The 71,685-nt window shown below is 44.6% G+C and overlaps 1 protein-coding gene across 3 annotated transcripts; it reads right to left on the reverse strand.

Moving 5' to 3' along the window:
• Positions 1–719: 719 nt before the first annotated feature.
• On the reverse strand, positions 720–10,701 carry CCT8 (chaperonin containing TCP1 subunit 8). Of its 3 annotated transcripts, none has more exons than XM_080596703.1 (16): positions 10,542–10,701; positions 8,953–9,043; positions 8,285–8,364; positions 7,758–7,907; positions 7,305–7,485; positions 6,514–6,575; positions 6,051–6,188; positions 5,415–5,593; positions 4,655–4,721; positions 4,487–4,574; positions 4,268–4,383; positions 3,051–3,122; positions 2,697–2,861; positions 2,153–2,272; positions 1,608–1,706; positions 720–948 (listed from the first exon to the last, which is right to left on the reverse strand). In XM_080596703.1, exons 1-15 carry the CDS (start codon positions 10,599–10,601, stop codon positions 1,614–1,616), a joined length of 1,662 nt encoding a protein of 553 aa, XP_080452829.1. In that variant the 5' UTR covers positions 10,602–10,701; the 3' UTR covers positions 720–948; positions 1,608–1,613. The 3 variants fall into 3 exon arrangements, with proteins under 3 accessions (XP_080452829.1, XP_080452830.1, XP_080452831.1); XM_080596704.1 differs by having other exon boundaries at positions 1,574–1,706; XM_080596705.1 differs by lacking the exon at positions 1,608–1,706 and having other exon boundaries at positions 10,542–10,700.
• Positions 10,702–71,685: the final 60,984 nt, after the last annotated feature.

A 71,685-nucleotide genomic window follows, 5' to 3' on the forward strand; every position in this document is an offset into this window, starting at 1 on the left:
GACCCAAGGAAGAGATGCCATTCAAAGGGACCTGGACAGGCTGAAGAAGCGTGCCCATGTGAACCTAATGAGGTTGAACACATCCAAGCGCAAGGTGCTGCAGCTGGGTCAGGGCAATCCCAGACACGAGCACGGACTGGGAGGAAATTCTTTACCATGAGGGTGGTGAGGCACTGGCACAGGCTGCCCAGAGAAGCTGTGGATGCCCCATCCCTGGAGGTGTCAAGGCCAGGCTGAATGGGGCCTTGACCAACCTGATCCACTGGGTGGCATCCCTGCCTATGGCACGGGGGTTGAAACTAGATGAGCTTTAACATCCCTTCCACCCCAAGCCATTCCATGATTCTATGATCTAAGCCTCCCACTCCTCATCCTCTCCACTGAGAGTAGACAGAGGAGTTGGGAATGAAGTGAAGTTGAGCCCAGGAAGAAGAGAGATGGGGTAGGGGAAAGGTGTTTTAGTTTGTTTTTCACCACCCCCCCGCATCACATAATTCCCACGACTGTAACTGTAAGCGATGTCCCCACAAGCTTTTTATCTTTTCTCCCCCTATCTTGTGGAGGAAGGGGGAAGAAGAGCAACTGGGTGGGTGGCTAGCAGCCAGCCAAGGTCACCCCACCACACCCACACACTTTCACCCCAACACAGCACATCCCTGCGCATTCACATACTGGGAGTAAACATGTTATACCAAGTCCAAATAAAATGAGAGTTAACATTTTAACAGTAAGTACATTTATTGAAGTGTTCAAAGTTCTTCACCCCAGTGGACAGTTCATAACTTAAAGGGACCAAAACATCATGACAGGCCCCACCCGGAATCTTACAAAACTCTCAATCACGTAACTTGAGAAGTACAGTTAAATTGTTCAGTCATTTTGGTCTTCATCCCAGTCTTTCTTTCCTGATGGAGGTTTAGGGCCACCTGCTGGTTTTGCCATAATGATCTTGAAGGTGATAGGGAAGCAGAAAAGGAGACGGTCAGAATCACTCTTCCCCCAACATCTTATTATAGTCATATGATGCTGACTGACAACGTTCACTAGAATCATGCAGGTTCCCTGCTCTGAACCTAAACCAGTGATTATTATTATACATCTGGTTAATTCACAAATCCTTTTTTTCCCTTGAAAATGGCAGAAACTGAGCCCTGATAGACAAAGGACTTTACCTCGCTTTGCATGCAAATTATGACTTCAGTTAGTCTAAGAAAAAGTGAGTGCTTAAATAAACTAGCCAGTGACTGCTGCACAGGATGCATACAACAGAAAGCAGAATTATCAGAGCTGTTGTTCTGCACTCCAGCCTAGACATCACACGTTTAAGGCACAAGGTCCACTAATCCTACCTTGTTAGAGGCTCATTTCTGCACTTGTTATAGTGACAAAGTAAAACTAAAACCGAACTCGGGAGTACAATGAAACAAACTGCAGTGAAAGTTTGGTTTTAGGAATAAGATTAACTCGCAGTGGCACCAGTAAGAAATGCAGCAATCAGCACAAGACCAGCAGTGTTATGTGCCCTCAAGAAAAACGCAGATCTGCCACACGTGATTGTCATGCATGCACTCACACACTGATACTTCGCTGCTACAGAATCAGCTTACTGCATACTACTTTTCAGGCTCATCTTTCCAGTCATCCTTATCCCAATGTCCTTGTTGTTTAGGAGCTTTTGGACCGCCTGCTGTTTTTGCCATAATAATCTACAGAAATTTTACATGCAAATACACTTTTGCTAGAATTCCACAAAATATATAAAGATTTTTGCCATTAAGATTATAACCCCCATTTTACTTAAGTGGGATTTTCCATGTTAAAAATAAACCAACATACATGAGAAGGTTTTGTTGTGATAAACCTTGCTCCTACAAAAAGTTCCTTAATGGGCATGGGTATCAATTATCCTTGTCATATCTTAAAAAATGAACACTGTAACACTTGTATGGAAGCAGCAATATCACACCTCATATTCCAAAACATGAGCTCCTAAAAAAAACTAATTCCTGATCTTCTTAGTTCTAAACCAACATTCCAACATCAATTTTTATGCTTTGTATTCCCAGACCATCCGCATACTTCGCATTAGTGTTCTAAACCTTGAGTTAAAGCAGAGGTTTCAGTTTTTCACCCAAATTATTTCTATGCTTACCTGATCGACCCGTAGGACAGTTACTGCTGCATTTGTAGCCAGCTTGATACCCCAGGATTTTCCAAGGTATGTGTCTAATATACCAGCTTCCAACATATCCTTCACAGCAGCAGCTTCAGCCTATCAGGCAGGAGGAAATTTATTTATTTATTTTTAAGTTTTCTCAGGCTTCTACCTAACAAGTTATTAGGTTTTTAAGCTTACAACAAAGTACCACTTTTCTGATCTTGTTTTCTCTCTTTACAAGATTTTCATTTCTAATCCATTAGCAGGAAGTCAAAATAAGTAATCACTGAAGATTTGTTCTGTAACATACTAGTTCAGTATCTCTCTCCACCTGCTACGAGGCTGCTATACTATATTCGCTTTAACTGCCTGCTGATGAAAAAAACTTCTGTATTAGAATTCTAATAAAAGTATTCTAGCTCTGTGAAACACAGAGCTTCAATGATTTGAATTTATCTATAAATACTTACTGCAATAGAAGTACTTATAAATATAACCTGGTACTGCTGAGCAGCAAGTAATGTGAGGAACTTCTTACCTCAATATCAAAGCCAACATTTTTGTTGCCTTCTTGATGCACAGCGTAAAGTTTGGAAATGACTTCGTTAGCCTTTATGCCAGAGTTTTCTGCCAGTGCCCGAGGAATGGCTTCAAATGCTTCTGCAAACTTCTTGATAGCGTACTGGTCAAGTCCAGGACAAGTCTAAAGCAAAGTTGAAAACCACATAAGCATTTGGAAGAAACAGTAAGATAGTAAGGTACTTTTTTCACGTTTTACTATTGATTTATATGCACTAATATACATATGTATCTTCGTATAAAAGTACGTGTATCTACATAAATTAAAATATATGTAATTACATTATATATAAGTAAAAAAAAATTGCTGTACCTCTCCATAAGATGTGATCTGCTTGGCTAATTCAATCTCTGTTGCACCACCTCCAGGAACGAGACGTTTATCCTGCAAACAAACCACACCAAAATGAAGCTTTGCTTAAAATATCATGTTCATTTTTTACTTTTTAGAAGACTTTATCAGTTTAACAGAATTTATTTATTCCTTCCAAATTAGCTTCTTTTGTAAAAAAAAAAAAAAAAAAGAAAATGAAAAATCAAATAGAAAATACCTGCATTGTTTTTTTTTTGTAAAAGTCACTTCTATTACTCATAAGCCAAGAGTTGAATTTTTTTTATTTTTTATTTTTTGAATCTTTTCTATTAACTGCTAAGTAGTTTGGAGACAACATGAATGAAACTAATCTATTCTGAACTAAGTTTAATGTATCAGCACGTATCACAAGGGTAGTTTTTTTTGCTTTAAAAACAATTAAGAACTTTACATATCCTCTGGCAAACCAGTGTTCACTTAAGAACACCCAGTCTTTTTAACAGACACACAAATTCTATCTTCAGACAACTTCAGGAGACAAACATAAATGCGCAATTTATGGGTGTTTCTGTACTCTGTATCAATGCGCATGTGTTGATATATACAGATAGAAACAGTGGCAAGAGTTTTCTTTTTTGCATGCCAGGTTCCAAGTAAATATTCAAACATTTCCTTTCTCCCTCAAAAACAAAACAACAACAAAAAAACACAGAAAAGCTGATCACAAGAAAAAATGAACTAAGTTTCTCTATTTATGAAATATATCTGTGTTATGTGGAGAAAGTTTCTTGTCACTAATAAACCAGAAAATATGGTTTGCAACCAGTCACTTCCTCTCAATTCCCAGAGAAAAACAAGCCATCTAGCTTTTCTTCCGTGCCTGGTTTTCAAGGAATGTTGAAACGAAAGGCTTACAAAGAGGTCAAAAAGCTGACTGCCATTAGAAAGCAGTACAAACTAATCTATCTTCAAGGACTTGCCTCATTCCTGAAAAACTGAATTCAGTGCATGTTGAGCGCTGTACGTACACTGTGCTCACAAGGACATCTGCAGCCATTTCCCTACACAGCTTCTCCTACGTTATCAGGAACTCTCCAAAACTGGCAATGTAAGCACCTGTTACAGCCCTACAGCAAATGAGCCCAAAGCAAGCAGGGATCTTTCCTCTAACTGGTCCATATCTCAGTTTTGGTAACTGAAATGTTCTGGTTACTTACCCTTGTAAGTACTTTAAAAGTATTTACACCATCATCCACTGCTCTCTCTATATCATCCATCAGATTGTCTGTCGATCCACGAATGAGTATAGTAGAAATAGCACCATCCTCCTTTTCTGTTAAAGAGACAGATGCTCATTAATGAACTAAGTTTTTGGATGTAAAAATATGTGTTTCATACTTGCAGAACAGCGGCATTAGGATTTCTATAGAACATACCATGCTTAAATACAACAACTTGAGTATCTCCAACCTCTGATAAATATACACTGTCGCAGTGACCCATTTCTTCTAGAGTTGGGGGAGTCTGAAAAGAAAAAGAAAGGTCAAGAGATGAATCTGCTCGTCAGTTCCCTCCCATCTGCTCCTCATTTGAGGACTCCGTACCAGTCTGGGTAGGGCTGTTGCACCAACAGTTTTGCAGAGTCTTCTCAGATCCCACTTTGAGTTCAACCTTTAAAAAACAGAAACAGTTTTTCTATTCACAAGTCTCCAGAACAAATGTTAGTATACACAAGTAAGCATTCTCTCCTTAACTTAGTAAGCATTTTGTAACTAAAGCCATCCATCAAAATTTACCACATCAAATTAAAAAGACTCTATACAATGATTTCTGTAATAATTTTAAAACAAGCAGTCCAAATACATGGAAATTACCAAAGCTGTTCAAATACGCCTTATTTATACACAAAAAGATTGAAGGCCCACAGAAGTGACTGAAGAGTATTAAGAATTAGTTATTCCATCCATCAATGTGATGGTGGTATGTAGGGTGGTATGTAGGCACCTCACCATTGCTAAGGTATCACATGACAACTGCGACCAGGGAGTACCCTTACGGTATAACGAATCTTTGTGGCCACGTAATCAACAAATTTTGACAGTTCATTTCAGTTAAGCTGTAAAGACCCTTATGCCAAAGTAACAGTATCATATGCACAAATTACTCCCCAGTTAGTTTCCATATAGAGGTGAAATACTATCAAGAAACATAAGCTATGAAACCACCACTTTGCAGCTCAGGTTTTGATCTACTAGAAAGCCAGTCTGCAATACTCTGTATAATAAGTCATTTGAGAGGCAAGAAACAATACGCCAATTTCATAAACCTGGTAGACCAAATGTTTTATGCTCTTCCGGTACTTACCTGACTAACATAAGATTGTATTTGTTGGCATAATGAAGTGCCATGTCTGCCACTTTGCCGCCCGTTACTACTACATTTGCACCACTGTCAGCTATAGCTTTGACTTGCAAATCCATCAGATTCTCTTCTCCCTTACTGAAGTTCATCAGTTCTTCAGCATTCTTTATAAGTACGGTGCCCTAGTAAAACACATACACTTATCAGTTCGGTGTTAGCTACATGCCTAAAAGTTTTTGACAATCCGTTTTTATCTCACAACCCATCTGTAAACCTCAAGTCATCCTATTTGATCATACCACCACCCTTCTCAGGCAATGTCAGTAAAACAAGTTAAAAAAACAAAAAAACGGCAATTCTAGCATTTCTAGAGAATCGTAAGATACAGACATTGTAGCACATAGCTGGTCTTAAAAAAAGTAAAAATAAAAATCACACCCACACCTCCAAAAACCCCGTAAAGCAAAATTAGCTTCAGAAGTTTTCTATGAACTTTTTTAAACTAATGAACTCAATCTTATCAAATATATCTTAATCACCAAGTGTCAAAAATATTTATAGTTAAAGCTAAAAATAAGAGATTAAGAACCACATATAAGCACATATTAGATACATAACTTATTTTAAGCTCCTACATACCTTAGTTTCAGTTATCATACCATCAAAAGGGCAGGAATACACAGCTATTTTTGCATCTTTGACAGAAGTAACATCTCCTTCAGTTTCCTTTTTAAAAACCATGCCATGCAGCACTGATGAAGCAGAGATACCAGCACCCTGGCAGAAAAAAAGATGGAATGGGTGGAAGTTGTATTACTGACCATTTACTGCCAGAAAGCTGCAGTACCCTTTACAAAAAGCAGTCCCTACATCCATCTGAGCCTGGCAACCTTCACTGTCACACCAACAAAAGTCTTAAGCTGATTTAGCAACAAACATTGTCTTACAGGTTCCCATCTTAAGATCAGTTGGTGGTCAAAAGTAAGGTATGTGACGTATGAAAAGGTATGAAAAGGCACTTTCAAAAGTTTAAAGATCTAAAAATTAAACTCCTTTCATTAAACTTTTTAGAAAACAGTAAAGCTAGCTATGCCCAACTTACCACAATCTTGCACACTCTGATATTATCAACGTTGAAATGACCAGAATCAGGAAGAATAGAGACTGTTTGGGAGGAAAATAAAACACTGTATTTTTGTTGCTTAATGAATAAAGTAAAAACTATGACACCATAAATACTGCCTGGAGTGTTTTTTTTTATAAGTACTAGAATTTTACAGTTTGACTGCCCACTTAGTTTAAGGTAATAATAATCCACTGATAACTTGCACCAAGTAAGTTTCCTTTTCTCTCTAATTTACCGTTTTAAACTATTTTTAAATGTAATAAACAGAAAGCAACATTAATATAATGTCAGGCCTGAATAAAAGTTCAAACATCCATTTACACATTTGTATTTCAAGAGTGAAGCTTGACCCACAGTATTTCAGAAAGCACTTGAACCAAATGTTAAAGTTTTTTCTTCACAGGGAGAAACCAACAGCTCAATACAACTGCAATCTTGCCTTCACTGTTCTGTAGCTGAGACTAGCAACAACTTTTCTGAAGTGTAACAATCTTCTTAATGACAAAAAAAGTACAGTTTTCTGCTTGAAAGATAAAAGTAGTAACCTATTTCTATAAACATTTAGTAGAAAGCACAGGCTTTTTCTCAGCTACGTCAGTGAAGAGTTCGACATGAGAAAGAAGGCCATACTATTTCAGAGGCTAATCTATTCCACCAATTTAACCTGACAAACTAACCATGCCTTTTTTCTTGTATGAAGATGTTAATCATAAGCAAACCCACTCAGTTTTTTAGATGCATGCACAGAAGTGTTCTTATCCACTTACCGCAGGCCTGAGCAATGAGCTTCGACAAGAAACTTTCGTTGCCATACTGTTTGCTCATTACTGAAGTATGCAACAAAGATGCCACTTCTTCAACATCTCTAAGGTTCTTTGCAGAACAGCACACCAAGTCCGGAAGAATTTCCAGGGCTTTCTTGCACGCTTTTTCATATCCTTCAATCACCTGTGCAGCAAATAACAGACACTTACTATTTTACCTAGGTATGCATTCAAACTGCTTCTACCTCCATTTAAAAGAGACATAAAACATAAACAAATGAAAAAGCTTGCAAGGGAAGCGAGCAATCACAAACAGCAAAGCGTATGTTGTTCTTCTTTGTACACCTCTGACTAAAAATTAATTTGGAAGGAAGCAGACTATTCACAGTTCTACGACCCAGGAACACTAATAGCAATCTGAACTCAAGCTCCATGAACTGCAATAACAGAATTTACCTCTGAGACTGATAATCCCATCCTCAGAAGGTCTTCTGCTAACTCCAGAAGGACCCCAGCAAAAACAAGGACAAAGTTGGTTCCATCTCCAACTTCTTGCTCTTGCATATGGGAAGCCATCACAAGCATTTTTGCGGCCGGATGCTGGACCTGTAGAAAAAGAGTTGCACTTCTTAGTCACTAACATCCCACCTAGACTGCAGCTCCAGGTTTTCCTGTGCATCCAGTATAAGCGTTCTTACTTCAAGTTCTATCTAAAGATACACTGTATGCACAAAGTATGAAAAACAAAGCAGTACAATTAATTTAATTAGGTAATTTCTGTAATAAGCATGACTATAAATATCTATGGAAAAAAATCACAAAGAACTGAACAGCTCCCCTACAACATAAATCAGACATCTTTCTTCCTGGTTCTGTGCTACTTTTACAGCATGCAAAGGTTTCACTATCACATTCTGCAACATGAGAGAAGCCTGAAATTAAGCCTTCCAGCTGTGTTTTTAACAGCTATTTCACTCACTCACCTCCAGCTCTCTCAAGATAGTAGCAGCATCATTTGTAACAAAAAGCTTCTCCAGATGATTGATAACCATTTTGTTCATTCCTAAGGGTGTGGGGGGGGATAAAATTATTTATTAGGCAAGGGTTGCTTTGCACAGAAATACTGCTTCCATAGCTTTCGGATTTATCTCACACATCAAAACATTACCGCTGCTTACAACTTAAGAATCTAAAATATTTTTGTGAAATAACACTTAGAAGTGTGTTACATTAAGGAGAACACATTCATTTCTGAATAAGCAGTTTTCTCTTCATAAATATTGATACATAATTTAATTAATCAATCCTAGAGAACACAATTTGTCTTGGTGTATCTGTCAGGACACAGAATGGTTACACTTATGACCACCTACCAAGTTACTGTCTTTCCTTTAATTTTTGTAGGTCTTCCATTTAGCAGTAAGACAGCAAAGAGGACACAGTAACTGTTTGGCAAAAGCAGGTATTTTGTGTATAACTTAAGAACTAACCCAACAAAATCCTGTGAACATTATAGCTACAATGACTGTATCAGGAGGTCTGTAGCAAGTCCAATGTGTCTCCTCAAGAAAGAAACGGATGATACTTGGTCAAGGCCTTCAAACATACCATTTTGATCAACATCACTACAACAGTTTTAGAATTTACTTACCATTTGGTCCATAAGCCGTACGGGTGGTTTGAGCAAGTTCTTTGCATGCTTGGATATTCCTATAGACAGCTTCTTCTAGTCCTGAATAATGCTAAAAAAAATAAAAAAAATGTTCTGATCAGAATTAGGCTTTCTAACACAAAAGAGGATGAACTACTCACTTCTCAGCAAAGAAGCAGTAATCTAACAAGTGCACTGAAGTTCCTGATAGATTTAGTGCTGGTATTTAAAAAAAAAGTTTAAAAGGAAACTAAACTTTAACCAAAGACGAGACAACAACTAGCACGTCCTCCTACTGAACTAGTCAGCTCAACAAGCACAGTAAGTTTCTGAACAGAACATTTTAGAAGAGACTCAGTTTTTAACAGTTTGCACGTCTTAACTGCTCTAAAATATATTAGTGGCATACCAATGGTAGATAAAGAATAACCAATACTAACTTGGTGATGGACGGAGAGGATGAGGGGTTTTTATGTGCTTCTTTACTCACAAGTCTGTATTCCACCAAATCATTTAACTTAGTTCTACATTCAAACACGTGGTTTGAAAATTCAGAAGCACAATGATTCAGAAAAGATTTGCGTTTGTGAAGCTGATCAGCCAGCTTCCATTTGTAAGAACAGAACCCCCAAAAGGGCCCTACTTAAAAAACAGGTACACCATATTCATACCCTATGATAGGAAAGAGAACGATGCTCTCTAACAATACTTACTCTCTAAATGCAAAACAAGCATCTCAGACCACCAGCTGCCTCCTTGTTTGGGAGAATGTAGCCCTGGACATTCTGGCCTTGACTTTGACTTGATTCTTTTAGATAATCAGCATTTGTGCCATTCTGCTTCCCTACTCTCTCCCCACACTTGAAACAGGCCATTCCTTGTCTACACGGAAGATTTTGAAAGGAACAAAGAGGGCCAAGGGGCTTAACTTCACTTTCCATCAAGCAGCAGCTACCAAATTTTCCTCCCGTCTTCCCTCACAAAAAAAAAAAAAAAAAAAAAAAACTAATTCTTTTCTGCTCCCTCTTGCAGAAAGCATATGCTCATTCGGGAACAGTCCTTGACTACTATCAGGACCCACATTATATTGATGCTATATATGGTAAAACATCATGTTACTTTACAGCCCTGACAAGGATATTTTTCCTACAGGCCCAACAACAAAAAATACTCAAAAATACACATAATAGTACTGCAGGGTCCAGTTTAAGTTCGCTGACCACCACCTACAGAACCTCCCCAACCAAAACACCTTCCTAAGCCCATTTCCAGACACTTAGGTTGGAAATTAGGAGACATTTCTCCTCAGAAGGAGCGGTCAGACATTGGGACGGGTTGCCCGGGGAGGTGGTGGAGTCACCGCCCCGGGGGTGCTCCAGGAGAGGCAGGACGCGGTGCTGCGGACAGGGCTTGAAGGGGTTTAGCGGGACTCCCGCCCCGCCATGCCGCCGCTCCGCCCCGCCCTTCCAGAACCTTCCCCGCGCCGCCACGCCGAGCCGCCCCCCTCCCCCTTCCTCCCCCTCCCGCCCCCTCAGCCCCGGTGCCGCCGTTAACGGTCCGCAACGGCTCCCGCCCGGTGCCGCCGCTACCTTGGCGCCCTCCTTGAGCATCTGGGCGAAGCCCGGGGCCTTGGGGACGTGCAGCGCCATGGCCGCTCCGATCGGGACGGGAACCGCTGCAACGGGCACGACGGGAGCGGGGCCAGGCGCATGCGCGATGGGAGGCGGGGAGGGGCCGGGCGGGCTCAGGCCCACTCACGGCGGCGGCGGCGGCTCTGTGAGGGGAGGGGGCAGTGGGACTTGGAACGGGCTGGCGTGTCCTGCATGCGTTGCCTTTATAAATTAAACCAACCGCAGCTGATTCACCTCACTTTTACAATATTTAAAGTCTGTGTTGCGTTCGTAAAGAGGAAAAGAGCCCTATTCGTATTTTTATTAGATACAGTGGAGAGTGTATCCTGGTTCATTGCACTATTTCCAGTTCACCCGTTTGCCGAGGTGTGGTGGTTTTACTCAGGTGGGCAGCCGAGATCCCCCGGAACCATTCTCTCACTCCCCCTCCTCAAATGGAAAGGGGAAGAAAATACAGCGAAGGACTGGGAGATCACTCAACAATTATTATCATGGGCAAAACAGACTCAGCATAGAGAGATTTGCAAAATGTATTGCCTATTGCTAACAAGATACAGAAGTGAGAAACAAGGAGAGCAAACTAAAGACACCCCAGCAGTGCAGGGGAACGGGGAATGGGGGCTGCAGTCAGTCCCTGACACTTCATCTCTACTGCTTCTTCATGGTCACTCTCTGCCCCTGCTCCCCGTGGGGTCCCTCCCACGGGATGCCGTCCTTCCCGAACTGAGCCTGCGGGGGCTGCCCGCAGGCAGCAGCTCTTCAAGAACTGCTCCCACACGGCTCCGTGCCACGGGGTCCATCCCCCAGGAGCAAACTGCTCCAGCACGGGTCCCCCACGGGCGGCAGCTCCCCCCAGACCCCCTGCTCCTGCGTGGGCTCCTCTCCACGGGCTGCAGCTCCGGCCCGGGGCCTGCTCCTGCGGGGGCTCTCCATGGGCCGCAGCCTCCTCCAGGCCGCATCCACCTGCTCCACCGGGGGCTCCTCCACGGGCTGCAGCGTGGAGATCTGCTCCGTGTGGGACCCATGGGCTGCAGGGGGACAGCCTGCTCCACCGGGGGCCTCTCCACAGGCCGCAGGGGAACTTCAGCTCCATGCCTGGAGCACCTCCTGCCCTCCTGCTGCACTGACCTTGGGGGCTGCAGGGCTGCTTCTCACTCCTCTCTTCCCCAGTTGCTGTTGTGCAGATTTTTTGTTCCCCTTTCTTAAATCTGCTGTCACAGAGGCGCAGACAATATCGCCTACTGGCTCAGCTCTGGCCAGCAGCAGGTCCCTTTGGAGCTGGCTGAAACTGGTCCTTATCTAACATGGGGCCGTTGCTCGATTCTTCTCATAGAAGCCGCCCTGGCAGCCCCCCCCCCCAAACTTTGCCACATAAACCCACTACACAAGGGTGCTTCATGTCAGTGGATTTTCCCAGGGAATGTTGTCCCTGTTGTAAAGTGATGTGCAGTACTGGAGTGGTGGCTCCTTTAGAATCTTTCACTGTTGAGATCAGCATACAGCCTCCCAGGCATTTCACTGAGCACGTTTAGTGAGGCACATCCCATCATTGCCACTGAGGGCAAAAATTGGTCGTACAGCTTTGCTGACTCCAGTCTTGTATTTCGCTTGGTACACATCTGACTTGTTCAAAAGAAAAGGAAATGTACTGATAGGAAGGGTGTGTACAGTCAAGTCCTCATTATCCAGAGTAATCCCAGGTAGCGTGTGTGCTACAGGACACACTGAGGAGTACTATGGAAGCTCACCTTGACATCTCTACAAGTAGCTGATGTCCAGACGAGACAGTGGAGCTGCATCTGTATGGAGCTGCTTTAGGTTTGGTAAGTTTTATTAAGTTTGTGCCACACAAAATCAAATGTGCTTTTTCAAGCTGAGAACTTCAAGGCCTTAGAATTAATAACTGCTGCCTTTAGGCCACACAGTATCTGAGCCTGTAACCCAGCAGAGACAGAGCTGTGTCACCTCTGCAGCACAGACAGACCATCTGCAGGTTAATTACATCACTTTATACATGCTGTTTAAGCAACCTCAAGAGAACAAACTTCATTTAGTTTCACCATCCTGTAATTCTTAAAACTTAGTCACTCTTAACTTGTAACACATCATGGCACAGTAAAAAAAAAAAAAAAAAAAAAAAAAGTGGTGTTGGAAAGCAAAACTACATAAAGCACCCCATGAATCAGCTTCCAAAAATATGCAGTTTTGCTAGAAGTACTTAAAGGCAGATGCCACTTGAAGCAGTAGAGGGGATCTATTCAGCCCTGACTGTTGTGAGCAAGGGATGTGGACACTGCAAAAGAAAATGCTCAGGTTTGGCAAAAGGGTCATCACCCCATTTATTGCTCTCTTCCCCTTTCCAGTGTATCTACACCACAGTGCAGCTAGGCAATAAGGAAATGAATGTATTCTTGTTCTGCAGCCAAGATACCAGGAATTGCACTTTATAAAGCAACTTCTGTAAGATATTCTTAGCCCTGGAGTTCAGAGGAGGCGCTTGCTACTAAGTCAATGCAGAAGACTTTTCATAGTTATGAGACTGAAGTCAGGGGCATTATTATCAATAGTTGTATGCATCTAGTTAGAGACATCCATTTTAGGGCACAGAATAAAGATGGTTCAAGTGGTTAGATGGCTGATCAGTAACGACAGGCTGCATTTCAGTTCTCTGTGACTAACACCCTGAATGACCTCAGACAAGTCTCTATTGATTCATCAGCACTTAAAATTTTGTCATTTTTTAACATAAAGTTTACATTCTCCATGCCATCACCTTAGTTTCATTTGCTTAAGTTTTTGACTGAAAGATATTTCATCACTAATTTGTGAGACAGTTGTTTGAGAACCAATTGGAAACCTATCAGGTGGGAAGAAAACTTTTGAAGGAAAGAAGAAAACTTTTAATTATGAGGAACGTACATAAAAGAGGAGATGAATAGCAAGTAGAGGGAAAAAGAAAATAAAAATCACTCCTGGAAAAGACCATACTGATATCAGACAAATAAATACAGTAGCAGCTCAGAAATCGAAAACATTTGAAAGTGAATGATAATCACAAGGGGAAGTCAGGAAACTTTTCTCACAAAGGAACTTGAACTCTGCCATCTGGTAAGGAAAGGGTGTTGTCTTTCCAAATATATTAAAAAATTAAATAAAAGGCATTAAGTTCTATCTATTAAAATATTAGATAAGAAAATAAATCATCAGTAAACTCTAAAAAAAAATCAATCTTGTTTACGTTATCTTGAAAACAAGATTAAACAGAAGTTTATACATTAAAAAAACAAACACATCTCTAACACTAATTCAGAAAAGGAGTCTTAGAAAACTTCTAAACTGGAGAAAAGGTTTATAGGTTACTTAAGCAAGTGAAAATACTTGCTCAAAATATAAACTTTTTTTTTCATTCAGTGGAAAATTCTATATATGGAAATGAATTTTCTATTTTAATTCCTCCCTGTAATACTTCCTAAACTTTTCAAAACAAAACAAATAAACAAACAAAAAATTAAAAAAAAGAGGATTTCCTTTACTTTTCTTTTCCTATATACAATATATATGTGTCACTTCCTGATTTTTTCCTGAACTTACTGTAACAGCTTTAGCAGCATTAGCTATTATCCTAAACAACTCTGCTTAGAAACTTTTTTCTATTATTTACTGGTTTCTTTTTAAGTGTTCTTCAGGAAAAGTTTAGAAAGAATGCCTGCCAGCATAAAAGCAGTTATTACTTTACAGGAAAAACACACTTTCCCCAATGTACAAGACGACAGCTGCTGGTGAGCTGTGACACAAGTTATTAATGATCTTAGAACAGTTATGAATAATCTGTGCACACTCAAGGAGAATCTGGAACCATGTAGGAAAAGCAGCTTCTAAATATTCTCAGGCTCCTAAAGGTTATTTTATGAACACAGTTTTTTTTTTGTTTTGAGTATAAATGTACACAGTAATAGATGCTTCCAGGAAAAAGCTTTGTCACAGCCTATTGACAGGAAAGGAAAGCCTATCTGGTAACAGAATTTCTACCTAGGCAACTTTTCAAATGCATGTAGTCTTGAGATGTAAGTTAGTGATTATTTTATTTTATGCCTTTTTGTCTGAAAGTTGAGGAGGTTAAGAAAGACAGGACAGAGCTCTGAACTCTCTTTTCATTTCCCTGTTCTGTGTTTTCCCACAGTTTATTTGCTTCTCATGCCAATCTAAGTCAAGGACAAATTTTCAAAGAAAGATCAAGCTGTGCATCACCCTTCTGCAACCAAACCTAAAATACTCATTCTTTACTACACACCAACTCTTTATCCTGCTTATACAGAATGTCTGTGTGGGAGTTGGCTATGAATATAGAAGGACTTATAGAAGTCGCTCTTCCTATTGTAGCAAATCCTGTCGAAATAATGGTGCTAAGTTGGCTGATGATTTAATGCTGATTAAGCACTGTTAAAAATGCAATCTAACCGTGTTATTTACTGTAAAAGTATAAAATAAATCCTGAATTGCTGCTAAGTTATTTATAATCAGTTCTGCAATAACTGCACTGGTGTGGCCTCCCCTCAAGTACTGTGTGCAATTTTGGGCACCACAATATAAGGACATAAAACTATTAGAGAATGTCTAAAGGAGGGCTACAAAGATGGTGAAGGGTCTGGAGGGCAAGACGCATGAGGAGCAGCTGAGGCCCCTTGGTTTGTTCAGCCCAGAGCAGAGCAGGCCGAGGGGAGGCCTCATGGCGGCCTGCAGCTCCCTCACGAGGGGAGCGGAGGGGCAGGTGCTGAGCTCTGCTCTCTGGGGACAGCGACAGGACCCGAGATATTAGCAAAAAGTTCATCAGAGGACGTTTAGTTTGGATGTAAGTGATCTGAGCAGGTGTGAGGCGAGGCGAGAGGGACTGGTGTGATGCAGCTGTGGGGCCCCTGAGAGCACAGAGGACAAGTCACAGCAGGGGGGCTGTCATCAGGGACACCAGCTGGTAGCGTTGCCACACTGTGGCCTTGGCCATCTGTGAGTGTGGCACGCAGCTCCTGCAGGCCATGGTTCGAGTGATTTTCCTTGCGCTGGCTGTGCTGGGCATTGCCCAGAGGCCGTGGTTGGTGGCTGACCACATGGATGTGGATGTGCACGAGCACATGCAGCAGTGTGCAGAGCTGCTGAGACAGGACATGTCTCAGCTGCTGCACGAGGTGGAGGAGAGGAGCCAGGAGCAGAGCGGGGTGGCCCCAGGAGCCCTCTTCTTCACTGCCTTGCAGCAGTGGCAGCTCTGGGCTTTTGCTGTCATCCTTATCCTGCTCTTTGGGCTCTGCTGGTGGCTCAGGAAGAGGAGCTGTGAGCTGGGCAGCAGCAGCAAGCCGGGCAGCTCCACAAGTAAGGGGAAGGAGAAGGAGGAGGAAGAAGAGGTCAAAGAATGTAGTGACTCTGATGACACCTGTCATGTGGGCAGAGTTTGGGCTGATCGCCTCCAGTGGCCAGCACCATACATGGCTGACACATGCAAGGTGGTGGAGGAGCTGGTGGATGAGCTTCTTGGTGCCTGCTGAGGGCTCTCCAGGAACACCTTCAAGCCACAGATGCAGCCAGCCATCGGCGTGGGCTGCCTCTACGAAGGTTGGAGTGCCCGGGAGGACAACGTCCTCTGCCACCTGCTCATGCCCCTGAGGCCTCCCCCGGGCACACCTTCCGCCCGGAGCTGGGTGCCGCGGGGGAGACGCCAGCGAGGAACTCCTGCCTAGCTAGCTAGCTAGCTAGAACAGCCAACTTGTAGCTATCACACCAATATTTTATTTTATTTTATTTTATTTTATTTTATTTTATTTTATTTTATTTTATTTATTTATTTATTTTTATTTTAAATTTCTGAGCAGGGCTGGCACAGCATCCAGACTTCCTCCAAACTCCCCAGAGCCAGCAGGCAGGGGGTGGGCAAGAGGTGGGGAGGGGACAGCACCAGGGCAGCTGACCTAAACCGACCCAAGGGATATTGCACAGCATGTAGTGTCACAGTCTGCAGTAATAGGTGGGGAAGGAGAATGGGTTGGGCGGAGGGTGTCTCTGCATGAAGACATCTGTCCTCCCAAACCACCACTATATGTACTGAGGCCCTGTTTCCGAGGATGGGCCCAAGCATCGCTCATTGGTGGGAATTAGAGAATAATTGTTTTTCCTTCTTCCCCTGTTGTTTCCATGCGGCTTTTGCTTGTTTTCTTCCTCTTCACTTTAATTAAATTATCCTTATCTCCCCTCTCCCCCTCCCTTTTTTCCATCCTTTCCATCGTACTCTCTTCTCCCCCTTTCTATGAGGAGGGAGAGTGAGAGAGCAGTTGTACTGGAGTTCAGCTGCCCAGCAGGGTAAAAACAGCACAATTAGTTAGGCTGCAACATTTGAATCCATGTGTAATCAAGAGTGAATCAGATGTTACCGGTTATTTCGTTCAAACCGCCTGCACTCCAGTCAAGATCTCAAACTGCATGCAGTAAGTTTGTTCTTATACGAACCTAGACATGAGTTCAATATGGTACTCTGAAAATAGAAAATAAGACGAAACTAAGGAGATGAAAGGGGAAAAGTTATCTCATTTTCCTTCCAATCTTTTCTATTTGATTTCATTTAAAAGAGTTTTTTTATTTGTTTGTTTGTTTTGTTTTAAACTCCTCATTAAGTTTAGCGTCATCCTAACAATCAGACAAGGTACAATTTTACGGAAAAAAATTAAAAGTAGGCTGAGATAAATAAAAGTCCCTAAACTCAATGATCTTCTCCTTCTACCTCCCTCCCCCGCAACATTAGCAATCGAAGATAAACTGTTCAGTAAAGACTTTCTCCATAAATACAACTGAGATTTAATCAACATAATTATCATTACTGGACTAAATACAAATTCAAGTATATAAGAATTCTCCAGATTCTTCTATTTCCTTTCTTAACTGACATTCCTGTCACCCCCTCTTAACAACTAACTCTTTTCAAGCCTGTGCAGATCTAATTCTGTTTGTCCGTTGTTCTCCCTGAACAGCGTTTTGTTCAAGCTCGTGAAATCCAATTTCAGTTCTGCTAACGAGAACACGGAGAGCATCCTTCCCCTCTCATCCCCTGCCCCTGTTCTGGAGAGGGTTGGAGATAAAATCATTCTAGCGTTATGTTATGGACTTCAAATACAATGCCCTACCTTCAGTGGCTTGCTTCCCTGGATCGCTGATACCCATTCCAAAGCAATTTCTGGAAGTCTTTACACGTCTTCAAATTGTCAAGATCCTAGTTTGTCATGAAACAATTTCCTAGTTGTGAAAGCCTTCTCTGTGTGGATCTATTACTAGAGTGCAAACCTGCGAAAGCTAATAAAAATAACAACATTTTCTAGGCTAACAAAGTGTTAATGAATCAGATTTATCTAAATGTGCATCTCTTAAAACTTCAGGAATCATCAAGTTCTATTCCGATCTTACCTAATGCAATGTATATGAACTTTAGGTACGTTTCAGATTGGAGAGAAGAAAAAACAACTGCATAGCACTTACATTTTAAAGTTTAGTGACAAAATCAATGGTTTAACTCCTACGAAAATAGTCAAAACTTTAAAATGGTGACTAGAAAATGGTGACCGATTTGGTAACCCTTAAAAAGGATGCTCAGAAAACTGTAAGCACAGAACTGTGGAAAATCAAGTCCTTTAAGACTGCCAACCTTAGATGTCCATAAATGACTAAGCTCTGCGAGTTAATCTTCAAAAGCTTGTACTTAGGTTGTATTTTATTCTCTACTCATTTAAGTTGAAGCATTACCAAGTTTCGGTAGATAAAATCCAATTATTTTCCCATTCCTACTACAAATAACTGTTATTACTTCCAAACGAGCCACAACAATATCAGTTCTTTTATAACGATGAACAAACCCCCTGCCATGTGCAGAGACACCTCCCACCAGACCAGGTTGCTCAAAGCCCCTTCCAGCCTGGCCTTGAACACCTCCAGGGATGGGGCATCCACAGCTTCTCTGGGCAACCTGTGCCAGTGCCTCACCACCCTCACGGTAAGGAATTTCCTCCTTATAGCTAATCCAATTCTACCCTCTTTTATTTTAAAACCATTATTCCTTGTTCTGTCACTACACTCCCTGACAAAGAGTCCCTCCCCAGCTTTCCTGTAGGCCCCCTTCAGGTACTGGCAGGCCGCTGTAAGGTCTCCCTGGAGCCTTCTCTTCTCCAGGCTGAACCACCCCAACTCCCTCAGCCTGTCTTCACAGGAGAGGTGCTCCAGCCCCTTGATCCGTCCTTGGGGCCCTCCTCTGGACTCACTGTAACACTTCTGTGTCCTTCTTGTGCTGGGAGCCCCAGAGCTGAAGGCAGTGCTCCAGGTGGGGTCTGACGAGAGCAGAGCAGAGGGGGAGAATCACCTCCCTCGCCCTGCTGGCCACCCGGCTTTTGATGCAGCCCAGGATACAGCTGGCTTTCTGTGCCTTAAGCACACATTGCTGGCTCATGTTGAGCTTCTCATCAACCAACACCCCCAGGGCCTTCTCCTCAGGGCTGCCCTCAACCCATTCTCCACCCAGCCCATATCTGTGCTTGGGAGTGCCCTGGCCCAGGTGCAGGACCTTGCACTTGGCCTTGTTGAACTCCATGAGGTTCTCACCGGCCCACCTCTTGAGCCAGGTTCCCCTGGCTGGCATCCCTTCCCTCCAGTGTGTCGGCCACGCCACACAACTTGGTGTCATCAGAAGACTTACTGCGGGTGCACTTGATCCCACTGTCCAGGGCACTGACAAAGATGTTAAAAAGCAGTGGTCCCAATATTGGCCCCTGGGGAACACCACTCAGTACTGTTCTCCACTTGGACATTGACTGCAATTCTTTGAGCGCAACCATCCAGCCAATTCCTTACCCGGCAAGTGGTCCAACATTTCTATAAATATAAATATTTTAAATATACATAGTTTCATCATTTCTGAACTCTGTTCTCTTGCTTTTCAGGGATGCCTCTCCAAAGCACTTGATTTCTCAGCGCCCTCATGAATGTTAGCTCAGAAATCACAGCACAGGTTGTTACTGCCTGGCGATGTAGAGTGTTCCCCTTGTGAGCATTCATCCTACTATGAAGGTGACATTCCCTTTCTGAGTCTTCTGTAATTAAAATGCTGTTACTTAGACTTTCTCAACTTGCCCTCAGAAGTCATCATTAGGAAGAGCATCCTCGGTGCATGCAGCATGCCGACATTACCCAGTCTTTTACTCTCTATGGCTAAGTACCTGGAGCTTGACCGTTAGAGAAAACCATTACATGGATGTGAGAACAGTTGCTTCTCCTTCCTTCTGAGAAATGAAATACAAACTCGATCTGAGATTCCACCATAAAAATGTATATAGGAATAATAATAAAAAGACACAGGAGAACTGTAAAAGGTTTATTATACAAACAATTATTTTCAAAACAATCGGACTATGAACTATGAACAGCTAGGAACAACTAGGAACAACTAGGGACAACTAGGGACCTGTAACTGGGTGCCGCTCTCCCCACTGTCTCCAAAGGGTCCTGCACTAGGGTTCCAGCCCATCGCCTGCAGCTGCCTTGTTTGGGCTGCAGGTGCAAGTTGGGCAGTGTGGGGCTGCTGAGGGCTGCCAGTCGGGTGGATTCGGCATGGCCGTGGCAGAGGCTGCTGCCGGCCCAAGAATTGCAAATGGACGGAAGGGAGGTATGGTGGCCCAGGGAATCCGTGGAGCTGGCGCGTTTTGGTGCGTAGGTGCCGAGCCGGCTCCCATGAGAGGCAGAAAGTAGTGCCGTGTGGGAGTAGGAGAGGCAGATGGGCTCGGGCTGCTGCGTGGTGGCAGCTGGGAGGAGGCTGGAGGCTGTTGCTCATCCCTGCCTGCTGCCTCTGCAGCGGGGCCTGGCAGGGAGGGAGCATCCACGCCTGAGGCTGGATGGGCACCGCTAGCCTGGGGGGTGGCTTTTGCCTGGCGCTTTGGGAGTGGGGGCCCTGCGGGGGCTGCTGTCTGCGTGTGCTCTGCTGGAGCTGCTGCCATCCCGTCCTTCTCCTCCCCGGCATCTGCTCCCCACCCATGCTGGATGCCTGGGCTGCTGCTGGGGCAGTTTCCATACAGAGCCGCCTGCGTTGCGTGGGCAGCCGTGGCTTTCCTCTTCAGAGCAACACGGCGCTTGCAGTTGACGAGCAGGTGGGGAGAATCTCTCTTGAAGTTGGGGTTGTGGTAGAGGAGTAACTAAAAAATGCAAAGGAGGAAAGTTAGTTGCTAACATTTTCCAAAAATAATAAAAAATAATTGATCAAGAAACCCAGATACCATAACTTTTCAGATGCTTCTGGGTAGAACTAACAGGTAGGTAACGCTACACTGCTAATATGCATCCCACGGTTGAAAAAAGAATTCACCTATGGCACAGCAAGATTTCTTGCGAATATATTCAACTGAGTAGACTCATCATAGCCTGATTTATTTATCTTTCCATTCCGTGAATTTGAAATCCTTGAGTATAACCCAATTATATTGTCTCCACATTTCTACCACTCATCAACGCCACCTGAAAAATACCTCCACACCAGCCTGAGAAAGACATTAAATTTAGAACATTTACTGTCATCCTCATCTGCTGTATTGCCAAGGCCTACGCCCATATCTCCCACTAGACTATTGTGAGTGTTGGTTCGTGTGTGGAGCAAGTGATGTACCTTCCTGTGAGCAGAAAACGCATCTTCTTCTGCAAGGAATTCAGGAAGTGAGGCAGATCTTTGGAAGTCCTGTTGCATTTTGGTAAATCCGTACAGGTTAAGCTGACGGATGAAACTTTTCATACGCCCAGTCTCAAAAATTTTCTGAGGCCCGCTCCTTCCCAGCACTTCCGCTTTAAATATTTCTTCATCAATCACAATGCAGTTTCCACAGTGACCCCACCAAATGGTCTTAAAGTCGTTGCTTTCAACTAGTTGCCACAGTTTCTCTGGGAAACTGAGGAAGGAGAAGACGTTGGCTTTGACAGCGCTCTCCTCAGAAGAACTGCAGGGTTTGCTCTCACAGTTATCAGTGGAAGCCGGCCAATCCATTTCTTCCTTTACTGATGCTGCAGCACCATCACAAGCTGCTCCTCTGTGCTGACCCAGAGGCTCAGCAGAAGGGGACTCTGAGGATTCAACCAGCTTGTCTGGAGCAGAAACAGGTGAAGTTTCTGCTGGAAGCGGCTCCCTCTTAATTTCTTTTATCTCATTTTCACTGAAGTTTCCGCCTGAAGCCATTTCAGTGGCCAGCTTAGTCTTCGTCCTGCCACTCAGCGAGCGAGACCCAGCTGGTCTGTCTGGGCGTTGTGGTGGGAGATGCTCGAGCATCACCATGACACCCACCCGTCATCAGAGTGACATCACAGTGGAACAGCCAGATGTTGCTGTCCAGCACTTGCTGCTGGTGCTGTACCACGGGTGTTTCGACTCAAAAGAAGCACATAAAGCCGTGTTTAAAGGGGATCGCTTCTTCCCTAGACCTTGCTTCCCCTTCCCTGTGTGATAGCTCTCTTCTGGCCTCCTTGATGTCCCTGTGCGTTTTCCATCTGGGGAGGGAAATCAGTTTCCCAAGCAATGTTAACTAAAGAATGTAGCAATCTCTTCCTAGTTTGCTGCCACTTCCTGTAAATGCTCCGTGATTTGCACAGCACTGCTTTTGCAAGGGAGTAGCTATGTACCCAGGTGATGCTCCTTGAGGTCAGCAGTCTCCCAGAGGCTGCTCTGCAGGTCCAACCAGAATAAAACCTATATAGATTTTGCTAATGACATAAAATGGTAGATGTACAAGCCCTTGTTTCTTTGATTTGGTTCTTATGCTTTGATTCGACAGTTGAGAAATTTAGAAAGCAACTCAACAAAAGCAGTGATGTTCTCCAAGCCTTTTCAATCACACCCCTCTCTACAGGGTCAAGTGGGTTTCTTTTTGTAAAGGAACGGTTCGATGTGGACGTAGTGTCTGGATGCGGGACTGGAATGCACACTAAGTTTGCAGATTGTACCAAATATGAGGCGATGTTAACTCCCTTGAGTATAGACAGGCCTTGTGGGGAGATCTTGACAAGTTAGAGTGCCGGGCAATCAGTGCTGTATGGAATTTAACAGCAATAAGTGATGGATTCTTCCCCTAGGTGGGGGCAACATTGCCTATACATACAGAGTGGGGGATGAGCAGCCCTGCAGAAAGGGATCTGGGCATTGTGGTCAGTGGCAAGTTGAATATGTATCAACAGTGTACCCTGCAGCCAGGAGGGCCACCCGTACCCTGGGGTGCATCAGGCAAAGCATCACTAGCCGGTTGAGGGAAAGCATTGTCCTGCTCTGCTCTGCTCTGCTCTGCACTGATGTGGCTTCACCTGAAGCACTGTGTGTAGTTTTGGGTGCCACAAAATAAGAAGTACACAGAGCTATTAGAGAGTGTCCAAAGGAAACTATGAAAATGGTAAAAGGTCTGGAGGGCAAGACATATGAGGAGCGGCTGAGGTCCCTTGGTTTGCTCAGCCCAGAGCAGAGCAGGCTGAGGGGAGACCTCCTGGCGGCCTGCAGCTCCCTCCCGAGGGGAGCGGAGGGGCAGGCGCTGAGCTCTGCTGTCTGCTGAGCTCTGCTCTCTGCTGTCTGTCACCCATCATATAATATGATGGGTGAACAACTGGCTGGTGGATTGTGCCAAAAGGGTTGTAGCAAAGGGGGTTATGTCAGTCTGGTGACCTGTCACTAGCGGGGTTCCGCAGGGCTCTGTTCTAGGGCCACCTCTCTGCATGTTTTTAAAAACGATCTGCACGCAGGACTCAAATGCATACTAAGTAAATCTCCAGACAACACTAAATCAGGAGAAGCTGCTGACTCCGCTGAGAGTAGAGAGGCCTTGCTGAGGTATCTGGACAAGTTAGAGGGCCGGGCCATCACCAAGCGCATGAAGTTCAACAAGAGGAGGTGTCGGACCCTGCACCTGGGACAGGGCAACCTTGGCTCTTTGTACAGGCTGTAGGACAAGAGGCTGGAGAGCAGCCCCGCAGAAAGGGATCTGGGGGTTCTGGTCAGCAGCAAGTTGAATATAAGTCACCAGCATGCCAACTGTATGCTGGGGTGCAGCAGGCACAGCGCTGCTAGACGGTCGAGGGAAGTGCATGTCCCGTTCTGCTCGTCTTGGGGTGTGTGCTCTACTCCTGCGCCTGACCTAAGTCTTGCTCAGGCTTACAAGCCACAGTAGGCCTCGACAGGACTGTTCTTCACACACTGGAGTTAAAGAACGTGTTAGGGAATCTGAGTTTGACTACGAGTCAATTGCGTTATCTTACAAATTCACTGTCGGGAGACTCTTCTCTCTGCTGACCAGTGATAGGACCTTAGGGAATGGCATAAGGCCACGTCAGGGGAGATTCAGGTTGGATATTAGGGAAAGGTTTTTCACAAAGCATCAGACACACATTTACCCACTTCTCCTCCATGCGTACATTTTGTGTGTGTGGCTGGTTTGATGATCTATTTATTTATTTACTTATTTTCCCTAACATATTTGGGATTGCAGTATGCAAAACTGGGCTGTCAGAGGATGAGCTGATATTCTTTGCATGCCTATGGAGTTTCTCACAGAAGTGTGGCTGCTGTATCTTGTTCCTGCCTTTGCTGCTTTAAACCAGTATTCTTTTTTTTTTCTTTTTTTCTTTTTCTTTTTTTCTCCCAGGTTTGGACTATGAGCGGATTGCACTAGGTTCAGCTTGTTTTCCTCTATTGTATTGCATTTTTCTCTTCTGCACCTTTATACCTTTTCTATACTTCATACACATTAGTGTACTGGGTCTGGCTGGGATTGAGTTAACTTTCCCTGCAGGGGCCTATATAAGGGTTGTACTCTGCACTTGTAGCTAGAACAGCCAACTTGTAGCTATCACACCAATATTTTATTCTATTTTATTTTATTTTATTTTATTTATTTTATTTTATTTTATTTTATTTATTTATTTATTTATTTTATTTTATTTTATTTTATTTTATTTTATTTTATTTTATTTTATTTATTTATTTTATTTTATTTTATTTTATTTTATTTTATTTTATTTTATTTTATTTTATTTTATTTTATTTTATTTTATTTATTTTATTTTATTTTATTTTATTTTATTTATTTATTTTATTTTATTTTATTTTATTTTATTTTATTTATTTTATTTTATTTTATTTTATTTTATTTTATTTTATTTTATTTATTTTATTTTATTTTATTTTATTTTATTTTATTTTATTTTATTTTATTTTATTTTATTTTTATTTTTATTTTATTTATTTATTTATTAATTTTTATTTTAAATTTCTGAACAGGGCTGGCACAGCATCCAGACTTCCTCCAAACTCCCCAGAGCCAGCAGGCAGGGGGTGGGCAAGAGGTGGGGAGGGGACAGCACCAGGGCAGCTGACCTAAACCGACCCAAGGGATATTGCACAGCATGTAGTGTCACAGTCTGCAGTAATAGGTGGGGAAGGAGAATGGGTTGGGCGGAGGGTGTCTCTGCATGAAGACATCTGTCCTCCCAAACCACCACTATATGTACTGAGGCCCTGTTTCCGAGGATGGGCCCAAGCATCGCTCATTGGTGGGAATTAGAGAATAATTGTTTTTCCTTCTTCCCCTGTTGTTTCCATGCGGCTCTTGCTTGTTTTCTTCCTCTTCCTCTTCACTTTAATTAAATTATCCTTATCTCCCCTCTCCCCCTCCCTTTTTTCCATCCTTTCCATCGTACTCTCTTCTCCCCCTTTCTATGAGGAGGGGGAGTGAGAGAGCAGTTGTACTGGAGTTCAGCTGCCCAGCAGGGTAAAAACAGCACAATTAGTTAGGCTGCAACATTTGAATCCATGTGTAATCAAGAGTGAATCAGATGTTACCGGTTATTTCGTTCAAACCGCCTGCACTCCAGTCAAGATCTCAAACTGCATGCAGTAAGTTTGTTCTTATACGAACCTAGACATGAGTTCAATATGGTACTCTGAAAATAGAAAATAAGACGAAACTAAGGAGATGAAAGGGGAAAAGTGATCTCATTTTCCTTCCAATCTTTTCTATTTGATTTCATTTAAAAGAGTTTTTTTTTATTTGTTTGTTTGTTTTGTTTTAAACTCCTCATTAAGTTTAGCGTCATCCTAACAATCAGACAAGGTACAATTTTACGGAAAAAAATTAAAAGTAGGCTGAGATAAATAATAGTCCCTAAACTCAATGATCTTCTCCTTCTACCTCCCTCCCCCGCAACATTAGCAATCGAAGATAAACTGTTCAGTAAAGACTTTCTCCATAAATACAACTGAGATTTAATCAACATAATTATCATTACTGGACTAAATACAAGTTCAAGTATATAAGAATTCTCCAGATTCTTCTGTTTCCTTTCTTAACTGACATTCCTGTCACCCCCTCTTAACAACTAACTCTTTTCAAGCCTGTGCAGATCTAATTCTGTTTGTCCGTTGTTCTCCCTGAACAGCGTTTTGTTCAAGCTCGTGAAATCCAATTTCAGTTCTGCTAACGAGAACACGGAGAGCATCCTTCCCCTCTCATCCCCTGCCCCTGTTCTGGAGAGGGTTGGAGATAAAATCATTCTAGCGTTATGTTATGGACTTCAAATACAATGCCCTACCTTCAGTGGCTTGCTTCCCTGGATCGCTGATACCCATTCCAAAGCAATTTCTGGAAGTCTTTACACGTCCTCAAATTGTCAAGATCCTAGTTTGTCATGAAACAATTTCCTAGTTGTGAAAGCCTTCTCTGTGTGGATCTATTACTAGAGTGCAAACCTGCGAAAGCTAATAAAAATAACAACATTTTCTAGGCTAACAAAGTGTTAATGAATCAGATTTATCTAAATGTGCATCTCTTAAAACTTCAGGAATCATCAAGTTCTATTCCGATCTTACCTAATGCAATGTATATGAACTTTAGGTACGTTTCAGATTGGAGAGAAGAAAAAACAACTGCATAGCACTTACATTTTAAAGTTTAGTGACAAAATCAATGGTTTAACTCCTACGAAAACAGTCAAAACTTTAAAATGGTGACTAGAAAATGGTGACCGATTTGGTAACCCTTAAAAAGGATGCTCAGAAAACTGTAAGCACAGAACTGTGGAAAATCAAGTCCTTTAAGACTGCCAACCTTAGATGTCCATAAATGACTAAGCTCTGCGAGTTAATCTTCAAAAGCTTGTACTTAGGTTGTATTTTATTCTCTACTCATTTAAGTTGAAGCATTACCAAGTTTCGGTAGATAAAATCCAATTATTTTCCCATTCCTACTACAAATAACTGTTACTACTTCCAAACGAGCCACAACAATATCAGTTCTTTTATAACGATGAACAAACCCCCTGCCATGGGCAGAGACACCTCCCACCAGACCAGGTTGCTCAAAGCCCCTTCCAGCCTGGCCTTGAACACCTCCAGGGATGGGGCATCCACAGCTTCTCTGGGCAGCCTGTGCCAGTGCCTCACCACCCTCACGGTAAGGAATTTCCTCCTTATAGCTAATCCAATTCTACCCTCTTTTATTTTAAAACCATTATTCCTTGTTCTGTCACTACACTCCCTGACAAAGAGTCCCTCCCCAGCCTTCCTGCAGGCCCCTTCAGGTACTGGCAGGCCGCTGTAAGGTCTCCCTGGAGCCTTCTCTTCTCCAGGCTGAACCACCCCAACTCCCTTAGCCTGTCTTCACAGGAGAGGTGCTCCAGCCCCTTGATCCGTCCTTGGGGCCCTCCTCTGGACTCACTGTAATACTTCTGTGTCCTTCTTGTGCTGGGAGCCCCAGAGCTGAAGGCAGTGCTCCAGGTGGGGTCTCACGAGAGCAGAGCAGAGGGGGAGAATCACCTCCCTCGCCCTGCTGGCCACCCGGCTTTTGATGCAGCCCAGGATACAGCTGGCTTTCTGTGCCTTAAGCACACATTGCTGGCTCATGTTGAGCTTCTCATCAACCAACACCCCCAGGGCCTTCTCCTCAGGGCTGCCCTCAACCCATTCTCCACCCAGCCCATATCTGTGCTTGGGAGTGCCCTGGCCCAGGTGCAGGACCTTGCACTTGGCCTTGTTGAACTCCATGAGGTTCTCACCGGCCCACCTCTTGAGCCAGGTTCCCCTGGCTGGCATCCCTTCCCTCCAGTGTGTCGGCCACGCCACACAACTTGGTGTCATCAGAAGACTTACTGCGGGTGCACTTGATCCCACTGTCCAGGGCACTGACAAAGATGTTAAAAAGCAGTGGTCCCAATATTGGCCCCTGGGGAACACCACTCAGTACTGTTCTCCACTTGGACATTGACTGCAATTCTTTGAGCGCAACCATCCAGCCAATTCCTTACCCGGCAAGTGGTCCAACATTTCTATAAATATAAATATTTTAAATATACATAGTTTCATCATTTCTGAACTCTGTTCTCTTGCTTTTCAGGGATGCCTCTCCAAAGCACTTGATTTCTCAGCGCCCTCATGAATGTTAGCTCAGAAATCACAGCACAGGTTGTTACTGCCTGGCGATGTAGAGTGTTCCCCTTGTGAGCATTCATCCTACTATGAAGGTGACATTCCCTTTCTGAGTCTTCTGTAATTAAAATGCTGTTACTTAGACTTTCTCAACTTGCCCTCAGAAGTCATCATTAGGAAGAGCATCCTCGGTGCATGCAGCATGCCGACATTACCCAGTCTTTTACTCTCTATGGCTAAGTACCTGGAGCTTGACCGTTAGAGAAAACCATTACATGGATGTGAGAACAGTTGCTTCTCCTTCCTTCTGAGAAATGAAATACAAACTCGATCTGAGATTCCACCATAAAAATGTATATAGGAATAATAATAAAAAGACACAGGAGAACTGTAAAAGGTTTATTATACAAACAATTATTTTCAAAACAATCGGACTATGAACTATGAACAGCTAGGAACAACTAGGAACAACTAGGGACAACTAGGGACCTGTAACTGGGTGCCGCTCTCCCCACTGTCTCCAAAGGGTCCTGCACTAGGGTTCCAGCCCATCGCCTGCAGCTGCCTTGTTTGGGCTGCAGGTGCAAGTTGGGCAGTGTGGGGCTGCTGAGGGCTGCCAGTCGGGTGGATTCGGCATGGCCGTGGCAGAGGCTGCTGCCGGCCCAAGAATTGCAAATGGACGGAAGGGAGGTATGGTGGCCCAGGGAATCCGTGGAGCTGGCGCGTTTTGGTGCGTAGGTGCCGAGCCGGCTCCCATGAGAGGCAGAAAGTAGTGCCGTGTGGGAGTAGGAGAGGCAGATGGGCTCGGGCTGCTGCGTGGTGGCAGCTGGGAGGAGGCTGGAGGCTGTTGCTCGTCCCTGCCTGCTGCCTCTGCAGCGGGGCCTGGCAGGGAGGGAGCATCCACGCCTGAGGCTGGATGGGCACCGCTAGCCTGGGGGGTGGCTTTTGCCTGGCGCTTTGGGAGTGGGGGCCCTGCGGGGGCTGCTGTCTGCGTGTGCTCTGCTGGAGCTGCTGCCATCCCGTCCTTCTCCTCCCCGGCATCTGCTCCCCACCCATGCTGGATGCCTGGGCTGCTGCTGGGGCAGTTTCCATACAGAGCCGCCTGCGTTGCGTGGGCAGCCGTGGCTTTCCTCTTCAGAGCAACACGGCGCTTGCAGTTGACGAGCAGGTGGGGAGAATCTCTCTTGAAGTTGGGGTTGTGGTAGAGGAGTAACTAAAAAATGCAAAGGAGGAAAGTTAGTTGCTAACATTTTCCAAAAATAATAAAAAATAATTGATCAAGAAACCCAGATACCATAACTTTTCAGATGCTTCTGGGTAGAACTAACAGGTAGGTAACGCTACACTGCTAATATGCATCCCACGGTTGAAAAAAGAATTCACCTATGGCACAGCAAGATTTCTTGCGAATATATTCAACTGAGTAGACTCATCATAGCCTGATTTATTTATCTTTCCATTCCATGAATTTGAAATCCTTGAGTATAACCCAATTATATTGTCTCCACATTTCTACCACTCATCAACGCCACCTGAAAAATACCTCCACACCAGCCTGAGAAAGACATTAAATTTAGAACATTTACTGTCATCCTCATCTGCTGTATTGCCAAGGCCTACGCCCATATCTCCCACTAGACTATTGTGAGTGTTGGTTCGTGTGTGGAGCAAGTGATGTACCTTCCTGTGAGCAGAAAACGCATCTTCTTCTGCAAGGAATTCAGGAAGTGAGGCAGATCTTTGGAAGTCCTGTTGCATTTTGGTAAATCCGTACAGGTTAAGCTGACGGATGAAACTTTTCATACGCCCAGTCTCAAAAATTTTCTGAGGCCCGCTCCTTCCCAGCACTTCCACTTTAAATATTTCTTCATCAATCACAATGCAGTTTCCACAGTGACCCCACCAAATGGTCTTAAAGTCGTTGCTTTCAACTAGTTGCCACAGTTTCTCTGGGAAACTGAGGAAGGAGAAGACGTTGGCTTTGACAGCGCTCTCCTCAGAAGAACTGCAGGGTTTGCTCTCACAGTTATCAGTGGAAGCCGGCCAATCCATTTCTTCCTTTACTGATGCTGCAGCACCATCACAAGCTGCTCCTCTGTGCTGTCCCAGAGGCTCAGCAGAAGGGGACTCTGAGGATTCAACCAGCTTGTCTGGAGCAGAAACAGGTGAAGTTTCTGCTGGAAGCGGCTCCCTCTTAATTTCTTTTATCTCATTTTCACTGAAGTTTCCGCCTGAAGCCATTTCAGTGGCCAGCTTAGTCTTCGTCCTGCCACTCAGCGAGCGAGACCCAGCTGGTCTGTCTGGGCGTTGTGGTGGGAGATGCTCGAGCATCACCATGACACCCACCCGTCATCAGAGTGACATCACAGTGGAACAGCCAGATGTTGCTGTCCAGCACTTGCTGCTGGTGCTGTACCACGGGTGTTTCGACTCAAAAGAAGCACATAAAGCCGTGTTTAAAGGGGATCGCTTCTTCCCTAGACCTTGCTTCCCCTTCCCTGTGTGATAGCTCTCTTCTGGCCTCCTTGATGTCCCTGTGCGTTTTCCATCTGGGGAGGGAAATCAGTTTCCCAAGCAATGTTAACTAAAGAATGTAGCAATCTCTTCCTAGTTTGCTGCCACTTCCTGTAAATGCTCCGTGATTTGCACAGCACTGCTTTTGCAAGGGAGTAGCTATGTACCCAGGTGATGCTCCTTGAGGTCAGCAGTCTCCCAGAGGCTGCTCTGCAGGTCCAACCAGAATAAAACCTATATAGATTTTGCTAATGACATAAAATGGTAGATGTACAAGCCCTTGTTTCTTTGATTTGGTTCTTATGCTTTGATTCGACAGTTGAGAAATTTAGAAAGCAACTCAACAAAAGCAGTGATGTTCTCCAAGCCTTTTCAATCACACCCCTCTCCCCTCTCTACAGGGTCAAGTGGGTTTCTTTTTGTAAAGGAACGGTTCGATGTGGACGTAGTGTCTGGATGCAGGACTGGAATGCACACTAAGTTTGCAGATTGTACCAAATATGAGGCGATGTTAACTCCCTTGAGTATAGACAGGCCTTGTGGGGAGATCTTGACAAGTTAGAGTGCCGGGCAATCAGTGCTGTATGGAATTTAACAGCAATAAGTGATGGATTCTTCCCCTAGGTGGGGGCAACATTGCCTATACATACAGAGTGGGGGATGAGCAGCCCTGCAGAAAGGGATCTGGGCATTGTGGTCAGTGGCAAGTTGAATATGTATCAACAGTGTACCCTGCAGCCAGGAGGGCCACCCGTGCCCTGGGGTGCATCAGGCAAAGCATCACTAGCCGGTTGAGGGAAAGCATTGTCCTGCTCTGCTCTGCACTGATGTGGCTTCACCTGAAGCACTGTGTGCAGTTTTGGGTGCCACAAAATAAGAAGTACACAGAGCTATTAGAGAGTGTCCAAAGGAAACTATGAAAATGGTAAAAGGTCTGGAGGGCAAGACATATGAGGAGCGGCTGAGGTCCCTTGGTTTGCTCAGCCCAGAGCAGAGCAGGCTGAGGGGAGACCTCCTGGCGGCCTGCAGCTCCCTCCCGAGGGGAGCGGAGGGGCAGGCGCTGAGCTCTGCTGTCTGCTGAGCTCTGCTCTCTGCTGTCTGTCACCCATCATATAATATGATGGGTGAACAACTGGCTGGTGGATTGTGCCAAAAGGGTTGTAGCAAAGGGGGTTATGTCAGTCTGGTGACCTGTCACTAGCGGGGTTCTGCAGGGCTCTGTTCTAGGGCCACCTCTCTGCATGTTTTTAAAAACGATCTGCACGCAGGACTCAAATGCATACTAAGTAAATCTGCAGACAACACTAAATCAGGAGAAGCTGCTGACTCCGCTGAGGGTAGAGAGGCCTTGCTGAGGTATCTGGACAAGTTAGAGGGCCGGGCCATCACCAAGCGCATGAAGTTCAACAAGAGGAGGTGTCGGACCCTGCACCTGGGACAGGGCAACCTTGGCTCTTTGTACAGGCTGTAGGACAAGAGGCTGGAGAGCAGCCCCGCAGAAAGGGATCTGGGGGTTCTGGTCAGCAGCAAGTTGAATATAAGTCACCAGCATGCCAACTGTATGCTGGGGTGCAGCAGGCACAGCGCTGCTAGACGGTCGAGGGAAGTGCATGTCCCGTTCTGCTCGTCTTGGGGTGTGTGCTCTACTCCTGCGCCTGACCTAAGTCTTGCTCAGGCTTACAAGCCACAGTAGGCCTCGACAGGACTGTTCTTCACACACTGGAGTTAAAGAACGTGTTAGGGAATCTGAGTTTGACTACGAGTCAATTGCGTTATCTTACAAATTCACTGTCGGGAGACTCTTCTCTCTGCTGACCAGTGATAGGACCTTAGGGAATGGCATAAGGCCACGTCAGGGGAGATTCAGGTTGGATATTAGGGAAAGGTTTTTCACAAAGCATCAGACACACATTTACCCACTTCTCCTCCATGCGTACATTTTGTGTGTGTGGCTGGTTTGATGATCTATTTATTTATTTACTTATTTTCCCTAACATATTTGGGATTGCAGTATGCAAAACTGGGCTGTCAGAGGATGAGCTGATATTCTTTGCATGCCTATGGAGTTTCTCACAGAAGTGTGGCTGCTGTATCTTGTTCCTGCCTTTGCTGCTTTAAACCAGTATTCTTTTTTTTTTTCTTTTTTTCTTTTTCTTTTTTTCTCCCAGGTTTGGACTATGAGCGGATTGCACTAGGTTCAGCTTGTTTTCCTCTATTGTATTGCATTTTTCTCTTCTGCACCTTTATACCTTTTCTATACTTCATACACATTAGTGTACTGGGTCTGGCTGGGATTGAGTTAACTTTCCCTGCAGGGGCCTATATAAGGGTTGTACTCTGCACTTGTAGCTAGAACAGCCAACTTGTAGCTATCACACCAATATTTTATTCTATTTTATTTTATTTTATTTTATTTATTTTATTTTATTTTATTTATTTATTTATTTTATTTTATTTTATTTTATTTTATTTTATTTTATTTTATTTTATTTTATTTTATTTTATTTTATTTTATTTATTTATTTTATTTTATTTTATTTTATTTTATTTTATTTTATTTTATTTATTTATTTTATTTTATTTTATTTTATTTTATTTTATTTTATTTTATTTTATTTATTTTATTTTATTTTATTTTATTTTATTTATTTATTTTATTTTATTTTATTTTATTTTATTTTATTTTATTTATTTTATTTTATTTTATTTTATTTTATTTTATTTTATTTTACTTTATTTATTTTATTTATTTATTTTATTTTATTATTTTATTTTATTTTATTTATTTTATTTATTTTATTTTATTTTATTTTATTTTATTTTATTTTATTTTATTTTATTTATTTTATTTTATTTTATTTTATTTTATTTTATTTTATTTTATTTTTATTTTTATTTTATTTATTTATTTATTAATTTTTATTTTAAATTTCTGAACAGGGCTGGCACAGCATCCAGACTTCCTCCAAACTCCCCAGAGCCAGCAGGCAGGGGGTGGGCAAGAGGTGGGGAGGGGACAGCACCAGGGCAGCTGACCTAAACCGACCCAAGGGATATTGCACAGCATGTAGTGTCACAGTCTGCAGTAATAGGTGGGGAAGGAGAATGGGTTGGGCGGAGGGTGTCTCTGCATGAAGACATCTGTCCTCCCAAACCACCACTATATGTACTGAGGCCCTGTTTCCGAGGATGGGCCCAAGCATCGCTCATTGGTGGGAATTAGAGAATAATTGTTTTTCCTTCTTCCCCTGTTGTTTCCATGCGGCTCTTGCTTGTTTTCTTCCTCTTCCTTTTCACTTTAATTAAATTATCCTTATCTCCCCTCTCCCCCTCCCTTTTTTCCATCCTTTCCATCGTACTCTCTTCTCCCCCTTTCTATGAGGAGGGGGAGTGAGAGAGCAGTTGTACTGGAGTTCAGCTGCCCAGCAGGGTAAAAACAGCACAATTAGTTAGGCTGCAACATTTGAATCCATGTGTAATCAAGAGTGAATCAGATGTTACCGGTTATTTCGTTCAAACCGCCTGCACTCCAGTCAAGATCTCAAACTGCATGCAGTAAGTTTGTTCTTATACGAACCTAGACATGAGTTCAATATGGTACTCTGAAAATAGAAAATAAGACGAAACTAAGGAGATGAAAGGGGAAAAGTGATCTCATTTTCCTTCCAATCTTTTCTATTTGATTTCATTTAAAAGAGTTTTTTTTTATTTGTTTGTTTGTTTTGTTTTAAACTCCTCATTAAGTTTAGCGTCATCCTAACAATCAGACAAGGTACAATTTTACGGAAAAAAATTAAAAGTAGGCTGAGATAAATAATAGTCCCTAAACTCAATGATCTTCTCCTTCTACCTCCCTCCCCCGCAACATTAGCAATCGAAGATAAACTGTTCAGTAAAGACTTTCTCCATAAATACAACTGAGATTTAATCAACATAATTATCATTACTGGACTAAATACAAGTTCAAGTATATAAGAATTCTCCAGATTCTTCTGTTTCCTTTCTTAACTGACATTCCTGTCACCCCCTCTTAACAACTAACTCTTTTCAAGCCTGTGCAGATCTAATTCTGTTTGTCCGTTGTTCTCCCTGAACAGCGTTTTGTTCAAGCTCGTGAAATCCAATTTCAGTTCTGCTAACGAGAACACGGAGAGCATCCTTCCCCTCTCATCCCCTGCCCCTGTTCTGGAGAGGGTTGGAGATAAAATCATTCTAGCGTTATGTTATGGACTTCAAATACAATGCCCTACCTTCAGTGGCTTGCTTCCCTGGATCGCTGATACCCATTCCAAAGCAATTTCTGGAAGTCTTTACACGTCCTCAAATTGTCAAGATCCTAGTTTGTCATGAAACAATTTCCTAGTTGTGAAAGCCTTCTCTGTGTGGATCTATTACTAGAGTGCAAACCTGCGAAAGCTAATAAAAATAACAACATTTTCTAGGCTAACAAAGTGTTAATGAATCAGATTTATCTAAATGTGCATCTCTTAAAACTTCAGGAATCATCAAGTTCTATTCCGATCTTACCTAATGCAATGTATATGAACTTTAGGTACGTTTCAGATTGGAGAGAAGAAAAAACAACTGCATAGCACTTACATTTTAAAGTTTAGTGACAAAATCAATGGTTTAACTCCTACGAAAACAGTCAAAACTTTAAAATGGTGACTAGAAAATGGTGACCGATTTGGTAACCCTTAAAAAGGATGCTCAGAAAACTGTAAGCACAGAACTGTGGAAAATCAAGTCCTTTAAGACTGCCAACCTTAGATGTCCATAAATGACTAAGCTCTGCGAGTTAATCTTCAAAAGCTTGTACTTAGGTTGTATTTTATTCTCTACTCATTTAAGTTGAAGCATTACCAAGTTTCGGTAGATAAAATCCAATTATTTTCCCATTCCTACTACAAATAACTGTTACTACTTCCAAACGAGCCACAACAATATCAGTTCTTTTATAACGATGAACAAACCCCCTGCCATGGGCAGAGACACCTCCCACCAGACCAGGTTGCTCAAAGCCCCTTCCAGCCTGGCCTTGAACACCTCCAGGGATGGGGCATCCACAGCTTCTCTGGGCAGCCTGTGCCAGTGCCTCACCACCCTCACGGTAAGGAATTTCCTCCTTATAGCTAATCCAATTCTACCCTCTTTTATTTTAAAACCATTATTCCTTGTTCTGTCACTACACTCCCTGACAAAGAGTCCCTCCCCAGCCTTCCTGCAGGCCCCTTCAGGTACTGGCAGGCCGCTGTAAGGTCTCCCTGGAGCCTTCTCTTCTCCAGGCTGAACCACCCCAACTCCCTTAGCCTGTCTTCACAGGAGAGGTGCTCCAGCCCCTTGATCCGTCCTTGGGGCCCTCCTCTGGACTCACTGTAATACTTCTGTGTCCTTCTTGTGCTGGGAGCCCCAGAGCTGAAGGCAGTGCTCCAGGTGGGGTCTCACGAGAGCAGAGCAGAGGGGGAGAATCACCTCCCTCGCCCTGCTGGCCACCCGGCTTTTGATGCAGCCCAGGATACAGCTGGCTTTCTGTGCCTTAAGCACACATTGCTGGCTCATGTTGAGCTTCTCATCAACCAACACCCCCAGGGCCTTCTCCTCAGGGCTGCCCTCAACCCATTCTCCACCCAGCCCATATCTGTGCTTGGGAGTGCCCTGGCCCAGGTGCAGGACCTTGCACTTGGCCTTGTTGAACTCCATGAGGTTCTCACCGGCCCACCTCTTGAGCCAGGTTCCCCTGGCTGGCATCCCTTCCCTCCAGTGTGTCGGCCACGCCACACAACTTGGTGTCATCAGAAGACTTACTGCGGGTGCACTTGATCCCACTGTCCAGGGCACTGACAAAGATGTTAAAAAGCAGTGGTCCCAATATTGGCCCCTGGGGAACACCACTCAGTACTGTTCTCCACTTGGACATTGACTGCAATTCTTTGAGCGCAACCATCCAGCCAATTCCTTACCCGGCAAGTGGTCCAACATTTCTATAAATATAAATATTTTAAATATACATAGTTTCATCATTTCTGAACTCTGTTCTCTTGCTTTTCAGGGATGCCTCTCCAAAGCACTTGATTTCTCAGCGCCCTCATGAATGTTAGCTCAGAAATCACAGCACAGGTTGTTACTGCCTGGCGATGTAGAGTGTTCCCCTTGTGAGCATTCATCCTACTATGAAGGTGACATTCCCTTTCTGAGTCTTCTGTAATTAAAATGCTGTTACTTAGACTTTCTCAACTTGCCCTCAGAAGTCATCATTAGGAAGAGCATCCTCGGTGCATGCAGCATGCCGACATTACCCAGTCTTTTACTCTCTATGGCTAAGTACCTGGAGCTTGACCGTTAGAGAAAACCATTACATGGATGTGAGAACAGTTGCTTCTCCTTCCTTCTGAGAAATGAAATACAAACTCGATCTGAGATTCCACCATAAAAATGTATATAGGAATAATAATAAAAAGACACAGGAGAACTGTAAAAGGTTTATTATACAAACAATTATTTTCAAAACAATCGGACTATGAACTATGAACAGCTAGGAACAACTAGGAACAACTAGGGACAACTAGGGACCTGTAACTGGGTGCCGCTCTCCCCACTGTCTCCAAAGGGTCCTGCACTAGGGTTCCAGCCCATCGCCTGCAGCTGCCTTGTTTGGGCTGCAGGTGCAAGTTGGGCAGTGTGGGGCTGCTGAGGGCTGCCAGTCGGGTGGATTCGGCATGGCCGTGGCAGAGGCTGCTGCCGGCCCAAGAATTGCAAATGGACGGAAGGGAGGTATGGTGGCCCAGGGAATCCGTGGAGCTGGCGCGTTTTGGTGCGTAGGTGCCGAGCCGGCTCCCATGAGAGGCAGAAAGTAGTGCCGTGTGGGAGTAGGAGAGGCAGATGGGCTCGGGCTGCTGCGTGGTGGCAGCTGGGAGGAGGCTGGAGGCTGTTGCTCGTCCCTGCCTGCTGCCTCTGCAGCGGGGCCTGGCAGGGAGGGAGCATCCACGCCTGAGGCTGGATGGGCACCGCTAGCCTGGGGGGTGGCTTTTGCCTGGCGCTTTGGGAGTGGGGGCCCTGCGGGGGCTGCTGTCTGCGTGTGCTCTGCTGGAGCTGCTGCCATCCCGTCCTTCTCCTCCCCGGCATCTGCTCCCCACCCATGCTGGATGCCTGGGCTGCTGCTGGGGCAGTTTCCATACAGAGCCGCCTGCGTTGCGTGGGCAGCCGTGGCTTTCCTCTTCAGAGCAACACGGCGCTTGCAGTTGACGAGCAGGTGGGGAGAATCTCTCTTGAAGTTGGGGTTGTGGTAGAGGAGTAACTAAAAAATGCAAAGGAGGAAAGTTAGTTGCTAACATTTTCCAAAAATAATAAAAAATAATTGATCAAGAAACCCAGATACCATAACTTTTCAGATGCTTCTGGGTAGAACTAACAGGTAGGTAACGCTACACTGCTAATATGCATCCCACGGTTGAAAAAAGAATTCACCTATGGCACAGCAAGATTTCTTGCGAATATATTCAACTGAGTAGACTCATCATAGCCTGATTTATTTATCTTTCCATTCCGTGAATTTAAACTCCTTGAGTATAACCCAAATATATTGTCTCCACATTTCTACCACTCATCAACGCCACCTGAAAAATACCTCCACACCAGCCTGAGAAAGACATTAAATTTAGAACATTTACTGTCATCCTCATCTGCTGTATTGCCAAGGCCTACGCCCATATCTCCCACTAGACTATTGTGAGTGTTGGTTCGTGTGTGGAGCAAGTGATGTACCTTCCTGTGAGCAGAAAACGCATCTTCTTCTGCAAGGAATTCAGGAAGTGAGGCAGATCTTTGGAAGTCCTGTTGCATTTTGGTAAATCCGTACAGGTTAAGCTGACGGATGAAACTTTTCATACGCCCAGTCTCAAAAATTTTCTGAGGCCCGCTCCTTCCCAGCACTTCCACTTTAAATATTTCTTCATCAATCACAATGCAGTTTCCACAGTGACCCCACCAAATGGTCTTAAAGTCGTTGCTTTCAACTAGTTGCCACAGTTTCTCTGGGAAACTGAGGAAGGAGAAGACGTTGGCTTTGACAGCGCTCTCCTCAGAAGAACTGCAGGGTTTGCTCTCACAGTTATCAGTGGAAGCCGGCCAATCCATTTCTTCCTTTACTGATGCTGCAGCACCATCACAAGCTGCTCCTCTGTGCTGTCCCAGAGGCTCAGCAGAAGGGGACTCTGAGGATTCAACCAGCTTGTCTGGAGCAGAAACAGGTGAAGTTTCTGCTGGAAGCGGCTCCCTCTTAATTTCTTTTATCTCATTTTCACTGAAGTTTCCGCCTGAAGCCATTTCAGTGGCCAGCTTAGTCTTCGTCCTGCCACTCAGCGAGCGAGACCCAGCTGGTCTGTCTGGGCGTTGTGGTGGGAGATGCTCGAGCATCACCATGACACCCACCCGTCATCAGAGTGACATCACAGTGGAACAGCCAGATGTTGCTGTCCAGCACTTGCTGCTGGTGCTGTACCACGGGTGTTTCGACTCAAAAGAAGCACATAAAGCCGTGTTTAAAGGGGATCGCTTCTTCCCTAGACCTTGCTTCCCCTTCCCTGTGTGATAGCTCTCTTCTGGCCTCCTTGATGTCCCTGTGCGTTTTCCATCTGGGGAGGGAAATCAGTTTCCCAAGCAATGTTAACTAAAGAATGTAGCAATCTCTTCCTAGTTTGCTGCCACTTCCTGTAAATGCTCCGTGATTTGCACAGCACTGCTTTTGCAAGGGAGTAGCTATGTACCCAGGTGATGCTCCTTGAGGTCAGCAGTCTCCCAGAGGCTGCTCTGCAGGTCCAACCAGAATAAAACCTATATAGATTTTGCTAATGACATAAAATGGTAGATGTACAAGCCCTTGTTTCTTTGATTTGGTTCTTATGCTTTGATTCGACAGTTGAGAAATTTAGAAAGCAACTCAACAAAAGCAGTGATGTTCTCCAAGCCTTTTCAATCACACCCCTCTCTACAGGGTCAAGTGGGTTTCTTTTTGTAAAGGAACGGTTCGATGTGGACGTAGTGTCTGGATGCGGGACTGGAATGCACACTAAGTTTGCAGATTGTACCAAATATGAGGCGATGTTAACTCCCTTGAGTATAGACAGGCCTTGTGGGGAGATCTTGACAAGTTAGAGTGCCGGGCAATCAGTGCTGTATGGAATTTAACAGCAATAAGTGATGGATTCTTCCCCTAGGTGGGGGCAACATTGCCTATACATACAGAGTGGGGGATGAGCAGCCCTGCAGAAAGGGATCTGGGCATTGTGGTCAGTGGCAAGTTGAATATGTATCAACAGTGTACCCTGCAGCCAGGAGGGCCACCCGTACCCTGGGGTGCATCAGGCAAAGCATCACTAGCCGGTTGAGGGAAAGCATTGTCCTGCTCTGCTCTGCACTGATGTGGCTTCACCTGAAGCACTGTGTGCAGTTTTGGGTGCCACAAAATAAGAAGTACACAGAGCTATTAGAGAGTGTCCAAAGGAAACTATGAAAATGGTAAAAGGTCTGGAGGGCAAGACATATGAGGAGCGGCTGAGGTCCCTTGGTTTGCTCAGCCCAGAGCAGAGCAGGCTGAGGGGAGGCCTCATGGCGGCCTGCAGCTCCCTCCCGAGGGGAGCGGAGGGGCAGGCGCTGAGCTCTGCTGTCTGCTGAGCTCTGCTCTCTGCTGTCTGTCACCCATCATATAATATGATGGGTGAACAACTGGCTGGTGGATTGTGCCAAAAGGGTTGTAGCAAAGGGGGTTATGTCAGTCTGGTGACCTGTCACTAGCGGGGTTCCGCAGGGCTCTGTTCTAGGGCCACCTCTCTGCATGTTTTTAAAAACGATCTGCACGCAGGACTCAAATGCATACTAAGTAAATCTCCAGACAACACTAAATCAGGAGAAGCTGCTGACTCCGCTGAGGGTAGAGAGGCCTTGCTGAGGTATCTGGACAAGTTAGAGGGCCGGGCCATCACCAAGCGCATGAAGTTCAACAAGAGGAGGTGTCGGACCCTGCACCTGGGACAGGGCAACCTTGGCTCTTTGTACAGGCTGTAGGACAAGAGGCTGGAGAGCAGCCCCGCAGAAAGGGATCTGGGGGTTCTGGTCAGCAGCAAGTTGAATATAAGTCACCAGCATGCCAACTGTATGCTGGGGTGCAGCAGGCACAGCGCTGCTAGACGGTCGAGGGAAGTGCATGTCCCGTTCTGCTCGTCTTGGGGTGTGTGCTCTACTCCTGCGCCTGACCTAGGTCTTGCTCAGGCTTACAAGCCACAGTAGGCCTCGACAGGACTGTTCTTCACACGCTGGAGTTAAAGAACGTGTTAGGGAATCTGAGTTTGACTACGAGTCAATTGCGTTATCTTACAAATTCACTGTCGGGAGACTCTTCTCTCTGCTGACCAGTGATAGGACCTTAGGGAATGGCATAAGGCCACGTCAGGGGAGATTCAGGTTGGATATTAGGGAAAGGTTTTTCACAAAGCATCAGACACACATTTACCCACTTCTCCTCCATGCGTACATTTTGTGTGTGTGGCTGGTTTGATGATCTATTTATTTATTTACTTATTTTCCCTAACATATTTGGGATTGCAGTATGCAAAACTGGGCTGTCAGAGGATGAGCTGATATTCTTTGCATGCCTATGGAGTTTCTCACAGAAGTGTGGCTGCTGTATCTTGTTCCTGCCTTTGCTGCTTTAAACCAGTATTCTTTTTTTTTTTCTTTTTTTCTTTTTCTTTTTTTCTCCCAGGTTTGGACTATGAGCGGATTGCACTAGGTTCAGCTTGTTTTCCTCTATTGTATTGCATTTTTCTCTTCTGCACCTTTATACCTTTTCTATACTTCATACACATTAGTGTACTGGGTCTGGCTGGGATTGAGTTAACTTTCCCTGCAGGGGCCTATATAAGGGTTGTACTCTGCACTTGTAGCTAGAACAGCCAACTTGTAGCTATCACACCAATAGTTTATTCTATTTTATTTTATTTTATTTTATTTTATTTTATTTTATTTTATTTTATTTTATTTTATTTTATTTTATTTTATTTTATTTTATTTTATTTTATTTTATTTTATTTTATTTTATTTTATTTATTTTGTTTTATTTTATTTTATTTATTTATTTATTTTTATTTTAAATTTCTGAGCAGGGCTGGCACAGCATCCAGACTTCCTCCAAACTCCCCAGAGCCAGCAGGCAGGGGGTGGGCAAGAGGTGGGGAGGGGACAGCACCAGGGCAGCTGACCTAAACCGACCCAAGGGATATTGCACAGCATGTAGTGTCACAGTCTGCAGTAATAGGTGGGGAAGGAGAATGGGTTGGGCGGAGGGTGTCTCTGCATGAAGACATCTGTCCTCCCAAACCACCACTATATGTACTGAGGCCCTGTTTCCGAGGATGGGCCCAAGCATCGCTCATTGGTGGGAATTAGAGAATAATTGTTTTTCCTTCTTCCCCTGTTGTTTCCATGCGGCTTTTGCTTGTTTTCTTCCTCTTCACTTTAATTAAATTATCCTTATCTCCCCTCTCCCCCTCCCTTTTTTCCATCCTTTCCATCGTACTCTCTTCTCCCCCTTTCTATGAGGAGGGGGAGTGAGAGAGCAGTTGTACTGGAGTTCAGCTGCCCAGCAGGGTAAAAACAGCACAATTAGTTAGGCTGCAACATTTGAATCCATGTGTAATCAAGAGTGAATCAGATGTTACCGGTTATTTCGTTCAAACCGCCTGCACTCCAGTCAAGATCTCAAACTGCATGCAGTAAGTTTGTTCTTATACGAACCTAGACATGAGTTCAATATGGTACTCTGAAAATAGAAAATAAGACGAAACTAAGGAGATGAAAGGGGAAAAGTGATCTCATTTTCCCTCCAGTCTTTTCTATTTGATTTCATTTAAAAGAGTTTTTTTTATTTGTTTGTTTGTTTTGTTTTAAACTCCTCATTAAGTTTAGCGTCATCCTAACAATCAGACAAGGTACAATTTTACGGAAAAAAATTAAAAGTAGGCTGAGATAAATAAAAGTCCCTAAACTCAATGATCTTCTCCTTCTACCTCCCTCCCCCGCAACATTAGCAATCGAAGATAAACTGTTCAGTAAAGACTTTCTCCATAAATACAACTGAGATTTAATCAACATAATTATCATTACTGGACTAAATACAAATTCAAGTATATAAGACTTCTCCAGATTCTTCTCTTTCCTTTCTTAACTGACATTCCTGTCACCCCCTCTCAACAACTAACTCTTTTCAAGCCTGTGCAGATCTAATTCTGTTTGTCCGTTGTTCTCCCTGAATAGCGTTTTGTTCAAGCTCGTGAAATCCAATTTCAGTTCTGCTAACGAGAACACGGAGAGCATCCTTCCCCTCTCATCCCCTGCCCCTGTTCTGGAGAGGGTTGGAGATAAAATCATTCTAGCGTTATGTTATGGACTTCAAATACAATGCCCTACCTTCAGTGGCTTGCTTCCCTGGATCGCTGATACCCATTCCAAAGCAATTTCTGGAAGTCTTTACACGTCCTCAAATTGTCAAGATCCTAGTTTGTCATGAAACAATTTCCTAGTTGTGAAAGCCTTCTCTGTGTGGATCTATTACTAGAGTGCAAACCTGCGAAAGCTAATAAAAATAACAACATTTTCTAGGCTAACAAAGTGTTAATGAATCAGATTTATCTAAATGTGCATCTCTTAAAACTTCAGGAATCATCAAGTTCTATTCCGATCTTACCTAATGCAATGTATATGAACTTTAGGTACGTTTCAGATTGGAGAGAAGAAAAAACAACTGCATAGCACTTACATTTTAAAGTTTAGTGACAAAATCAATGTTTTAACTCCTACGAAAATAGTCAAAACTTTAAAATGGTGACTAGAAAATGGTGACCGATTTGGAAACCCTTAAAAAGGATGCTCAGAAAACTGTAAGCACAGAACTGTGGAAAATCAAGTCCTTTAAGACTGCCAACCTTAGATGTCCATAAATGACTAAGCTCTGCGAGTTAATCTTCAAAAGCTTGTACTTAGGTTGTATTTTATTCTCTACTCATTTAAGCTGAAGCATTACCAAGTTTCAGTAGATAAAATCCAATTATTTTCCCATTCCTACTACAAATAACTGTTATTACTTCCAAACGAGCCACAACAATATCAGTTCTTTTATAACGATGAACAAACCCCCTGCCATGGGCAGAGACACCTCCCACCAGACCAGGTTGCTCAAAGCCCCTTCCAGCCTGGCCTTGAACACCTCCAGGGATGGGGCATCCACAGCTTCTCTGGGCAGCCTGTGCCAGTGCCTCACCACCCTCACGGTAAGGAATTTCCTCCTTATATCTAATCCAATTCTACCCTCTTTTATTTTAAAACCATTATTCCTTGTTCTGTCACTACACTCCCTGACAAAGAGTCCCTCCCCAGCCTTCCTGTAGGACCCTTCAGGTACTGGCAGGCCGCTGTAAGGTCTCCCTGGAGCCTCCTCTTCTCCAGGCTGAACCACCCCAACTCCCTCAGCCTGTCTTCACAGGAGAGGTGCTCCAGCCCCTTGATCCGTCCTTGGGGCCCTCCTCTGGACTCACTGTAATACTTCTGTGTCCTTCTTGTGCTGGGAGCCCCAGAGCTGAAGGCAGTGCTCCAGGTGGGGTCTCACGAGAGCAGAGCAGAGGGGGAGAATCACCTCCCTCGCCCTGCTGGCCACCCGGCTTTTGATGCAGCCCAGGATACAGCTGGCTTTCTGTGCCTTAAGCACACATTGCTGGCTCATGTTGAGCTTCTCATCAACCAACACCCCCAGGGCCTTCTCCTCAGGGCTGCCCTCAACCCATTCTCCACCCAGCCCATATCTGTGCTTGGGAGTGCCCTGGCCCAGGTGCAGGACCTTGCACTTGGCCTTGTTGAACTCCATGAGGTTCTCACCGGCCCACCTCTTGAGCCAGGTTCCCCTGGCTGGCATCCCTTCCCTCCAGTGTGTCGGCCACGCCACACAACTTGGTGTCATCAGAAGACTTACTGCGGGTGCACTTGATCCCACTGTCCAGGGCACTGACAAAGATGTTAAAAAGCAGTGGTCCCAATATTGGCCCCTGGGGAACACCACTCAGTACTGTTCTCCACTTGGACATTGACTGCAATTCTTTGAGCGCAACCATCCAGCCAATTCCTTACCTGGCAAGTGGTCCAACATTTCTATAAATATAAATATTTTAAATATACATAGTTTCATCATTTCTGAACTCTGTTCTCTTGCTTTTCAGGGATGCCTCTCCAAAGCACTTGATTTCTCAGCGCCCTCATGAATGTTAGCTCAGAAATCACAGCACAGGTTGTTACTGCCTGGCGATGTAGAGTGTTCCCCTTGTGAGCATTCATCCTACTATGAAGGTGACATTCCCTTTCTGAGTCTTCTGTAATTAAAATGCTGTTATTTAGACTTTCTCAACTTGCCCTCAGAAGTCATCATTAGGAAGAGCATCCTCGGTGCATGCAGCATGCCGACATTACCCAGTCTTTTACTCTCTATGGCTAAGTACCTGGAGCTTGACCGTTAGAGAAAACCATTACATGGATGTGAGAACAGTTGCTTCTCCTTCCTTCTGAGAAATGAAATACAAACTCGATCTGAGATTCCACCATAAAAATGTATATAGGAATAATAATAAAAAGACACAGGAGAACTGTAAAAGGTTTATTATACAAACAATTATTTTCAAAACAATCGGACTATGAACTATGAACAGCTAGGAACAACTAGGAACAACTAGGGACAACTAGGAACCTGTAACTGGGTGCCGCTCTCCCCACTGTCTCCAAAGGGTCCTGCACTAGGGTTCCAGCCCATCGCCTGCAGCTGCCTTGTTTGGGCTGCAGGTGCAAGTTGGGCAGTGTGGGGCTGCTGAGGGCTGCCAGTCGGGTGGATTCGGCATGGCCGTGGCAGAGGCTGCTGCCGGCCCAAGAATTGCAAATGGACGGAAGGGAGGTATGGTGGCCCAGGGAATCCGTGGAGCTGGCGCGTTTTGGTGCGTAGGTGCCGAGCCGGCTCCCATGAGAGGCAGAAAGTAGTGCCGTGTGGGAGTAGGAGAGGCAGATGGGCTCGGGCTGCTGCGTGGTGGCAGCTGGGAGGAGGCTGGAGGCTGTTGCTCGTCCCTGCCTGCTGCCTCTGCAGCGGGGCCTGGCAGGGAGGGAGCATCCACGCCTGAGGCTGGATGGGCACCGCTAGCCTGGGGGGTGGCTTTTGCCTGGCGCTTTGGGAGTGGGGGCCCTGCGGGGGCTGCTGTCTGCGTGTGCTCTGCTGGAGCTGCTGCCATCCCGTCCTTCTCCTCCCCGGCATCTGCTCCCCACCCATGCTGGATGCCTGGGCTGCTGCTGGGGCAGTTTCCATACAGAGCCGCCTGCGTTGCGTGGGCAGCCGTGGCTTTCCTCTTCAGAGCAACACGGCGCTTGCAGTTGACGAGCAGGTGGGGAGAATCTCTCTTGAAGTTGGGGTTGTGGTAGAGGAGTAACTAAAAAATGCAAAGGAGGAAAGTTAGTTGCTAACATTTTCCAAAAATAATAAAAAATAATTGATCAAGAAACCCAGATACCATAACTTTTCAGATGCTTCTGGGTAGAACTAACAGGTAGGTAACGCTACACTGCTAATATGCATCCCACGGTTGAAAAAAGAATTCACCTATGGCACAGCAAGATTTCTTGCGAATATATTCAACTGAGTAGACTCATCATAGCCTGATTTATTTATCTTTCCATTCCGTGAATTTAAACTCCTTGAGTATAACCCAAATATATTGTCTCCACATTTCTACCACTCATCAACGCCACCTGAAAAATACCTCCACACCAGCCTGAGAAAGACATTAAATTTAGAACATTTACTGTCATCCTCATCTGCTGTATTGCCAAGGCCTACGCCCATATCTCCCACTAGACTATTGTGAGTGTTGGTTCGTGTGTGGAGCAAGTGATGTACCTTCCTGTGAGCAGAAAACGCATCTTCTTCTGCAAGGAATTCAGGAAGTGAGGCAGATCTTTGGAAGTCCTGTTGCATTTTGGTAAATCCGTACAGGTTAAGCTGACGGATGAAACTTTTCATACGCCCAGTCTCAAAAATTTTCTGAGGCCCGCTCCTTCCCAGCACTTCCACTTTAAATATTTCTTCATCAATCACAATGCAGTTTCCACAGTGACCCCACCAAATGGTCTTAAAGTCGTTGCTTTCAACTAGTTGCCACAGTTTCTCTGGGAAACTGAGGAAGGAGAAGACGTTGGCTTTGACAGCGCTCTCCTCAGAAGAACTGCAGGGTTTGCTCTCACAGTTATCAGTGGAAGCCGGCCAATCCATTTCTTCCTTTACTGATGCTGCAGCACCATCACAAGCTGCTCCTCTGTGCTGTCCCAGAGGCTCAGCAGAAGGGGACTCTGAGGATTCAACCAGCTTGTCTGGAGCAGAAACAGGTGAAGTTTCTGCTGGAAGCGGCTCCCTCTTAATTTCTTTTATCTCATTTTCACTGAAGTTTCCGCCTGAAGCCATTTCAGTGGCCAGCTTAGTCTTCGTCCTGCCACTCAGCGAGCGAGACCCAGCTGGTCTGTCTGGGCGTTGTGGTGGGAGATGCTCGAGCATCACCATGACACCCACCCGTCATCAGAGTGACATCACAGTGGAACAGCCAGATGTTGCTGTCCAGCACTTGCTGCTGGTGCTGTACCACGGGTGTTTCGACTCAAAAGAAGCACATAAAGCCGTGTTTAAAGGGGATCGCTTCTTCCCTAGACCTTGCTTCCCCTTCCCTGTGTGATAGCTCTCTTCTGGCCTCCTTGATGTCCCTGTGCGTTTTCCATCTGGGGAGGGAAATCAGTTTCCCAAGCAATGTTAACTAAAGAATGTAGCAATCTCTTCCTAGTTTGCTGCCACTTCCTGTAAATGCTCCGTGATTTGCACAGCACTGCTTTTGCAAGGGAGTAGCTATGTACCCAGGTGATGCTCCTTGAGGTCAGCAGTCTCCCAGAGGCTGCTCTGCAGGTCCAACCAGAATAAAACCTATATAGATTTTGCTAATGACATAAAATGGTAGATGTACAAGCCCTTGTTTCTTTGATTTGGTTCTTATGCTTTGATTCGACAGTTGAGAAATTTAGAAAGCAACTCAACAAAAGCAGTGATGTTCTCCAAGCCTTTTCAATCACACCCCTCTCCCCTCTCTACAGGGTCAAGTGGGTTTCTTTTTGTAAAGGAACGGTTCGATGTGGACGTAGTGTCTGGATGCAGGACTGGAATGCACACTAAGTTTGCAGATTGTACCAAATATGAGGCGATGTTAACTCCCTTGAGTATAGACAGGCCTTGTGGGGAGATCTTGACAAGTTAGAGTGCCGGGCAATCAGTGCTGTATGGAATTTAACAGCAATAAGTGATGGATTCTTCCCCTAGGTGGGGGCAACATTGCCTATACATACAGAGTGGGGGATGAGCAGCCCTGCAGAAAGGGATCTGGGCATTGTGGTCAGTGGCAAGTTGAATATGTATCAACAGTGTACCCTGCAGCCAGGAGGGCCACCCGTGCCCTGGGGTGCATCAGGCAAAGCATCACTAGCCGGTTGAGGGAAAGCATTGTCCTGCTCTGCTCTGCACTGATGTGGCTTCACCTGAAGCACTGTGTGCAGTTTTGGGTGCCACAAAATAAGAAGTACACAGAGCTATTAGAGAGTGTCCAAAGGAAACTATGAAAATGGTAAAAGGTCTGGAGGGCAAGACATATGAGGAGCGGCTGAGGTCCCTTGGTTTGCTCAGCCCAGAGCAGAGCAGGCTGAGGGGAGACCTCCTGGCGGCCTGCAGCTCCCTCCCGAGGGGAGCGGAGGGGCAGGCGCTGAGCTCTGCTGTCTGCTGAGCTCTGCTCTCTGCTGTCTGTCACCCATCATATAATATGATGGGTGAACAACTGGCTGGTGGATTGTGCCAAAAGGGTTGTAGCAAAGGGGGTTATGTCAGTCTGGTGACCTGTCACTAGCGGGGTTCCGCAGGGCTCTGTTCTAGGGCCACCTCTCTGCATGTTTTTAAAAACGATCTGCACGCAGGACTCAAATGCATACTAAGTAAATCTCCAGACAACACTAAATCAGGAGAAGCTGCTGACTCCGCTGAGGGTAGAGAGGCCTTGCTGAGGTATCTGGACAAGTTAGAGGGCCGGGCCATCACCAAGCGCATGAAGTTCAACAAGAGGAGGTGTCGGACCCTGCACCTGGGACAGGGCAACCTTGGCTCTTTGTACAGGCTGTAGGACAAGAGGCTGGAGAGCAGCCCCGCAGAAAGGGATCTGGGGGTTCTGGTCAGCAGCAAGTTGAATATAAGTCACCAGCATGCCAACTGTATGCTGGGGTGCAGCAGGCACAGCGCTGCTAGACGGTCGAGGGAAGTGCATGTCCCGTTCTGCTCGTCTTGGGGTGTGTGCTCTACTCCTGCGCCTGACCTAAGTCTTGCTCAGGCTTACAAGCCACAGTAGGCCTCGACAGGACTGTTCTTCACACACTGGAGTTAAAGAACGTGTTAGGGAATCTGAGTTTGACTACGAGTCAATTGCGTTATCTTACAAATTCACTGTCGGGAGACTCTTCTCTCTGCTGACCAGCGATAGGACCTTAGGGAATGGCATAAGGCCACGTCAGGGGAGATTCAGGTTGGATATTAGGGAAAGGTTTTTCACAAAGCATCAGACACACATTTACCCACTTCTCCTCCATGCGTACATTTTGTGTGTGTGGCTGGTTTGATGATCTATTTATTTATTTACTTATTTTCCCTAACATATTTGGGATTGCAGTATGCAAAACTGGGCTGTCAGAGGATGAGCTGATATTCTTTGCATGCCTATGGAGTTTCTCACAGAAGTGTGGCTGCTGTATCTTGTTCCTGCCTTTGCTGCTTTAAGCCAGTATTCTTTTTTTTTTTCTTTTTTTCTTTTTCTTTTTTTCTCCCAGGTTTGGACTATGAGCGGATTGCACTAGGTTCAGCTTGTTTTCCTCTATTGTATTGCATTTTTCTCTTCTGCACCTTTATACCTTTTCTATACTTCATACACATTAGTGTACTGGGTCTGGCTGGGATTGAGTTAACTTTCCCTGCAGGGGCCTATATAAGGGTTGTACTCTGCACTTGTAGCTAGAACAGCCAACTTGTAGCTATCACACCAATAGTTTATTTTATTTTATTTTATTTTATTTTATTTTATTTTATTTTATTTTATTTTATTTATTTTATTTTATTTTATTTTATTTTATTTTATTTTATTTTATTTTATTTTATTTTATTTATTTATTTTATTTTATTTTATTTTATTTTATTTTATTTTATTTTATTTTATTTTATTTTATTTTATTTTATTTTATTTTATTTTATTTTATTTATTTTATTTTATTTTATTTTATTTTATTTTATTTTATTTTATTTTATTTTATTTTACTTTATTTATTTTATTTATTTATTTTATTTTATTATTTTATTTTATTTTATTTATTTTATTTATTTTATTTTATTTTATTTTATTTTATTTTATTTTATTTTATTTTATTTTATTTTATTTTATTTTATTTTATTTATTTTATTTTATTTTATTTTATTTTATTTTATTTTATTTTATTTTATTTTTATTTTTATTTTATTTATTTATTTATTTATTTTTATTTTAAATTTCTGAACAGGGCTGGCACAGCATCCAGACTTCCTCCAAACTCCCCAGAGCCAGCAGGCAGGGGGTGGGCAAGAGGTGGGGAGGGGACAGCACCAGGGCAGCTGACCTAAACCGACCCAAGGGATATTGCACAGCATGTAGTGTCACAGTCTGCAGTAATAGGTGGGGAAGGAGAATGAGTTGGGCGGAGGGTGTCTCTGCATGAAGACATCTGTCCTCCCAAACCACCACTATATGTACTGAGGCCCTGTTTCCGAGGATGGGCCCAAGCATCGCTCATTGGTGGGAATTAGAGAATAATTGTTTTTCCTTCTTCCCCTGTTGTTTCCATGCGGCTCTTGCTTGTTTTCTTCCTCTTCCTTTTCACTTTAATTAAATTATCCTTATCTCCCCTCTCCCCCTCCCTTTTTTCCATCCTTTCCATCGTACTCTCTTCTCCCCCTTTCTATGAGGAGGGGGAGTGAGAGAGCAGTTGTACTGGAGTTCAGCTGCCCAGCAGGGTAAAAACAGCACAATTAGTTAGGCTGCAACATTTGAATCCATGTGTAATCAAGAGTGAATCAGATGTTACCGGTTATTTCGTTCAAACCGCCTGCACTCCAGTCAAGATCTCAAACTGCATGCAGTAAGTTTGTTCTTATACGAACCTAGACATGAGTTCAATATGGTACTCTGAAAATAGAAAATAAGACGAAACTAAGGAGATGAAAGGGGAAAAGTGATCTCATTTTCCTTCCAATCTTTTCTATTTGATTTCATTTAAAAGAGTTTTTTTTTATTTGTTTGTTTGTTTTGTTTTAAACTCCTCATTAAGTTTAGCGTCATCCTAACAATCAGACAAGGTACAATTTTACGGAAAAAAATTAAAAGTAGGCTGAGATAAATAATAGTCCCTAAACTCAATGATCTTCTCCTTCTACCTCCCTCCCCCGCAACATTAGCAATCGAAGATAAACTGTTCAGTAAAGACTTTCTCCATAAATACAACTGAGATTTAATCAACATAATTATCATTACTGGACTAAATACAAGTTCAAGTATATAAGAATTCTCCAGATTCTTCTGTTTCCTTTCTTAACTGACATTCCTGTCACCCCCTCTTAACAACTAACTCTTTTCAAGCCTGTGCAGATCTAATTCTGTTTGTCCGTTGTTCTCCCTGAACAGCGTTTTGTTCAAGCTCGTGAAATCCAATTTCAGTTCTGCTAACGAGAACACGGAGAGCATCCTTCCCCTCTCATCCCCTGCCCCTGTTCTGGAGAGGGTTGGAGATAAAATCATTCTAGCGTTATGTTATGGACTTCAAATACAATGCCCTACCTTCAGTGGCTTGCTTCCCTGGATCGCTGATACCCATTCCAAAGCAATTTCTGGAAGTCTTTACACGTCCTCAAATTGTCAAGATCCTAGTTTGTCATGAAACAATTTCCTAGTTGTGAAAGCCTTCTCTGTGTGGATCTATTACTAGAGTGCAAACCTGCGAAAGCTAATAAAAATAACAACATTTTCTAGGCTAACAAAGTGTTAATGAATCAGATTTATCTAAATGTGCATCTCTTAAAACTTCAGGAATCATCAAGTTCTATTCCGATCTTACCTAATGCAATGTATATGAACTTTAGGTACGTTTCAGATTGGAGAGAAGAAAAAACAACTGCATAGCACTTACATTTTAAAGTTTAGTGACAAAATCAATGGTTTAACTCCTACGAAAACAGTCAAAACTTTAAAATGGTGACTAGAAAATGGTGACCGATTTGGTAACCCTTAAAAAGGATGCTCAGAAAACTGTAAGCACAGAACTGTGGAAAATCAAGTCCTTTAAGACTGCCAACCTTAGATGTCCATAAATGACTAAGCTCTGCGAGTTAATCTTCAAAAGCTTGTACTTAGGTTGTATTTTATTCTCTACTCATTTAAGTTGAAGCATTACCAAGTTTCGGTAGATAAAATCCAATTATTTTCCCATTCCTACTACAAATAACTGTTACTACTTCCAAACGAGCCACAACAATATCAGTTCTTTTATAACGATGAACAAACCCCCTGCCATGGGCAGAGACACCTCCCACCAGACCAGGTTGCTCAAAGCCCCTTCCAGCCTGGCCTTGAACACCTCCAGGGATGGGGCATCCACAGCTTCTCTGGGCAGCCTGTGCCAGTGCCTCACCACCCTCACGGTAAGGAATTTCCTCCTTATAGCTAATCCAATTCTACCCTCTTTTATTTTAAAACCATTATTCCTTGTTCTGTCACTACACTCCCTGACAAAGAGTCCCTCCCCAGCCTTCCTGCAGGCCCCTTCAGGTACTGGCAGGCCGCTGTAAGGTCTCCCTGGAGCCTTCTCTTCTCCAGGCTGAACCACCCCAACTCCCTCAGCCTGTCTTCACAGGAGAGGTGCTCCAGCCCCTTGATCCGTCCTTGGGGCCCTCCTCTGGACTCACTGTAATACTTCTGTGTCCTTCTTGTGCTGGGAGCCCCAGAGCTGAAGGCAGTGCTCCAGGTGGGGTCTCACGAGAGCAGAGCAGAGGGGGAGAATCACCTCCCTCGCCCTGCTGGCCACCCGGCTTTTGATGCAGCCCAGGATACAGCTGGCTTTCTGTGCCTTAAGCACACATTGCTGGCTCATGTTGAGCTTCTCATCAACCAACACCCCCAGGGCCTTCTCCTCAGGGCTGCCCTCAACCCATTCTCCACCCAGCCCATATCTGTGCTTGGGAGTGCCCTGGCCCAGGTGCAGGACCTTGCACTTGGCCTTGTTGAACTCCATGAGGTTCTCACCGGCCCACCTCTTGAGCCAGGTTCCCCTGGCTGGCATCCCTTCCCTCCAGTGTGTCGGCCACGCCACACAACTTGGTGTCATCAGAAGACTTACTGCGGGTGCACTTGATCCCACTGTCCAGGGCACTGACAAAGATGTTAAAAAGCAGTGGTCCCAATATTGGCCCCTGGGGAACACCACTCAGTACTGTTCTCCACTTGGACATTGACTGCAATTCTTTGAGCGCAACCATCCAGCCAATTCCTTACCCGGCAAGTGGTCCAACATTTCTATAAATATAAATATTTTAAATATACATAGTTTCATCATTTCTGAACTCTGTTCTCTTGCTTTTCAGGGATGCCTCTCCAAAGCACTTGATTTCTCAGCGCCCTCATGAATGTTAGCTCAGAAATCACAGCACGGGTTGTTACTGCCTGGCGATGTAGAGTGTTCCCCTTGTGAGCATTCATCCTACTATGAAGGTGACATTCCCTTTCTGAGTCTTCTGTAATTAAAATGCTGTTACTTAGACTTTCTCAACTTGCCCTCAGAAGTCATCATTAGGAAGAGCATCCTCGGTGCATGCAGCATGCCGACATTACCCAGTCTTTTACTCTCTATGGCTAAGTACCTGGAGCTTGACCGTTAGAGAAAACCATTACATGGATGTGAGAACAGTTGCTTCTCCTTCCTTCTGAGAAATGAAATACAAACTCGATCTGAGATTCCACCATAAAAATGTATATAGGAATAATAATAAAAAGACACAGGAGAACTGTAAAAGGTTTATTATACAAACAATTATTTTCAAAACAATCGGACTATGAACTATGAACAGCTAGGAACAACTAGGAACAACTAGGGACAACTAGGGACCTGTAACTGGGTGCCGCTCTCCCCACTGTCTCCAAAGGGTCCTGCACTAGGGTTCCAGCCCATCGCCTGCAGCTGCCTTGTTTGGGCTGCAGGTGCAAGTTGGGCAGTGTGGGGCTGCTGAGGGCTGCCAGTCGGGTGGATTCGGCATGGCCGTGGCAGAGGCTGCTGCCGGCCCAAGAATTGCAAATGGACGGAAGGGAGGTATGGTGGCCCAGGGAATCCGTGGAGCTGGCGCGTTTTGGTGCGTAGGTGCCGAGCCGGCTCCCATGAGAGGCAGAAAGTAGTGCCGTGTGGGAGTAGGAGAGGCAGATGGGCTCGGGCTGCTGCGTGGTGGCAGCTGGGAGGAGGCTGGAGGCTGTTGCTCGTCCCTGCCTGCTGCCTCTGCAGCGGGGCCTGGCAGGGAGGGAGCATCCACGCCTGAGGCTGGATGGGCACCGCTAGCCTGGGGGGTGGCTTTTGCCTGGCGCTTTGGGAGTGGGGGCCCTGCGGGGGCTGCTGTCTGCGTGTGCTCTGCTGGAGCTGCTGCCATCCCGTCCTTCTCCTCCCCGGCATCTGCTCCCCACCCATGCTGGATGCCTGGGCTGCTGCTGGGGCAGTTTCCATACAGAGCCGCCTGCGTTGCGTGGGCAGCCGTGGCTTTCCTCTTCAGAGCAACACGGCGCTTGCAGTTGACGAGCAGGTGGGGAGAATCTCTCTTGAAGTTGGGGTTGTGGTAGAGGAGTAACTAAAAAATGCAAAGGAGGAAAGTTAGTTGCTAACATTTTCCAAAAATAATAAAAAATAATTGATCAAGAAACCCAGATACCATAACTTTTCAGATGCTTCTGGGTAGAACTAACAGGTAGGTAACGCTACACTGCTAATATGCATCCCACGGTTGAAAAAAGAATTCACCTATGGCACAGCAAGATTTCTTGCGAATATATTCAACTGAGTAGACTCATCATAGCCTGATTTATTTATCTTTCCATTCCATGAATTTGAAATCCTTGAGTATAACCCAATTATATTGTCTCCACATTTCTACCACTCATCAACGCCACCTGAAAAATACCTCCACACCAGCCTGAGAAAGACATTAAATTTAGAACATTTACTGTCATCCTCATCTGCTGTATTGCCAAGGCCTACGCCCATATCTCCCACTAGACTATTGTGAGTGTTGGTTCGTGTGTGGAGCAAGTGATGTACCTTCCTGTGAGCAGAAAACGCATCTTCTTCTGCAAGGAATTCAGGAAGTGAGGCAGATCTTTGGAAGTCCTGTTGCATTTTGGTAAATCCGTACAGGTTAAGCTGACGGATGAAACTTTTCATACGCCCAGTCTCAAAAATTTTCTGAGGCCCGCTCCTTCCCAGCACTTCCACTTTAAATATTTCTTCATCAATCACAATGCAGTTTCCACAGTGACCCCACCAAATGGTCTTAAAGTCGTTGCTTTCAACTAGTTGCCACAGTTTCTCTGGGAAACTGAGGAAGGAGAAGACGTTGGCTTTGACAGCGCTCTCCTCAGAAGAACTGCAGGGTTTGCTCTCACAGTTATCAGTGGAAGCCGGCCAATCCATTTCTTCCTTTACTGATGCTGCAGCACCATCACAAGCTGCTCCTCTGTGCTGTCCCAGAGGCTCAGCAGAAGGGGACTCTGAGGATTCAACCAGCTTGTCTGGAGCAGAAACAGGTGAAGTTTCTGCTGGAAGCGGCTCCCTCTTAATTTCTTTTATCTCATTTTCACTGAAGTTTCCGCCTGAAGCCATTTCAGTGGCCAGCTTAGTCTTCGTCCTGCCACTCAGCGAGCGAGACCCAGCTGGTCTGTCTGGGCGTTGTGGTGGGAGATGCTCGAGCATCACCATGACACCCACCCGTCATCAGAGTGACATCACAGTGGAACAGCCAGATGTTGCTGTCCAGCACTTGCTGCTGGTGCTGTACCACGGGTGTTTCGACTCAAAAGAAGCACATAAAGCCGTGTTTAAAGGGGATCGCTTCTTCCCTAGACCTTGCTTCCCCTTCCCTGTGTGATAGCTCTCTTCTGGCCTCCTTGATGTCCCTGTGCGTTTTCCATCTGGGGAGGGAAATCAGTTTCCCAAGCAATGTTAACTAAAGAATGTAGCAATCTCTTCCTAGTTTGCTGCCACTTCCTGTAAATGCTCCGTGATTTGCACAGCACTGCTTTTGCAAGGGAGTAGCTATGTACCCAGGTGATGCTCCTTGAGGTCAGCAGTCTCCCAGAGGCTGCTCTGCAGGTCCAACCAGAATAAAACCTATATAGATTTTGCTAATGACATAAAATGGTAGATGTACAAGCCCTTGTTTCTTTGATTTGGTTCTTATGCTTTGATTCGACAGTTGAGAAATTTAGAAAGCAACTCAACAAAAGCAGTGATGTTCTCCAAGCCTTTTCAATCACACCCCTCTCTACAGGGTCAAGTGGGTTTCTTTTTGTAAAGGAACGGTTCGATGTGGACGTAGTGTCTGGATGCGGGACTGGAATGCACACTAAGTTTGCAGATTGTACCAAATATGAGGCGATGTTAACTCCCTTGAGTATAGACAGGCCTTGTGGGGAGATCTTGACAAGTTAGAGTGCCGGGCAATCAGTGCTGTATGGAATTTAACAGCAATAAGTGATGGATTCTTCCCCTAGGTGGGGGCAACATTGCCTATACATACAGAGTGGGGGATGAGCAGCCCTGCAGAAAGGGATCTGGGCATTGTGGTCAGTGGCAAGTTGAATATGTATCAACAGTGTACCCTGCAGCCAGGAGGGCCACCCGTGCCCTGGGGTGCATCAGGCAAAGCATCACTAGCCGGTTGAGGGAAAGCATTGTCCTGCTCTGCTCTGCTCTGCTCTGCACTGATGTGGCTTCACCTGAAGCACTGTGTGCAGTTTTGGGTGCCACAAAATAAGAAGTACACAGAGCTATTAGAGAGTGTCCAAAGGAAACTATGAAAATGGTAAAAGGTCTGGAGGGCAAGACATATGAGGAGCGGCTGAGGTCCCTTGGTTTGCTCAGCCCAGAGCAGAGCAGGCTGAGGGGAGACCTCCTGGCGGCCTGCAGCTCCCTCCCGAGGGGAGCGGAGGGGCAGGCGCTGAGCTCTGCTGTCTGCTGAGCTCTGCTCTCTGCTGTCTGTCACCCATCATATAATATGATGGGTGAACAACTGGCTGGTGGATTGTGCCAAAAGGGTTGTAGCAAAGGGGGTTATGTCAGTCTGGTGACCTGTCACTAGCGGGGTTCCGCAGGGCTCTGTTCTAGGGCCACCTCTCTGCATGTTTTTAAAAACGATCTGCACGCAGGACTCAAATGCATACTAAGTAAATCTCCAGACAACACTAAATCAGGAGAAGCTGCTGACTCCGCTGAGGGTAGAGAGGCCTTGCTGAGGTATCTGGACAAGTTAGAGGGCCGGGCCATCACCAAGCGCATGAAGTTCAACAAGAGGAGGTGTCGGACCCTGCACCTGGGACAGGGCAACCTTGGCTCTTTGTACAGGCTGTAGGACAAGAGGCTGGAGAGCAGCCCCGCAGAAAGGGATCTGGGGGTTCTGGTCAGCAGCAAGTTGAATATAAGTCACCAGCATGCCAACTGTATGCTGGGGTGCAGCAGGCACAGCGCTGCTAGACGGTCGAGGGAAGTGCATGTCCCGCTCTGCTCGTCTTGGGGTGTGTGCTCTACTCCTGCGCCTGACCTAAGTCTTGCTCAGGCTTACAAGCCACAGTAGGCCTCGACAGGACTGTTCTTCACACGCTGGAGTTAAAGAACGTGTTAGGGAATCTGAGTTTGACTACGAGTCAATTGCGTTATCTTACAAATTCACTGTCGGGAGACTCTTCTCTCTGCTGACCAGCGATAGGACCTTAGGGAATGGCATAAGGCCACGTCAGGGGAGATTCAGGTTGGATATTAGGGAAAGGTTTTTCACAAAGCATCAGACACACATTTACCCACTTCTCCTCCATGCGTACATTTTGTGTGTGTGGCTGGTTTGATGATCTATTTATTTATTTACTTATTTTCCCTAACATATTTGGGATTGCAGTATGCAAAACTGGGCTGTCAGAGGATGAGCTGATATTCTTTGCATGCCTATGGAGTTTCTCACAGAAGTGTGGCTGCTGTATCTTGTTCCTGCCTTTGCTGCTTTAAACCAGTATTCTTTTTTTTTTTCTTTTTTTCTTTTTCTTTTTTTCTCCCAGGTTTGGACTATGAGCGGATTGCACTAGGTTCAGCTTGTTTTCCTCTATTGTATTGCATTTTTCTCTTCTGCACCTTTATACCTTTTCTATACTTCATACACATTAGTGTACTGGGTCTGGCTGGGATTGAGTTAACTTTCCCTGCAGGGGCCTATATAAGGGTTGTACTCTGCACTTGTAGCTAGAACAGCCAACTTGTAGCTATCACACCAATAGTTTATTTTATTTTATTTTATTTTATTTTATTTATTTTATTTTATTTTATTTTATTTTATTTTATTTTATTTTATTTATTTATTTTATTTTATTTTACTTTATTTTATTTTATTTTATATTATTTTATTTTGTTTATTTTATTTTATTTTTTTTTATTTTATTTTATTTTACTTTATTTATTTTATTTATTTATTTTATTTTATTATTTTATTTTATTTTATTTATTTTATTTATTTTATTTTATTTTATTTTATTTTATTTATTTTATTTTATTTTATTTTATTTTATTTTATTTTATTTTATTTTATTTTTATTTTTATTTTATTTATTTATTTATTTATTTTTATTTTAAATTTCTGAACAGGGCTGGCACAGCATCCAGACTTCCTCCAAACTCCCCAGAGCCAGCAGGCAGGGGGTGGGCAAGAGGTGGGGAGGGGACAGCACCAGGGCAGCTGACCTAAACCGACCCAAGGGATATTGCACAGCATGTAGTGTCACAGTCTGCAGTAATAGGTGGGGAAGGAGAATGGGTTGGGCGGAGGGTGTCTCTGCATGAAGATATCTGTCCTCCCAAACCACCACTATATGTACTGAGGCCCTGTTTCCGAGGATGGGCCCAAGCATCGCTCATTGGTGGGAATTAGAGAATAATTGTTTTTCCTTCTTCCCCTGTTGTTTCCATGCGGCTCTTGCTTGTTTTCTTCCTCTTCCTTTTCACTTTAATTAAATTATCCTTATCTCCCCTCTCCCCCTCCCTTTTTTCCATCCTTTCCATCGTACTCTCTTCTCCCCCTTTCTATGAGGAGGGGGAGTGAGAGAGCAGTTGTACTGGAGTTCAGCTGCCCAGCAGGGTAAAAACAGCACAATTAGTTAGGCTGCAACATTTGAATCCATGTGTAATCAAGAGTGAATCAGATGTTACCGGTTATTTCGTTCAAACCGCCTGCACTCCAGTCAAGATCTCAAACTGCATGCAGTAAGTTTGTTCTTATACGAACCTAGACATGAGTTCAATATGGTACTCTGAAAATAGAAAATAAGACGAAACTAAGGAGATGAAAGGGGAAAAGTGATCTCATTTTCCTTCCAATCTTTTCTATTTGATTTCATTTAAAAGAGTTTTTTTTTATTTGTTTGTTTGTTTTGTTTTAAACTCCTCATTAAGTTTAGCGTCATCCTAACAATCAGACAAGGTACAATTTTACGGAAAAAAATTAAAAGTAGGCTGAGATAAATAATAGTCCCTAAACTCAATGATCTTCTCCTTCTACCTCCCTCCCCCGCAACATTAGCAATCGAAGATAAACTGTTCAGTAAAGACTTTCTCCATAAATACAACTGAGATTTAATCAACATAATTATCATTACTGGACTAAATACAAGTTCAAGTATATAAGAATTCTCCAGATTCTTCTGTTTCCTTTCTTAACTGACATTCCTGTCACCCCCTCTTAACAACTAACTCTTTTCAAGCCTGTGCAGATCTAATTCTGTTTGTCCGTTGTTCTCCCTGAACAGCGTTTTGTTCAAGCTCGTGAAATCCAATTTCAGTTCTGCTAACGAGAACACGGAGAGCATCCTTCCCCTCTCATCCCCTGCCCCTGTTCTGGAGAGGGTTGGAGATAAAATCATTCTAGCGTTATGTTATGGACTTCAAATACAATGCCCTACCTTCAGTGGCTTGCTTCCCTGGATCGCTGATACCCATTCCAAAGCAATTTCTGGAAGTCTTTACACGTCCTCAAATTGTCAAGATCCTAGTTTGTCATGAAACAATTTCCTAGTTGTGAAAGCCTTCTCTGTGTGGATCTATTACTAGAGTGCAAACCTGCGAAAGCTAATAAAAATAACAACATTTTCTAGGCTAACAAAGTGTTAATGAATCAGATTTATCTAAATGTGCATCTCTTAAAACTTCAGGAATCATCAAGTTCTATTCCGATCTTACCTAATGCAATGTATATGAACTTTAGGTACGTTTCAGAGTGGAGAGAAGAAAAAACAACTGCATAGCACTTACATTTTAAAGTTTAGTGACAAAATCAGTGGTTTAACTCCTACGAAAACAGTCAAAACTTTAAAATGGTGACTAGAAAATGGTGACCGATTTGGTAACCCTTAAAAAGGATGCTCAGAAAACTGTAAGCACAGAACTGTGGAAAATCAAGTCCTTTAAGACTGCCAACCTTAGATGTCCATAAATGACTAAGCTCTGCGAGTTAATCTTCAAAAGCTTGTACTTAGGGTGTATTTTATTCTCTACTCATTTAAGTTGAAGCATTACCAAGTTTCGGTAGATAAAATCCAATTATTTTCCCATTCCTACTACAAATAACTGTTATTACTTCCAAACGAGCCACAACAATATCAGTTCTTTTATAACGATGAACAAACCCCCTGCCATGGGCAGAGACACCTCCCACCAGACCAGGTTGCTCAAAGCCCCTTCCAGCCTGGCCTTGAACACCTCCAGGGATGGGGCATCCACAGCTTCTCTGGGCAGCCTGTGCCAGTGCCTCACCACCCTCACGGTAAGGAATTTCCTCCTTATAGCTAATCCAATTCTACCCTCTTTTATTTTAAAACCATTATTCCTTGTTCTGTCACTACACTCCCTGACAAAGAGTCCCTCCCCAGCCTTCCTGCAGGCCCCTTCAGGTACTGGCAGGCCGCTGTAAGGTCTCCCTGGAGCCTTCTCTTCTCCAGGCTGAACCACCCCAACTCCCTCAGCCTGTCTTCACAGGAGAGGTGCTCCAGCCCCTTGATCCGTCCTTGGGGCCCTCCTCTGGACTCACTGTAATACTTCTGTGTCCTTCTTGTGCTGGGAGCCCCAGAGCTGAAGGCAGTGCTCCAGGTGGGGTCTCACGAGAGCAGAGCAGAGGGGGAGAATCACCTCCCTCGCCCTGCTGGCCACCCGGCTTTTGATGCAGCCCAGGATACAGCTGGCTTTCTGTGCCTTAAGCACACATTGCTGGCTCATGTTGAGCTTCTCATCAACCAACACCCCCAGGGCCTTCTCCTCAGGGCTGCCCTCAACCCATTCTCCACCCAGCCCATATCTGTGCTTGGGAGTGCCCTGGCCCAGGTGCAGGACCTTGCACTTGGCCTTGTTGAACTCCATGAGGTTCTCACCGGCCCACCTCTTGAGCCAGGTTCCCCTGGCTGGCATCCCTTCCCTCCAGTGTGTCGGCCACGCCACACAACTTGGTGTCATCAGAAGACTTACTGCGGGTGCACTTGATCCCACTGTCCAGGGCACTGACAAAGATGTTAAAAAGCAGTGGTCCCAATATTGGCCCCTGGGGAACACCACTCAGTACTGTTCTCCACTTGGACATTGACTGCAATTCTTTGAGCGCAACCATCCAGCCAATTCCTTACCCGGCAAGTGGTCCAACATTTCTATAAATATAAATATTTTAAATATACATAGTTTCATCATTTCTGAACTCTGTTCTCTTGCTTTTCAGGGATGCCTCTCCAAAGCACTTGATTTCTCAGCGCCCTCATGAATGTTAGCTCAGAAATCACAGCACAGGTTGTTACTGCCTGGCGATGTAGAGTGTTCCCCTTGTGAGCATTCATCCTACTATGAAGGTGACATTCCCTTTCTGAGTCTTCTGTAATTAAAATGCTGTTATTTAGACTTTCTCAACTTGCCCTCAGAAGTCATCATTAGGAAGAGCATCCTCGGTGCATGCAGCATGCCGACATTACCCAGTCTTTTACTCTCTATGGCTAAGTACCTGGAGCTTGACCGTTAGAGAAAACCATTACATGGATGTGAGAACAGTTGCTTCTCCTTCCTTCTGAGAAATGAAATACAAACTCGATCTGAGATTCCACCATAAAAATGTATATAGGAATAATAATAAAAAGACACAGGAGAACTGTAAAAGGTTTATTATACAAACAATTATTTTCAAAACAATCGGACTATGAACTATGAACAGCTAGGAACAACTAGGAACAACTAGGGACAACTAGGAACCTGTAACTGGGTGCCGCTCTCCCCACTGTCTCCAAAGGGTCCTGCACTAGGGTTCCAGCCCATCGCCTGCAGCTGCCTTGTTTGGGCTGCAGGTGCAAGTTGGGCAGTGTGGGGCTGCTGAGGGCTGCCAGTCGGGTGGATTCGGCATGGCCGTGGCAGAGGCTGCTGCCGGCCCAAGAATTGCAAATGGACGGAAGGGAGGTATGGTGGCCCAGGGAATCCGTGGAGCTGGCGCGTTTTGGTGCGTAGGTGCCGAGCCGGCTCCCATGAGAGGCAGAAAGTAGTGCCGTGTGGGAGTAGGAGAGGCAGATGGGCTCGGGCTGCTGCGTGGTGGCAGCTGGGAGGAGGCTGGAGGCTGTTGCTCGTCCCTGCCTGCTGCCTCTGCAGCGGGGCCTGGCAGGGAGGGAGCATCCACGCCTGAGGCTGGATGGGCACCGCTAGCCTGGGGGGTGGCTTTTGCCTGGCGCTTTGGGAGTGGGGGCCCTGCGGGGGCTGCTGTCTGCGTGTGCTCTGCTGGAGCTGCTGCCATCCCGTCCTTCTCCTCCCCGGCATCTGCTCCCCACCCATGCTGGATGCCTGGGCTGCTGCTGGGGCAGTTTCCATACAGAGCCGCCTGCGTTGCGTGGGCAGCCGTGGCTTTCCTCTTCAGAGCAACACGGCGCTTGCAGTTGACGAGCAGGTGGGGAGAATCTCTCTTGAAGTTGGGGTTGTGGTAGAGGAGTAACTAAAAAATGCAAAGGAGGAAAGTTAGTTGCTAACATTTTCCAAAAATAATAAAAAATAATTGATCAAGAAACCCAGATACCATAACTTTTCAGATGCTTCTGGGTAGAACTAACAGGTAGGTAACGCTACACTGCTAATATGCATCCCACGGTTGAAAAAAGAATTCACCTATGGCACAGCAAGATTTCTTGCGAATATATTCAACTGAGTAGACTCATCATAGCCTGATTTATTTATCTTTCCATTCCATGAATTTGAAATCCTTGAGTATAACCCAATTATATTGTCTCCACATTTCTACCACTCATCAACGCCACCTGAAAAATACCTCCACACCAGCCTGAGAAAGACATTAAATTTAGAACATTTACTGTCATCCTCATCTGCTGTATTGCCAAGGCCTACGCCCATATCTCCCACTAGACTATTGTGAGTGTTGGTTCGTGTGTGGAGCAAGTGATGTACCTTCCTGTGAGCAGAAAACGCATCTTCTTCTGCAAGGAATTCAGGAAGTGAGGCAGATCTTTGGAAGTCCTGTTGCATTTTGGTAAATCCGTACAGGTTAAGCTGACGGATGAAACTTTTCATACGCCCAGTCTCAAAAATTTTCTGAGGCCCGCTCCTTCCCAGCACTTCCACTTTAAATATTTCTTCATCAATCACAATGCAGTTTCCACAGTGACCCCACCAAATGGTCTTAAAGTCGTTGCTTTCAACTAGTTGCCACAGTTTCTCTGGGAAACTGAGGAAGGAGAAGACGTTGGCTTTGACAGCGCTCTCCTCAGAAGAACTGCAGGGTTTGCTCTCACAGTTATCAGTGGAAGCCGGCCAATCCATTTCTTCCTTTACTGATGCTGCAGCACCATCACAAGCTGCTCCTCTGTGCTGTCCCAGAGGCTCAGCAGAAGGGGACTCTGAGGATTCAACCAGCTTGTCTGGAGCAGAAACAGGTGAAGTTTCTGCTGGAAGCGGCTCCCTCTTAATTTCTTTTATCTCATTTTCACTGAAGTTTCCGCCTGAAGCCATTTCAGTGGCCAGCTTAGTCTTCGTCCTGCCACTCAGCGAGCGAGACCCAGCTGGTCTGTCTGGGCGTTGTGGTGGGAGATGCTCGAGCATCACCATGACACCCACCCGTCATCAGAGTGACATCACAGTGGAACAGCCAGATGTTGCTGTCCAGCACTTGCTGCTGGTGCTGTACCACGGGTGTTTCGACTCAAAAGAAGCACATAAAGCCGTGTTTAAAGGGGATCGCTTCTTCCCTAGACCTTGCTTCCCCTTCCCTGTGTGATAGCTCTCTTCTGGCCTCCTTGATGTCCCTGTGCGTTTTCCATCTGGGGAGGGAAATCAGTTTCCCAAGCAATGTTAACTAAAGAATGTAGCAATCTCTTCCTAGTTTGCTGCCACTTCCTGTAAATGCTCCGTGATTTGCACAGCACTGCTTTTGCAAGGGAGTAGCTATGTACCCAGGTGATGCTCCTTGAGGTCAGCAGTCTCCCAGAGGCTGCTCTGCAGGTCCAACCAGAATAAAACCTATATAGATTTTGCTAATGACATAAAATGGTAGATGTACAAGCCCTTGTTTCTTTGATTTGGTTCTTATGCTTTGATTCGACAGTTGAGAAATTTAGAAAGCAACTCAACAAAAGCAGTGATGTTCTCCAAGCCTTTTCAATCACACCCCTCTCCCCTCTCTACAGGGTCAAGTGGGTTTCTTTTTGTAAAGGAACGGTTCGATGTGGACGTAGTGTCTGGATGCAGGACTGGAATGCACACTAAGTTTGCAGATTGTACCAAATATGAGGCGATGTTAACTCCCTTGAGTATAGACAGGCCTTGTGGGGAGATCTTGACAAGTTAGAGTGCCGGGCAATCAGTGCTGTATGGAATTTAACAGCAATAAGTGATGGATTCTTCCCCTAGGTGGGGGCAACATTGCCTATACATACAGAGTGGGGGATGAGCAGCCCTGCAGAAAGGGATCTGGGCATTGTGGTCAGTGGCAAGTTGAATATGTATCAACAGTGTACCCTGCAGCCAGGAGGGCCACCCGTACCCTGGGGTGCATCAGGCAAAGCATCACTAGCCGGTTGAGGGAAAGCATTGTCCTGCTCTGCTCTGCTCTGCTCTGCACTGATGTGGCTTCACCTGAAGCACTGTGTGCAGTTTTGGGTGCCACAAAATAAGAAGTACACAGAGCTATTAGAGAGTGTCCAAAGGAAACTATGAAAATGGTAAAAGGTCTGGAGGGCAAGACATATGAGGAGCGGCTGAGGTCCCTTGGTTTGCTCAGCCCAGAGCAGAGCAGGCTGAGGGGAGACCTCCTGGCGGCCTGCAGCTCCCTCCCGAGGGGAGCGGAGGGGCAGGCGCTGAGCTCTGCTGTCTGCTGAGCTCTGCTCTCTGCTGTCTGTCACCCATCATATAATATGATGGGTGAACAACTGGCTGGTGGATTGTGCCAAAAGGGTTGTAGCAAAGGGGGTTATGTCAGTCTGGTGACCTGTCACTAGCGGGGTTCCGCAGGGCTCTGTTCTAGGGCCACCTCTCTGCATGTTTTTAAAAACGATCTGCACGCAGGACTCAAATGCATACTAAGTAAATCTCCAGACAACACTAAATCAGGAGAAGCTGCTGACTCCGCTGAGGGTAGAGAGGCCTTGCTGAGGTATCTGGACAAGTTAGAGGGCCGGGCCATCACCAAGCGCATGAAGTTCAACAAGAGGAGGTGTCGGACCCTGCACCTGGGACAGGGCAACCTTGGCTCTTTGTACAGGCTGTAGGACAAGAGGCTGGAGAGCAGCCCCGCAGAAAGGGATCTGGGGGTTCTGGTCAGCAGCAAGTTGAATATAAGTCACCAGCATGCCAACTGTATGCTGGGGTGCAGCAGGCACAGCGCTGCTAGACGGTCGAGGGAAGTGCATGTCCCGTTCTGCTCGTCTTGGGGTGTGTGCTCTACTCCTGCGCCTGACCTAAGTCTTGCTCAGGCTTACAAGCCACAGTAGGCCTCGACAGGACTGTTCTTCACACACTGGAGTTAAAGAACGTGTTAGGGAATCTGAGTTTGACTACGAGTCAATTGCGTTATCTTACAAATTCACTGTCGGGAGACTCTTCTCTCTGCTGACCAGCGATAGGACCTTAGGGAATGGCATAAGGCCACGTCAGGGGAGATTCAGGTTGGATATTAGGGAAAGGTTTTTCACAAAGCATCAGACACACATTTACCCACTTCTCCTCCATGCGTACATTTTGTGTGTGTGGCTGGTTTGATGATCTATTTATTTATTTACTTATTTTCCCTAACATATTTGGGATTGCAGTATGCAAAACTGGGCTGTCAGAGGATGAGCTGATATTCTTTGCATACCTATGGAATTTCTCACAGAAGTGTGGCTGCTGTATCTTGTTCCTGCCTTTGCTGCTTTAAACCAGTATTCTTTTTTTTTTTCTTTTTTTCTTTTTCTTTTTTTCTCCCAGGTTTGGACTATGAGCGGATTGCACTAGGTTCAGCTTGTTTTCCTCTATTGTATTGCATTTTTCTCTTCTGCACCTTTATACCTTTTCTATACTTCATACACATTAGTGTACTGGGTCTGGCTGGGATTGAGTTAACTTTCCCTGCAGGGGCCTATATAAGGGTTGTACTCTGCACTTGTAGCTAGAACAGCCAACTTGTAGCTATCACACCAATAGTTTATTTTATTTTATTTTATTTTATTTTATTTTATTTTATTTTATTTTATTTATTTTATTTTATTTTATTTTATTTTATTTTATTTTATTTTATTTTATTTTATTTTATTTTATTTATTTATTTTATTTTATTTTATTTTATTTTATTTTATTTTATTTTATTTTATTTTATTTTATTTTATTTATTTTATTTTATTTTATTTTATTTTATTTTACTTTATTTATTTTATTTATTTATTTTATTTTATTATTTTATTTTATTTTATTTATTTTATTTATTTTATTTTATTTTATTTTATTTTATTTTATTTTATTTATTTTATTTTATTTTATTTTATTTTATTTTATTTTATTTTATTTTATTTTATTTTTATTTTTATTTTATTTATTTATTTATTTATTTATTTTTATTTTAAATTTCTGAACAGGGCTGGCACAGCATCCAGACTTCCTCCAAACTCCCCAGAGCCAGCAGGCAGGGGGTGGGCAAGAGGTGGGGAGGGGACAGCACCAGGGCAGCTGACCTAAACCGACCCAAGGGATATTGCACAGCATGTAGTGTCACAGTCTGCAGTAATAGGTGGGGAAGGAGAATGGGTTGGGCGGAGGGTGTCTCTGCATGAAGACATCTGTCCTCCCAAACCACCACTATATGTACTGAGGCCCTGTTTCCGAGGATGGGCCCAAGCATCGCTCATTGGTGGGAATTAGAGAATAATTGTTTTTCCTTCTTCCCCTGTTGTTTCCATGCGGCTCTTGCTTGTTTTCTTCCTCTTCCTTTTCACTTTAATTAAATTATCCTTATCTCCCCTCTCCCCCTCCCTTTTTTCCATCCTTTCCATCGTACTCTCTTCTCCCCCTTTCTATGAGGAGGGGGAGTGAGAGAGCAGTTGTACTGGAGTTCAGCTGCCCAGCAGGGTAAAAACAGCACAATTAGTTAGGCTGCAACATTTGAATCCATGTGTAATCAAGAGTGAATCAGATGTTACCGGTTATTTCGTTCAAACCGCCTGCACTCCAGTCAAGATCTCAAACTGCATGCAGTAAGTTTGTTCTTATACGAACCTAGACATGAGTTCAATATGGTACTCTGAAAATAGAAAATAAGACGAAACTAAGGAGATGAAAGGGGAAAAGTGATCTCATTTTCCTTCCAATCTTTTCTATTTGATTTCATTTAAAAGAGTTTTTTTTTATTTGTTTGTTTGTTTTGTTTTAAACTCCTCATTAAGTTTAGCGTCATCCTAACAATCAGACAAGGTACAATTTTACGGAAAAAAATTAAAAGTAGGCTGAGATAAATAATAGTCCCTAAACTCAATGATCTTCTCCTTCTACCTCCCTCCCCCGCAACATTAGCAATCGAAGATAAACTGTTCAGTAAAGACTTTCTCCATAAATACAACTGAGATTTAATCAACATAATTATCATTACTGGACTAAATACAAGTTCAAGTATATAAGAATTCTCCAGATTCTTCTGTTTCCTTTCTTAACTGACATTCCTGTCACCCCCTCTTAACAACTAACTCTTTTCCAGCCTGTGCAGATCTAATTCTGTTTGTCCGTTGTTCTCCCTGAACAGCGTTTTGTTCAAGCTCATGAAATCCAATTTCAGTTCTGCTAACGAGAACACGGAGAGCATCCTTCCCCTCTCATCCCCTGCCCCTGTTCTGGAGAGGGTTGGAGATAAAATCATTCTAGCGTTATGTTATGGACTTCAAATACAATGCCCTACCTTCAGTGGCTTGCTTCCCTGGATCGCTGATACCCATTCCAAAGCAATTTCTGGAAGTCTTTACACGTCCTCAAATTGTCAAGATCCTAGTTTGTCATGAAACAATTTCCTAGTTGTGAAAGCCTTCTCTGTGTGGATCTATTACTAGAGTGCAAACCTGCGAAAGCTAATAAAAATAACAACATTTTCTAGGCTAACAAAGTGTTAATGAATCAGATTTATCTAAATGTGCATCTCTTAAAACTTCAGGAATCATCAAGTTCTATTCCGATCTTACCTAATGCAATGTATATGAACTTTAGGTACGTTTCAGATTGGAGAGAAGAAAAAACAACTGCATAGCACTTACATTTTAAAGTTTAGTGACAAAATCAGTGGTTTAACTCCTACGAAAACAGTCAAAACTTTAAAATGGTGACTAGAAAATGGTGACCGATTTGGTAACCCTTAAAAAGGATGCTCAGAAAACTGTAAGCACAGAACTGTGGAAAATCAAGTCCTTTAAGACTGCCAACCTTAGATGTCCATAAATGACTAAGCTCTGCGAGTTAATCTTCAAAAGCTTGTACTTAGGTTGTATTTTATTCTCTACTCATTTAAGTTGAAGCATTACCAAGTTTCGGTAGATAAAATCCAATTATTTTCCCATTCCTACTACAAATAACTGTTATTACTTCCAAACGAGCCACAACAATATCAGTTCTTTTATAACGATGAACAAACCCCCTGCCATGGGCAGGGACACCTCCCACCAGACCAGGTTGCTCAAAGCCCCTTCCAGCCTGGCCTTGAACACCTCCAGGGATGGGGCATCCACAGCTTCTCTGGGCAGCCTGTGCCAGTGCCTCACCACCCTCACGGTAAGGAATTTCCTCCTTATAGCTAATCCAATTCTACCCTCTTTTATTTTAAAACCATTATTCCTTGTTCTGTCACTACACTCCCTGACAAAGAGTCCCTCCCCAGCCTTCCTGCAGGCCCCTTCAGGTACTGGCAGGCCGCTGTAAGGTCTCCCTGGAGCCTTCTCTTCTCCAGGCTGAACCACCCCAACTCCCTCAGCCTGTCTTCACAGGAGAGGTGCTCCAGCCCCTTGATCCGTCCTTGGGGCCCTCCTCTGGACTCACTGTAACACTTCTGTATCCTTCTTGTGCTGGGAGCCCCAGAGCTGAAGGCAGTGCTCCAGGTGGGGTCTCACGAGAGCAGAGCAGAGGGGGAGAATCACCTCCCTCGCCCTGCTGGCCACCCGGCTTTTGATGCAGCCCAGGATACAGCTGGCTTTCTGTGCCTTAAGCACACATTGCTGGCTCATGTTGAGCTTCTCATCAACCAACACCCCCAGGGCCTTCTCCTCAGGGCTGCCCTCAACCCATTCTCCACCCAGCCCATATCTGTGCTTGGGAGTGCCCTGGCCCAGGTGCAGGACCTTGCACTTGGCCTTGTTGAACTCCATGAGGTTCTCACCGGCCCACCTCTTGAGCCAGGTTCCCCTGGCTGGCATCCCTTCCCTCCAGTGTGTCGGCCACGCCACACAACTTGGTGTCATCAGAAGACTTACTGCGGGTGCACTTGATCCCACTGTCCAGGGCACTGACAAAGATGTTAAAAAGCAGTGGTCCCAATATTGGCCCCTGGGGAACACCACTCAGTACTGTTCTCCACTTGGACATTGACTGCAATTCTTTGAGCGCAACCATCCAGCCAATTCCTTACCCGGCAAGTGGTCCAACATTTCTATAAATATAAATATTTTAAATATACATAGTTTCATCATTTCTGAACTCTGTTCTCTTGCTTTTCAGGGATGCCTCTCCAAAGCACTTGATTTCTCAGCGCCCTCATGAATGTTAGCTCAGAAATCACAGCACAGGTTGTTACTGCCTGGCGATGTAGAGTGTTCCCCTTGTGAGCATTCATCCTACTATGAAGGTGACATTCCCTTTCTGAGTCTTCTGTAATTAAAATGCTGTTATTTAGACTTTCTCAACTTGCCCTCAGAAGTCATCATTAGGAAGAGCATCCTCGGTGCATGCAGCATGCCGACATTACCCAGTCTTTTACTCTCTATGGCTAAGTACCTGGAGCTTGACCGTTAGAGAAAACCATTACATGGATGTGAGAACAGTTGCTTCTCCTTCCTTCTGAGAAATGAAATACAAACTCGATCTGAGATTCCACCATAAAAATGTATATAGGAATAATAATAAAAAGACACAGGAGAACTGTAAAAGGTTTATTATACAAACAATTATTTTCAAAACAATCGGACTATGAACTATGAACAGCTAGGAACAACTAGGAACAACTAGGGACAACTAGGAACCTGTAACTGGGTGCCGCTCTCCCCACTGTCTCCAAAGGGTCCTGCACTAGGGTTCCAGCCCATCGCCTGCAGCTGCCTTGTTTGGGCTGCAGGTGCAAGTTGGGCAGTGTGGGGCTGCTGAGGGCTGCCAGTCGGGTGGATTCGGCATGGCCGTGGCAGAGGCTGCTGCCGGCCCAAGAATTGCAAATGGACGGAAGGGAGGTATGGTGGCCCAGGGAATCCGTGGAGCTGGCGCGTTTTGGTGCGTAGGTGCCGAGCCGGCTCCCATGAGAGGCAGAAAGTAGTGCCGTGTGGGAGTAGGAGAGGCAGATGGGCTCGGGCTGCTGCGTGGTGGCAGCTGGGAGGAGGCTGGAGGCTGTTGCTCGTCCCTGCCTGCTGCCTCTGCAGCGGGGCCTGGCAGGGAGGGAGCATCCACGCCTGAGGCTGGATGGGCACCGCTAGCCTGGGGGGTGGCTTTTGCCTGGCGCTTTGGGAGTGGGGGCCCTGCGGGGGCTGCTGTCTGCGTGTGCTCTGCTGGAGCTGCTGCCATCCCGTCCTTCTCCTCCCCGGCATCTGCTCCCCACCCATGCTGGATGCCTGGGCTGCTGCTGGGGCAGTTTCCATACAGAGCCGCCTGCGTTGCGTGGGCAGCCGTGGCTTTCCTCTTCAGAGCAACACGGCGCTTGCAGTTGACGAGCAGGTGGGGAGAATCTCTCTTGAAGTTGGGGTTGTGGTAGAGGAGTAACTAAAAAATGCAAAGGAGGAAAGTTAGTTGCTAACATTTTCCAAAAATAATAAAAAATAATTGATCAAGAAACCCAGATACCATAACTTTTCAGATGCTTCTGGGTAGAACTAACAGGTAGGTAACGCTACACTGCTAATATGCATCCCACGGTTGAAAAAAGAATTCACATATGGCACAGCAAGATTTCTTGCGAATATATTCAAC

This window comes from Anser brachyrhynchus, assembly GCF_964034855.1.
Source record: "Anser brachyrhynchus genome assembly, chromosome: 1".
Lineage (NCBI taxonomy): Eukaryota > Metazoa > Chordata > Aves > Anseriformes > Anatidae > Anser > Anser brachyrhynchus.

Excerpts from the sequence above, each read along its gene's own strand:
- CCT8 (XM_080596703.1), bottom strand. The coding sequence starts at position 10,601 with ATGGCGCTGCACGTCCCCAAGGCCCCGGGCTTCGCCCAGATGCTCAAG. Across the intron at positions 8,365-8,952 it reads TACGGCTTATGGACCAAATG|GAATGAACAAAATGGTTATC; the intron begins GTAAGTAAATTC and ends CCACACCCTTAG. Across the intron at positions 5,594-6,050 it reads GTATGATAACTGAAACTAAG|GGCACCGTACTTATAAAGAA; the intron begins GTATGTAGGAGC and ends GTGTTTTACTAG.